The 70821-nt window shown below is 47.8% G+C and overlaps 4 protein-coding genes and 1 pseudogene across 4 annotated transcripts; 1 reads left to right on the top strand and 4 right to left on the bottom strand.

Moving 5' to 3' along the window:
* Positions 1 to 2535: 2535 nt before the first annotated feature.
* LOC136466566 (protein WALLS ARE THIN 1-like) lies at positions 2536 to 4022 on the bottom strand. The gene is made up of 3 exons (XM_066465011.1): positions 3183 to 4022; positions 2945 to 3096; positions 2536 to 2827 (listed from the first exon to the last, which is right to left on the bottom strand). The coding sequence occupies exons 1-3, from the start codon at positions 4020 to 4022 to the stop codon at positions 2647 to 2649; spliced, it is 1173 nt and encodes a 390-aa protein (XP_066321108.1). The 3' UTR covers positions 2536 to 2646.
* A 1886-nt stretch (positions 4023 to 5908) lies between these two features.
* Positions 5909 to 16105, bottom strand: LOC136466565 (serine carboxypeptidase 3-like). The gene is made up of 9 exons (XM_066465010.1): positions 15633 to 16105; positions 15252 to 15420; positions 14496 to 14615; positions 13502 to 13645; positions 13254 to 13404; positions 12948 to 13036; positions 12606 to 12864; positions 6691 to 6824; positions 5909 to 6357 (listed from the first exon to the last, which is right to left on the bottom strand). The coding sequence occupies exons 1-9, from the start codon at positions 15956 to 15958 to the stop codon at positions 6229 to 6231; spliced, it is 1521 nt and encodes a 506-aa protein (XP_066321107.1). The 5' UTR covers positions 15959 to 16105; the 3' UTR covers positions 5909 to 6228.
* Positions 16106 to 38538: 22433 nt separating this feature from the next.
* LOC136462625 (uncharacterized) lies at positions 38539 to 41661 on the bottom strand (annotated as a pseudogene).
* Positions 41662 to 42730: 1069 nt separating this feature from the next.
* On the bottom strand, positions 42731 to 43288 carry LOC136465101 (aspartic proteinase nepenthesin-1-like). Its single transcript, XM_066463972.1, has one exon. The coding sequence runs from the start codon at positions 43286 to 43288 to the stop codon at positions 42731 to 42733; it is 558 nt and encodes a 185-aa protein (XP_066320069.1).
* A 1032-nt stretch (positions 43289 to 44320) lies between these two features.
* On the top strand, positions 44321 to 48948 carry LOC136465100 (aspartic proteinase nepenthesin-1-like). The gene is made up of 2 exons (XM_066463971.1): positions 44321 to 45016; positions 48895 to 48948. Exons 1-2 carry the CDS (start codon positions 44321 to 44323, stop codon positions 48946 to 48948), a joined length of 750 nt encoding a protein of 249 aa, XP_066320068.1.
* The last annotated feature ends 21873 nt before the right edge of the window (positions 48949 to 70821 follow it).

Genomic DNA, 70821 nt, shown 5'->3' with positions numbered 1-70821 from the left:
TCGAGCTCCTCCATGGCCGAGCCAGGGTCAACCTCTTCCATGGCCGACCCAGGGTCAAGCTCCTCCATGGCCGAGCCGGGGTCAAGCTTGAGCTCCCCCATGGCCAGGGCCGGGGCGGCCTCCACCTCTGCTCTCTAGGCCGAGGCCACCTCCGCCTGTGTGCCTTGCTCGTCGTGCGAGCGGTGCCACGGTGGGGATTGGCCGATTGGGGAAGAAGATAGGGAATTCCTCGATTATGTACATCCAAACAGGAATTGGCATTTGATACGTCACTCGATTCCAGATAGAAAATTCATCTACATCCAAACAGCAGATTTGGTATTTAGTCCATTTTCAATACTGGGTCTGATTTGGTATTGGTACCAATTCAATTCCAGTGTCTCCAATATCTACATCCAAACATACCCTAAGGGATTTTAGGGATAAGAGATAGTTTTGCAGTAAGTAATAGCACAAATTCGGTAGGTATTGTATCGTTTGTTGTCATACATCAATCGATCTTCATTAATTGGCTTGATGATAGCGTCTGATTAGAAAATAAAGTAAGGATATATATGTCTTTTTGATCCTCTACTTAATTTATATTATAAATTTATTACAGGATAGAGGGAGTATCTCTATTGCCGCATTCTCTAAGTATCGGCATTCCCGCTTCAACTTGTATTGTTGCTCTATTTATGAAGGGTGGACCAAAAAGCACGTCTAATATGATCATGTTTACATCCATTTTACTGCTAAACTTTAGTCCTTGCTTGGGTGTTTGGATTCATGACAAAAAAAATGCTAAAAGTACAAAATAAGGTGTCATTCACACCCTCAATGCTTTTAGCTCAATTTTGCACCTCTTGAGGTGCAAATGGACTAAACTTTAGTATCCCTTTGGCTCACTTTTAGCCTACCTGTTTAGATCCATTTGTCAAAAAAAAATAGGCTAAAAGTGCAGGGCAAAAGTTTTGTCATAGGAAATAAACATGGCCTCGAAAATAACCTAACCTAAAGTAAGAGTATGGCCCCGTTTGGCACAGCTCAACTTCACCATATAAGCTGTTTTTTTTTTGCAAAATAGCTTCATGAGCAACTTTTTTGTTGAAGCTAAGTTGTTTTGGAACAAGTGTTTGGCAAAACAGCTTCACATCATTGAACAATGAATAGAATGACTATAATATGGGAGATGAAGTTAGGATAAGCTACTTTTTTAGCTTCATCTCAACTCATATCTTTGTGAGGGGAGGAGAAAAACAACATCACCATGAAACTGTTTTGGAAATGAGTGTTTGACAAAAAAAAAAGAAGCTTACAACAGCATATAAAGCTGTTATGAGCTGTGCCAAACAGATTCTATATATAACTTCTTCTTTTTTTTTTGTTAAAAATCACATCGCTTCTATCAACCAAATAAACCACACACACTTCCTTTTGCGTTACCTACCAGAAAGGGTCCCATCGTTATTTTTACTTCGTTCCGGAAAATTCTGCTCCTGTAGTCGAGTTGGTCTCACATGAAAATTATCGCAAGTTGCAATGCTGATACGTATAGAGATTTGCTCCTCGAAAAAGGAGAGAGATGTTTGGACATGCGCTGGACTGGTGGCCGCTGGTCTCTTGTCCTAATTTGGCCGGTTGGCAGAGCCACCATCATCTTCAAACTAATTGCGCTTAAAGTTGTTTGATTTGATTTTGTTTTAATTAAATGTTTTCAAATGGCATCTGAAGTAATGAACCTTGCGATGTGCGAGCATCATCTGAGAATGTGCTGCACGCGAGACGCGACCTCCGCGACTTGGCGGCGCATGCATGACCTGGCGGACGCAGGCGAATCGTATCATGAGGGTCAAATTCGTTTTTTTTTTGTCTATTAATTATGTAACTTTAAAAAATGGAGTCTAATTAAGAGATTATTCCGTAAACTATATACCTATTATATTATGATGAATGTATACATATTCTCTCTATCCTGAATTATGGAGTATCTAATTAAAAGTAATGTTAGGACTAGTAAATAAAGAGTGTAACAAAAAAGACTAATTTGCCCTTCACAAATTAGTTAGATAGGCATAGTTTTAAAAGGCAATTATATATGCATGTCATTGATTTTGTCAGCATGAATTATTTTGGGCAAGACGATGCTTAAAAGGTATGAGTACATGCATGCATCTATGTGATTTAAAAGACAACCACACATTGATAGGGTTAAAAGCAATCCAAATTGTTTTGGAGAGCCCGTTTAGAAATCCAAATTCCATCAACTCTTGGAGGAGCTCTGAATATTCGTACTAATTGCTATATAATGTCGCCATGTGAGTACGTGACTGATGACTGACGACATATCATGCATGGCACTTGACACTCACGCTATCAGTCAACTGTCCCTCCGAAGCTCACCAAAAAAGGTCCAGTTGCAAATATAAAACAAAAACAGCTGCACCTGCAGTTTGCTGACGAAAGGTTATTACAAGTGAACACAACACAGAGCCATGTGATGGGTGATGGATTAATTGATATATAATTAACCTAACATGTTGCTGAGGCGATGGACGTTAACTACCAGATGCTATCACTACGATACGGTACGACGGGTGCAGTGCATCCCAGCCATGCATATAGGACTACTCGTGCATGAAAATGATTGGATTGGATTGGATCGCATCACACGGCGGACTCCAAGGTCGCCGGCGATGGCAGCAGCGGCTGCTTCAGGCAGGAGGCGGCCGCGTCGGGCTCGTCGTCGCAGACGCCGGCGGCTTGCTTTGCAGCGAGCGCCCTCTCCTCGCTCTTGCCCCAGAGCACCAGGTAGAGTCCAGCGATGATGAGCACTGCCCCCATGATCCTGCAAAGGATTCGAGAAACGAATCATGCAAACATTTTTCTTCTTCTTTTAATTATATCGATGGAGGGAGACTCGAAGAAGAAAGAAAGATATCGATCGATCGGGTACGTTACGTACCCTCCGAGGTAGAATTGCTCGCCGAGGAGCAGCGACGCCATGACGGCGACGAGGAGCGTCTGCACGGGCTGGTACACGGCCACGAACACCGGCCCGCCGCGGTCGATGCACCACGTCTGCACCGCGAAGGCCACGCCGGACGCCACCAGCCCCTGTTCCAAGCGCCATATGCATGTCGTGTCATGTCACCTTCGATTCTTGCCATGCCATATGATCACCGCGTGCTACTCGAACTCACCGCGTAGAGGATGGTGAGCAGCTCGGAGCCGGAGGTAAGCGTCCACGCGGCGGCGTCGCGCTCGACGACGGCGGCGATGGCGAGGAACTGGAGGAGGCCGAAGAAGCAGGTGTAGGAGGTGACGGACAGACGCGCTGGGTAGCGCTTGAGCACGGGCGCCTGCAGCACCAGCCAGCCGGACCACGACAGGCAGTGGCCCATGAGGTAGACGCACCCCAGCGCCCAGCTCTTGCTGCTGTTGTTGCCGGCTGCCTGCGGCGGCGCGACGGCGGTCACGGTCACCACGGCCGCCGCCGGGCCGAAGACGGCGGGGCCCTTGAAGAGCGTGATGACGGTGGCGCCCGCGACGCAGAGCAGCGTGCCGGCCGCCTTGGCGAGGCCGTCGCGGCGGCGGAGGCGGACGCGCTCGATGCCCAGCGCGGCCGCCATCGCGAAGGTGATGGCGGGGACCGAGTTCTGGATCGCCGAGGCGAACGTGGGCGACGTGTTGTCAAGCCCCAGCAGGTAGAAGCTCTGGTTGGTGGTGATCCCGCACAGCGCCAGCAGGAAGAACTGGAGCAGGAAGCCGGGCGTCATGGCGGGCCTGTCCTTCCTCTCCAGGAAGTAGGCGAAGGGGGCGAGGAGGCAGAGCGCGATGAGGTTGCGGTAGACGGGGAAGACGAGCTTGCTGACGCCCATGTTGAGCGCCAGCCGCGACACCACGTGGAAGCCGGCGTACCCGAGCTGCAGCGCCAGCATCGCCACGTGCAGCCGCGCGCGCTCCGTCTTCGCCGCCGCCGGCCCGCCGCCGCCGGTCGTCGCGGCGCCGCCGCCGTGCAGGCCACGCACGTCGTCGCCCATGATCGATCGATCGCCTACCTGGCCACGTGCTACAGCTAGGTGTCGTTGACACCACCACACCTGTAGGCTGCAGCTGCTGCAAGTAGCGATGGAGAGACAGGACCGAGCACAGCACAAGTGTGTCAAGTGTGCAGCTGCTGCAAGATGGATGGATGGTGCTGCAGGTGCAGGTCCGTATATATACTGGTAGGGAAGGAGCTGAGATGCGTGGTTGCAGCGGAAGCGACAGGTGGTGGTGAGCTGTGTGGCCCTGTGGGTGTGGGGCCTGCTCGTGCGTGCTCCATGGCTGCAGGGGGAAGGAGAGCTAGATGTCATGTCGCAGTGTGCTTGGACATGACCTGCTGTCGCAGACATGCATGTCGGTCGCCTCGCCCACGGGCCACGACGTCTGAGGATCAGCTCAGCTGCTGCCTGCAACTGCAACTGGCCTGGTCCTGCTCGCGCTGTGCTCTGCTCTGCTTCTTCTCCCTCGCTCAGGTCAGAGAAGAGATCGGGTTGGTGGTCTGGCTCAGGCTGGCTGGTTGTTCAGTACTGGGGGCACGGGGCACCCACTGCCCGTGTGCACCGTGGCGGGGCCACCCTGCAGGCTCCCATGGAAACAAGCCAGCACCTACAAATACTCAGGCATCCACCATTTTTGTTGGTGCATTTGCCTTCACACTGCACTGTGTTTTCTTGCACCCTGCCACCAAAGATCATGAGCCTGACGGCCATCAACTCACTTTTGCTGCCATTTTGGTGTCCCTTCTTCTTCGGTACTACTCCTGCTATACCACATTGTCTCTGGTTAGTTACCCTGTCACAGTAGGCAACAAGCTTAGGGTGTGTTTGGTTCCTACAGGAAAATTTTAGTCCATGTCCCATCGAATGTTTGGACACATGCATGAAGTATTAAATATAGACGAAAAAATAACTAATTGCACAGATTGTGGCTAATTTGCGAGACGGATTTTTTAAGCCTAATTAGTCTATGATTTGACAATGTGGTGCTACAGTAAATATGTGCTAATTACGGATTAATTAGGCTTAATAAATTCGTCTCGTAAATTAGTCTCCATCTATGTAATTAGTTTTATAATTAACTTATATTTAGTTCTCCTAAATAGCATCCGAACGTCCGATGTGACATGGACTAAAATTTAGTCCATGGAATCAAACATCCCCTTACTTTACTTAGGTCTCTCCACCTATGACCTGCTAGTACATGCTAACGTGTTCATCAAAATTCCTAGCACCAGATCTTGCAGATCTAGGCAGTGTAACTATCCCTTGGTATACTTACTTAGCGTGCCTGGTGACTATGTGTGTGTTAGACAAAAAACTAGAGACTATATATAAAATTCAGGTATAGAATTGATCCAGCTTCCTGTGCTTTTGTCCCTCCTGGCTGCTCACATTCTTGATTCTTGCATCTCAAACTCTACCTAGCTGGAGATGCATCTCTTCTGGAGGTCCTACACGATTCTCTTGCTTGCTGCACGCCTCACTTGTCTATCACATCATATCATGCAGTGCCACCTCAAAAGCTTCAGGGAGGGGAGGAGAGGAGAGATTAGAGAACCCTAGCCCCCTTCCCATGTGAGCCAGCCAGCAGAGTAAGTAATCCTGCACTGCCTGTGGTTGGTTAGTTGGTGAATGAGATCGATCTGTGGTGATCCCAAGAAGTCTCAACTTTTCAGCAGTGTCTCCTTTAAAAAACTTCCGAATGCGCGAATGCGAGAGGGACACAGTGTTGGCAAACAGCAATGCAAATCTAAGGACCACTCCTTTTTCCATGTAAATTATATATATATGCAGCTCAAAACTAACCAGCAGAAATGCATGTGAGCTCCAGTCAGTGAGCGTGCGGATCAGACAGCAAATCGCCAAGAGGGCTAGACAGCAAATTGCCAACAGTAATTCAGACACTAGTATATTTTTTTAATAAAAAAATACTATTTGTCTTTCTGGATCAAAGGGTGTATACATGAGATGCTTTACAAGAGCAGCAGACAAGGTTTCCAACATTGTCCCTTTGTATTGGACTTTTCATCAACAGCATGGATGAGTGGGACTTTAGTTACATACATTGCACGGCCAACGTTATTAGTATCAGGGAGGGTTAATCAATGGAAATAACAAGCTTCAATTCAGTGATCGACACGCTCCTTGGAATGACACCTCAGACTACCTAGTAATTAAGCAATTCCCTTCACGTTCATGCCGATCACATCGCCGCCTTCAAAACCATCGTTTCGGGGAGCGATTCCTTCAGTTTCCCTTGGGTGAATCTCCTCAGCATCTCCAGGGAAGCTTTCGGCTGGTCCATTGGAACCATGTGACCCGCATTGTGAACCTGCATTTGCATTTACGGAGGAAACATATACTTGTGAGTTTATTTTGTTTTCGGTCTTCGCATATATATACCTAAAACTTGCTGTTGGATGTTATCGATCCGCAGGTGTGGAAGGGTTCTAAAGCACTAAACAGCCAGCCAGGTTGAGCGGTCCCTTTTCATGTTAGTATGCAGTTATGAAAAGATATTACTATGTTATCTTGGCACATTTTGTGAAGTATGCCTACGTTTAGCGTAACCACTCTTAATTTTGCCAGCATGAAACATCTCCTTTTGGGGAAAGAACCGGGTACTAGGAAACATGGTAAAGTGAAAAGAGTGCTAGATCACAACCTTAAGGAAGCTGAGTGGTCCGTGGCTTTTCAGAACTCCAGCTTCGGCACCGTCTACAACAAACGATAAGTCAGAAGAGGATACAAAGTCTTTCTGGCCAGACCATTCCATGGAGTGTACCCATCTCGAGTTTCCTGCCCAAACACAAAGACATTCAAAATTGTATACTTGGTGCCTTAACTGCAAAACCATTAAAGAATCTGATGATGCACAATTGCACATGCAAGAGAATTAACGATAGAGGGTTACTTTTAAGTAGGATACTTGTTACATCAATATTGAATTATTGATTAAAGGTCTTCCATATCTGAAAGTTTGCAACTTGCAGCTGAAATGACCATGTTAGCATTTGTACTTTTTTCGAAGGGAAGATTTCTTTTCAGTTTCCGAAGACAGAAAAACAAGACAAAAAGTGCTACAATAATGTTGTTTTGTCCCCTCTACTTCAGAAAGGACTATTTAGCAACAAATATTTCATAGAGAAACATTTTTTTCTTTTACGAATTGACAGGCAAACCAATTTGATAACAAGTTTGCATTATTTGCAAACATGACCATTGTGGGCTGTCTATAGTTTCCATGGGCCTAGAGCCCACTATGTATGTTGGTGTATATGTATATTATTATGTGAAAAAAGGAAAGACAGAGAGAGTTCTAGAGTTCCCAAAAGCTTCGTTGTTCTACATGGTGTCGGAGCCTGGCTGGCGACGTCGGCGGCAACCGTCGCAGCGACTACGGCGGCGGACCGTCGCAGCGACTACGGCATGGTGAGACCATGCGAGCAGGCAAGAAAGGGCTCCTGCAGCACTGCTCGTGGGAACGGCGTGTGCGTGAGCAGGCAAAGAAGGGTCTTGGCGGAGCTGATTGGAATCGATGAGGGGAGCTTCCAAATCGAGCGATGGTGCTGCAGGAAGACATTGGTGAGTATTAGGAGCAACTCCTATAGTTCGAGGCGGAGTAGGCTGCTATGCAGTGAAGAAAGAGCAGCCACAAGTCTGATTTTCGAGTGTTCTGCTTCTGGGGAAGTTGGCCACGGCCCACGGCGGACGGTCGATCTGCAGGCAGCAGTCCTCAACGGTAGAAAGGCGCAACACAGGCTTGCTTGCTCTGCATCAGGAAGCAGGGAAGCTCGAGCCTCCATCAGGAAGAAGGGAAGCTCGAGCTGTGGATTGAAGGGATAGAAAGAGTGGTGTTTCTGGTGGTGGCTTGCTTGCTCAAGAGTAGACAGGGAGTCACTATGGTTGGGTACTGATTGGGAGTGGTAAGGAGGAGGATTGGAGCAGGGACTGAAGAAAGGCGCTGGTTTTGCTAATAGGAGAGAAATTTGGTGGCAGTTTACTGCTTGGCAGTGGTAGGACTGCAATCGAAGGTAATCCTGGGTGGATTTGGTGCTTCTTCTGATTTGGGAAAATAGAGGAGAGCACCGTGAGGGAGAAATTGTTGTCGACCTGTGAGGGAGCACCTCTGTGGATTTGATATTTCAGCAGCTGTGTTGGAGCATACTGTAGTTGTGCTGTTGCTAGCTAGTGGAGGTTTGAGTGCTTGAGGAAGAGGAGGTGCAGTGTGGTGATGCTCAAATTGAAGTCCATATTGTACAAGATTTATGAGAGGTTGAAGGAGAAAAGAAAGGGGATTGGATTTGCTAGCTGGTGGAAGAGGTTAGAGAGAAGTTGCGGCTTGTGCTAAGCCACTGATTTACTGAGGGAACAAATTGATACTGCTACTACTGTGTAGAGTGATAGCAGCAACTAAGCAATGGCAGAAAGTGGAAGGATTGAGCAGATGTTTGAGAAGTTGGCTGACATCCTCACCGCTAAGGAACTTGTGAAGCTAGCTCAATTATTTTTGGCGAGGACTTCTGAACTAATGTCAGGCTACAGAAGATTCAAATGGGAAGGAGAAGATGGAACAATTGCAAGGAAGCTCAAGGGGGAGCCGAGTTTCCAAAGGAAAATAAAAAGGCGACTATGCTCGGCAATCTCATCAATCTTGCTCGTCCTGACAAAGGTACATCTTATGCAAATTGGATACTTGATTCAGGTGCATCTAGGCATTTCACGGGTGCATCTAGTGAGTTTGAATCATATAGTGCATATCCATCCACACATAGTGAGACTATTCAAACAGCTAATGGAACATGCCAACCTATTAAAGGTGTTGGTTCAGTAAAATGTTCTCCATCAATTACACTGTCATCGGTTTTGCATGTCTCCTCCTTTCCAGTTAACCTACTATCATTAAGTGCTTTAGTTGATCAAATGGACTGTCGGGTTTCTTTTGATCGGGAAAATTGCATCATTGAGGACAAGAAGACAGGAAAAGAACTTGGAATTGGCATCAGGTATGGTGGGCTATGGTTCCTAGACCAAAAGAAAGATGACAAGTTCTTGGGCGCTGCACTAACAGCAAGTATGAATGATGATGAAGCTAAAGTGATGCTCCAGCATTGTCGATTAGGCCATTTATCATTTGATACTATGGTAAAAGTGTTCCCAGAGATGATGAGGAAGGTGGACAGGAGAAAGCTTGTGTGTGATGCATGTGAATATGGAAAGCATACAAGATCGACATATGTAAGAAGGGGTCTAAGGAGCTTATCTCCATTTATGCTTATTCACTCTGATGTGTGGACATGCCCTGTTACCTCTATTAGTGGAATGAAGTACTTTGTGACCTTTATTGATTGTTATTCACGTATGACCTGGATATATCTCATGAAACACAAGAGTGAAGTACTTCAATGCTTTCGGAATTTTTGCTCACTTGTTGGGAATCAATATGATGCTCGAGTTAAGGTGTTGAGGACAGACAATGGAACAGAGTATGTGAACAATGAGTTTGGCAATTTTCTATCAGCTTCATGGAATATTGCACCAGACAACATGTCCTGATACACCTCCACAAAATGGAGTAGCTGAAAGGAAAAATTGTCATATCTTGGAGATTGCACTGTTCACTTATGTATACTATGAATGTGCCTAAGTTTCTATGGAGTGAGGCCGTGATGACAGCCGTATATTTGATTAATCGTACACCTTCTAGATTGCTTGGATGGAAAACTCCTTATGAGATGTTACAAGGAGTGAATGTGTTTACTGTTCCACCGAAGGCTATATGGGTGCACTTGCTTTGTCAGGGATCATAGGCCAGTCTATGGGAAAGTTGGATCCACAAGCAATTAAGTGTATATTTGTGGGTTATTCATCAAGTCAAAAAGGGTATACTTGTTGGTTTCCTACTGAACGAAGGCTCTTTGTTAGTATGGATGTGACATTTCGGGAATCTGAACCTTATTACGGGGAGAAGACTGATCTGAACTCCTTGTTTGAGCTTGGTGATCCAAGCATGAGTGTGGATGATCGAGAAGGAGTGGATGATATGGACATATGACAAGAGAAGGAAGACAATCAATCAAGGGCAACAAAAGCTATCAGCGGACTAATTCCAGTCCATCCTGAATAATTCTAATGCGAATGAAAGGCAAGGAAATAGAAATATTGATAACATGGATGCAAGGTAGAAAACCAGGCATTGTGCATGTTTATACTAGAAGAAAGAAAACTGCTGATGTGCAGTCTGTGGAGCAGCAAGTTGAGCAACCACAATTGGTGGAGCAACAACCTTCTTCAGCTGGTGATGTTGAAATTGGTGATGATGAGGTTGAGCAGTCTATTGAAACAGGGGGAGAAGAAGTCGACCTTTCCATTGGTTTGCCTATTGCTCTAAGAAAGGAAGCAAGGAGTACCGCTGGGAAACCTCCTAGCAAGGTATGGCTTTGAGCACGACATAAGTAATTATGTCTCATATGAATCATTGTCTCCTGCATATAGAGCATTCCTTGCTTCATTACAATCTGCATATATTCCTAGAGATTGGAGAGAAGCAAAACAGGATCCCAAGTGGCGTGAGGCCATGATGGAGGAGCTTAGAGCTCTTGAAAAGAATAAAACTTGGGACCTTGTGAAACTACCTGCAGGAAAGAAAGCTGTAAGCTTGTAAATGGGTGTTCACTGTGAAGCGAACTCCTGATGGTAAGGTTGAAAGATTACAAAGCTCGACCTGTTGCAAGGGGTTATAGCCAAACATATGGCATTGATTATGATGAGACATTTGCCCCGGTGGCAAAGATGAGTACGGTGAGAACTTGATCTCTTGTGTGGCAAATTTGGGTGGCCCTTGCATCAATTAGACGTAAAAAATGCTTTCTTGCATGGTGATCTCAAAGAGGAGGTGTACATGGAGGTTCCACCTGGTTATTCTAAGCCAGAGATGGTTGGAAAGGTATGTAGGACTAAAGAAGTCTTTATATGGCCTCAAGCAATCTCCACGGGCATGGTTTGATAGGTTTAGACGTGCCTTATGTGCAATGGGATACAAACAATGCAATAGGAGATCATACCATATTTTATAAACATTTTGGGCGCAAGATCACTGTGTTGGCTGTATATGTGGATGATATCATTATTACTGGTGATGATGAAGTAGAGATCAAATGTCTCAAGGGGAATCTAAGTAGGGAGTTCGAGGTCAAGGACCTTGGTCAACTTAAATATTTTCTTGGTATTGAGATTGCACGAAATCCAAAGGGTATTGTTCTATCGCAAAGAAAGTATGTTATGGACTTACTTAGTGAAACTGGCATGCTTGGATGTCGTTCTGTATCAACACCGATTGATTCCAATCATAAGTTATGTGCTGAATCAGGTAACCCGGTGAACAAAGAAAGGTACCAGAGGCTTGTTGGACGATTGATATATTTATGTCATACAAGGCCTGACATTTCTTATGCTGTGAGTGTTGTGAGTAGATATATGCATGATCCTAGGAGTGGACGTTTGGATGCGGTATATCGAATTTTACGCTATTTGAAGAGTTGTCCTGGAAAAGGACTTTGCTTCAGGAGTCATGGTCATTTGAATGTGGATGGTTATTGTGATGCCGATTGGGCTAGTTGCCCTTGATGATAGAAGATCTACATCAGGATATTGTGTCCTTTGTTGGGGGGAACTTGGTGTCTTGGAGGAGCAAGAAGCAAGCTGCTGTATCGCGTTCAACAGCGGAAGCAGAGTATAGAGCTTGTCTCTTGTTGTTTGTGAGATGTTGTGGATAAGGAGTCTCTTATCAGAGTTAAATGTACTAAGAAAAGGTGCTTCGAAGCTTTGGTGTGATAATAAGTCAGCTATCAACATTGCCAATAATCCAGTCCAACATGATAGAACTAAGCATGTTGAGGTTGACCGTTTCTTTATCAAGGAGAAGATAGACGAGGGTACACTAGAGTTGAGTCATGTAATTTCGAGAGAACAATTAGCTGATTGTCTAACAAAGGGTTTGGGTGTAAAAGAGTGTGAGTTAGCGTGTAGCAAGATGGGGATGATAGATATCTATCACCCATCTTGAGGGGGAGTGTTGGGCTGTCTATAGTTTCCCATGGGCCTAGAGCCCACTATGTATGTTGGTGTATATGTATATTATTATGTGAAAAAGGAAAGACAGAGAGAGTTCAAGAGTTCCCAAAAGCTTCGTTGTTCTACAACCATTCTAGATGGTCCACATTTATTTGCCAGCTCATTGAGATTCATCCATAACCCCATAATTAGGCAGACAGAAAAAAAAACTGTCAGCTCGACTGATTGTGCCTATAATGCCTTCAAAACTGGTCAGGGGACAGAGTGCAAAATTCATTTATGCAGCTGAAATTTTACTGTGCTAACCATATGTTGCAATGAGTAAATCAATAGATTTGATGAATGTCAGTCCTACAATTATTTTGCATTCATAATTAATAATATGGTCGACAAAAGATAGATCTACGTGCAGAGAAGGCATGTCCATAGTCATGATCAAACAATAGATGAAAGACTGTAAAATAAAATACATAAATAGGTAAACAAAATTATGGAGCCCCTGCTTACCGAGCCAATTGCATATAAGGTCATACTCCCCAGCATATATAAGCACGTTAATCCCATCCTCAAGTAGAGCCGGGATGCCGACTTCCAAATTCCTCATCCAGTCTGTGAGCATTGCTTCATAAACAGTAGTACTGCAAGACACAAAATCAATGTCACCAACTCCAAGTGCCTCTTTGACCGCTTTGTCACCAAAGAACTTCTCCAGGTTTGAGAAGTCATAGCAAAGTTTCCCTTCACATTCCTTCCTCACGTCATAGTACTGCAAAGAGGCCATTGATGTGTAAGGCTTCTCGACCTTAGTCAACAGCAAGACGTTCATATAGCAGGGCATTGTTTACTCACATTCTTTGTCCCAACAAGCTTCATGATGGAGTTGAAAATATTATTGCAGACCATATAAGCTGCCATGCATGATGCTTTCCCATCAGTACCTGAAACATTAGCAGGGTTAGTACTGGGTATGAATCCTTTTATTTAACATAGAGTGCGAGGATGTGTCATTCCAATGAAACTTTTAAGTACTACATTAATCCTCTTCTGCTAGATTCAGGAAGGTCACCATATGTTGATGTAAAAGTTTTTCGATGATTACTAGAAAATAAAATCGTGCAATGTTCACAAAGGTTTCTTTGTAGTACAAGTACTCACCACACATCTTAATTGCAAATTCACATGGTGGGATGAACCTATTGATCCTTTCGTAGTCGGATTTCTCAATAAGATTCATTTCCAGCGCATAGTCTGTGTAGGCTTTGTATTGGATTTCTGGATCAGTGAGACCATTACCGATAGCAAATCCCTAGAATAAGATTAGTTAAGAATTCACAAAAGTTAAAAAAGGGAACTGAGAATGGAAAAGGGTTGAAAAGTTGATGCAAAGAGGCTAATACTCGTACCTTCAAGTTTATATGAATGCCCTCGTTTGCTTTGTTTCCTTGGTGAACTCTGCTTGCAAATGCTGGAATGTAGTGCCCAGCATAAGATTCTCCAGTTATATAGAAGTCATTCTTTGCAAATTCTGGGTGCTTCTTAAAGAACACCTGAAATGGCAGTTTAGAGCAATTAAATAACACCCATGAGTCCATCACTTGTGTTTTTCTCAATTCCACCCAACACAATCAAGCAATATACCAATAGCCCAATTCCCAATATATGATTCTGCTACAGGAACCCTTCCCTTACATTTGGTGCCAATTGAGATCCAACTTTTAGATCACAATAGCAAAGGTGATTCATGATCTTTACTACCTCTAATGAAGCTATGCAGCCAAATTTGCCATAATCCTTTATACTTTTATGCAAAAAGGTCCTCTCAGCCTTGCTAGCATCTAAGGGCACCAATCAGCACAGTGGACTTGCTGAAGAGAATAAAAAGCTTATATAGGCGTATATATGCCTCCACTGTTGGTGCCTTACCACCGTGTATGATTTATTTCTGAAACCTTCTCATAATAAATAATTTTAAAAAGCCTAGACACTAAATTTTCAATTTGACCCATTTATCCAGGCCATGGACGGTGGTGTGGCCAAATCCTTGGTTGAGCAGCCAATGTAGACATCATGCGAAGGCCACCATGGCAAAAAAGGTCAAATATGTAAATCTTGTGGGATAAGGCTTATTATTAATAAAAAAAGGTTTTAAAAATCCCATGTGTGATCATTCTTTCCTGAAATAATTAAGAAAGTTCCCCTTCTGTATTTAAGGAATGTATGTATAATATGTTATGACTTCTTTATGCTAAATAACATCTTAGTTTCAGCTTCTGTCCTCAACTACTATTTGAAAATGAACTGACCGAACTTCTATGGTGTGATCATACAGCACATGGAATCGATGCAATAAAAGAGAGAGAGCACAACAGCCAGACATAATTGATACAAAAGTAGCACCTGAAGAAAGTCATATAGGTCATTGCTGACACCAGTTTCATCATGACGAGTATCACGATCATCAGAGCTGTAGCTAAAGCCAGTTCCGGTTGGCTGATCAACAAATATGATATTTGAGATCTGCAGACATCAAGTCATATCAGAAACAGAGGAGGTCAAGTCAACCTATAGCAATGAAATTGACATGATCTATGTAATTCAACATAAGGTGGGAGCTGTGCAGCAATAAGAACTTTCTACAACGATATACTGAATTTAGTACAATCTCTTTCCAGAAATAGGGAAACAGCTCTCTAAATAGTTAAGCTGCAGTACTATAGTAAGCATGCTTGCTGCTGCTGGGCTTGTAATTGTAACTAACTAATACCATGGAGCTATTGGAAGTTGGTCGATTAAGAGGCCCAATAAGTAGATAAAGATAGCAAACATGGTGAGCTGGTTATAAGCGTTTACCTAAAGTTAGTAAATATAGATAGTAGTAGTAACAAATATGCCTATTCTGGTTTATGGACAAGAAAATATTTTCTTCCACAACTGCTAGCAGACAGAAACATTGAAAGTGACCTTTTCACTAACGGCTTAACTTGACTATTGCTACTCTAGTCAACATAGGTTGAAGTAGTTAAGGTTTGTTGTTTTCTTCTTAAAATTGATTGCAAGCAAAACTGGAATGTTCAGTTTGAGACTTGTTACTGTAAGTGACAACCCTGACGAGACAGGGGATCATAATAAAAGAGGTAGGATTCGATTACTTACTGTGTCCCAACCGAATTTGTTCCAAACAAGCGACATGTTGTTGGCGATGGTGAAGGGCCCGTTCTCGTAGAAGACGGCCAACTCGCTGCTGCAGCCGGGCCCTCCGGTGAGCCAGATCACGACGGGGTCCTCCTTCTTGCCCCTCGATTCGAAGAAGAAGTAGAACATCCTGCAGCAATCAAGGCACACAAAGCGCGTCCAATTCAATGTCGCAAAATTGCTCGTTCTTTTATTTTTTTTATCAGTCAACCACACGCAACGCAACTCAACGGGAAAAATCGCGTCTTGTTTGGTCCCATCAAACGCTCTGGACTGCCGTTACAAACGTTGGGACCTCTAATTTGTTTCAAACCAAAGATCCAAGCTTTACAGCACAATCACCTGGCGTCGTGGGTGTGCGGCAGGCGGAAGTAACCGGCGTGGTGGCCGAGGTCCCCGACGCCGTCGGGGACGCCGGGCAGCCTGATGCGGCGCTCCAGGAGCTCCCCGGGCGCCACACTGGGCCCGTCGCCGCCGCCCGCGCCTGGCCCCGCCTCCTTCTCCTTGGGCAGGAGGTTGAGCGCGCGGATGAGCCGCTCCGCCTGCGCCGCCGGGAAGGTGGCGTCGCGGGGCAGGCGGAGGCCGCCTTCTCCGGCGGCCGCCGCCCCCGCCACCACAACGGCGACGGCGGCGAGGCAGAGGAGAACCGGGAGGCGTGAGGATGCCATCGGGGGAGGAGGAGGATGGATGAGTGAGTTCGTGGGGATTGGATGGAATGGAAGTGGAACTGGCAGCGGTTTCTCCTCCGATTTATAGGTAGCGTCCGTCGCGTTGAAGTCCGGTGGCGTTTCAAACGGACTAGCACGAGAGGCTTCCTCTCGTCAGGTTTGGTGGTTTCAGTATTCACAATGGCTTCAGTACTAAACTAACTAAACCTTGCTTGCAAGCACAGACCAAAGAGATTCCTTTCATTTGTGCCCTTGTGAAGATTTGGCGTACACCTTACTACGATGGATTCATCGTGTAACTTCGAACTCTGTTACTATTGTACATCGCCGTCGCGATGAATAACAACCAAAGGAAGAAGTAGAAAAAAAACAGGGATTCTGCAGAAATTATGAAATTATTAGAAGAGTTAATTACTAGTATTTTTTTTTGGAAGAATTGACAGATTTTTCATGGTGATGTCAGTGTCACTAGTGTCGGTTCCGCCGACACCCGGAACAACGCGCTCATCGTTACCATCAGGTATTCAGGTCATGGCGAGCTTTTAATCTTTGATGCATGCTTGGTGTGTGTGCTTCTCTTCTCCCGCCCTGCTTTCCGATCCGTTGCAACTGAATCGGCAGCGTTTCAGTTGAGCCACCCATAACGATAAGTCGATTACGGTGTGAGACCTAAATAAATGCAACTGAAATAACCTTGCTCAGTTAGCTCTTGTTTAGTTCGCGAAATTTGGAATTTAGGGTTACTGTAGCACCTTCGTTTTTATTTGGCAAATAGTGTCCAAACATTGACTAATTAGGCTTAAAACGTTCGTCTCGCAATTTCCCACCAAACTGTACAATTAGTTTTTCTTTTCGTCTACATTTAATACTCCATGCACGAGCCGCAAACATTCGATGTGATAGATACTATAGCAACTTTTTGAACTTTGAGGTCCAACTAAACAAGGCCTTACACATACTTCATGCATTCTCCGTGCAATCCTCCACAGCTACTACACATCCATACGGATACGGCATCTTTTTTTTTTTATTCCCTGCAATCTGTTGTGCAGCCTAGTTTGACCGAACCTACTGCCGCTGCTGTCAGTGACTCATCAGTGTCAGTTTCACATGCAGTTTGGCAAACCCTAGCTTAACAATATGCATATCTCAAGGCAGCGTCGCTTTTAATTTGGGTTGACTTGCAAGTCTGGAGAAAGGAAAGGAGATAGATAATGGACGTGAACGTGATGCTAGCTGCTCCTCACCGCACCGAGCTAGTGCTCTGCTTCGCTTCATTCTCTGCATGCATCATTCAGAGCAAGCATGATGATGTGTTCAGCACTTGATCTAGTACGTAGGAGTAGTAGTAGAAGATTAGCAAGCCGATAGCATGCTGCGTTCCGTGACGCAAGTGCCTGTGGCCTCGACATGAGCCTGCTGCCTGCATGTTCTTGGTTCCGCTTCCGCCCCCAGGATCGGTGAGACCTGGACTGGACATATGCACATGTTGCTTGCACGCAGCATGCAGCAGGGAATCGATGGAAGGGTCACTGACTGATTGGTTGCTTTGCTTTGCTTTGCTTGCCGCTCCATCCATCTCGATCGGACACGATTGCCTGCTTTATTAATTTGGCTCCTGTTGCTTCGCTTCCGCTGCTAGCAAACGCGATCGGCAGCTCCCATCCGTCTTGATCCAGATAAAGCAACTCATCACCTCATCAGCAAGATCATGTGGCCCGATGTCAGTCAGTCAGCTGCCTCGGGTTTATTTGGGATCACGATGGCTGTCCGTGTCATCGTCCTCCTCTTATGCATGCACCGAGATGTGGGGGAAAAACTTACCGTCTCACCGTATTACTGTGTTAGTTGGATGGATGAGGCAAGTCAATTTTTCTGCCTGGTTGGTTGGACGAGAGTTACATAAGATTATAAGATGCACAACACAAGTCATCCAGGAAAATATGTCACGGAAGGACTTGCGAGGACAGGGAAGAGAGAGAGCTGGCTCGAAGGACACGCCAAGGAGACGGTGACCAGCAACAGAAAACAATCCAATAGCCCAAGTCCAACATGAAATACTTCGGCCTGGCTTGCATGCATGGTGGCCCAACTAAGACTATAGTCGACGACGTAGTGCCGATTTTAGATGGTCGGCCTCCCACAGCAGCGCCGCGGAAGCGCGGTGCTTCATAAGCTACATGAGCATCTACATCAGGGCCAACGCACATGGCGAGGTGGCCCTTGGCCGGTGAGGTGACCCTTGTGCCCGCCGGCCCCTGTGGCGTCAGATTCGGGGCGGGGGACGCCGCATCCAGGCCCGGGGTGTAGTTGAGCGTGCACAGGAAGTCGACAGCCCCACCCCGCGGCGTCAAACAACAGGCCCAGGTCAAGCGCCAGCTGCGGACGGACGAGGCCACAACCCAGACCGCCCGTTCGCCGCCGAGCTGCTAGTGTGCTCGCTGGCCACTGCGCCCTTTCTTCCGCCGCATGCTGGATCTGGGGGCAGGGGTCACCGGATCCATGCCCAGCGGACTCGGATCTGGTGCTTCATGCACGCCGGTGGCCGTCCTTGCTGCCAAAAAAAACTCAGATCTCAAAACAGTAAGAGGAGGCGATGGGAGGAAAGGGGAGGTGGAAGCTGCTACAAGGCGTGGCCTTTTTAGGCGCTGCTAGCGGGGGAGTGGCGGTGGCGGCTAGGGAGCCGGCGTGGAGGGGGGTTCCCTCTGCAGCGGCTAGGTCCCCCCCCCCCCCCCCTCCCCCCGAGTCGCCTTTCACGGATGTCGCGGGGGTGGGGGGACTGTGTCATAGTATTTTTTTTAGAGCTTTTGCGAGTGAGTTTGTAGCTACGGTGGAAATTCTGCCCTTAAGGGCACCTGCTCCTAGGCATGCGACCGTTGGATCTCGTTTTGAGATCCGTGCAAACCTTTACAGCCGAACCAGTACATTGCTCGTATTTTGTATTGCAACATTTTCTGAAAACAATATTGTTCATCTTCAACCTCTGACGACGGCACGTCTGCAGCCGCTCCTCGGCCCCGCTGCCACCCACCCGCCCCGCCGCGGCGCTGCAGGGTCTCGCCAGAGCTCCACCACCGCACCACGGCGGCGGAGCTCCAGCGAGACCCTACCGCACTCACGGTAGCCTCCCTCTCGCCCCCATCCCGACCTAGCCCGACCGCCTCCACCACCGCTAGGGCCCCTAAACCGTCTTGCCGCCGTCCCCACCGCCTGACCGGCCTGCGTCCCTAGGGCTCTTCCTTTTTCGAAGGTCGCCGGAGTTGGGAGAAAGATGAGAAGCTCGTCGGAACCCTAACTCGCAAATCCAAGAGGATGAGGAGGAGAAAGCTCGCCGGAACCCTACCCTCGCCGGCGCTGGCGCCGCCGTGGCCGCACTAGGGCCCGTCTGTGCCAGCTGCGCCGCACTGGTAGCGGGATGAATGCAGCTTGGCTGGTAGCTAGAAGGTGGCTGCTTCGGTGTGCCGGCAAGCTGGAGGCGGCCGTCGCGGCGTTTGAGACAGCGACAAAAGCCCCAGCGTTGGAAACCGAAGGTAGAGGAGGAAAGCAAATGGGGAGAGAAGATGAGAGGATAAGGCTAGCCCAGGCGTGCGCCGCTCAGCCCCGTAAAAATGTGTGGACCACACAGTAGTATATACTCCCTCCAGGTTGATAAAAAAAGTCGTTTTGGACATGTTTTAGGTCAAACATTGGGAATATAAATCATGAATAACTTTTAAGTTGTTGAGTTTTGAAATATGAAAACCATATGAATAGATTTGTATTGAAATGTACTTTCATAAAAATATACATATATCACTTTCTAATAAATATTTTATAAAAATAAGAAGTCAAAATTATGGTTTGGAGACCGTGTTTCTTCTACCGACCTGAAGGGAGTAGGTATGGCGTTAATCTGTATTGTTGCTGGAGTAGTAAAAGCAACCCGTATCTCGAGGTAATTCATCCAACAGCTGCATAAGTGAGGGTATGTGCTCTACATGGCAAATTTACCTATTTTTTTACAATTTGGCTCTTTTTTGAAGAAAATTTATGTTTGGCCCCTTGGAAGACTTAAACTCATCTTTGGACCCTGGGGGTCGGCGCCAGGACTCATGGCGCCAAGGTAACACATCTCGGCGCTACATATCTTGGCGCCAAGGTGCCTGGCTGAGCACAGCAGGCCATCCTAGGTGGCGTTCACATGGCCGATACCTCAGCACCACAGATCTTGGCGCCGAGCTCGGCGCCATGGATTCTGGCGCCGAGCATGGATTCAAAACCCGATACCAAGCTTCCCTTACCAACGCTGCTCTTATTTCTTCCTCCCTCCTCTCGGTTTCTTCCTCTCCCTAACCCACCCAATATCTTAAATCGACGGATTTGACCTTGGATACTTGGATTTGATCCATACATCTTCCTGAGCAAGGTATCTTCTCTCCCCTTATCAAATTTTATGCATTGATTTGGTATATATTACGTCTATTTTGCAACCCTAGATACATTAGTACCTAATGTTTGAAGTGATTTTTTATTTTTTGTATTATGTAACGGCAGGATGCCAAGGCGTGGTAAAGCTAGTAAGCCAAGGTAATCTCTTATTATCGTGTTATATTATGTTTTTATTTATGTGCAACAAATAGAAAAACCCTAGGTTTAGGGTTTAATGTTCATTGCTTTCGGTTCTTAGAACAAATTTGGTTCAATTGTAGTTATGGCCGGATGACCGGAAATGCCTTTGACCCGTTGCCTCTGCCTAGTGGTGTTCCAGTGCCCATGTGCTTTTGCGGCGATCCTTGCAAGGTAGCCAAGTCTGATGAAGAGGACACGTATAGGCAGAGGTATTGGATGTATGCCAATTTTGCGTTTGAGCCTACACTTCATCAGCGCCGTATTAACAAGATGGTGAGAAATTGATGTTGTTTAATATTTATTTTCTGTCAAATGAAGTCTTGCATGATTTATTTGTTTTGTAACAATTGCATTTGTTGTAGACCCCTCCACCGCTCTGTGATTTTGAGCAGTGGATCGACACTGAGATCAAGCCGGAAGATAAGGAGTGGATGCAGAAACTGTTACAGTGGTAGGCAGAGGACAAGGAGATGATGGAGAAGAGACGCAGAGAGGAGGCTCTAGAAAAGGAGCACAAGGAAGAGGAGGAAAGGAGGCGTGTTGCTTCGCACAGGGAGGAGATGGAGAGGAAGCTTGAGCGTGCACAACGAGCGAAGGCAGCGATGGAGGAGAATCCCGATGCCCAGAGAAAGGAAAAGTGGCCTCGTTGCACTCAGTAGTCTTCATAACTTGCTAGTTCTATGGTATATTCATGAACAATGTTGTCTAATCTTGGACTTTGCATTGTGTTGTCATGTAATACACTTTTAGTTTGTTGTCATGTACTTCAAATGTTGTTATGTTGATTAATGTGCTCTATTATTGGACCTTTTATAGTGTCATTGGTTTCATTATTTGTTGTCATAATATTTAGTTTAATATTGCATAGGTAGTGAAACGAGCTCACGTAGTGCAAATAAAATGTAACGAAGTAGTGGATTACCTAATTCAACACACACAACACATGAAATGGCATGTGATAACATGTATCAAACTAGGGTACAGAGGTCCTGGACTAAACCTAACATGCCTTAGGTAATTGAAGCAAACAACAAGCATATGAAATAGCATGTGAGAACATATGACAAATAAGGGTACATATTTCCTTCGACTAACCCTAACATGCCTTAGATGATTAAAGCAAGAAAACAAACACATGGATGTGGCCCGTTAAAAAGATTGGTTTGTCCTAGTAGTGTGGCCACATAGCAAACTGCGTTGCACCTTCTCCAAAGTATCCTCCCATTGTTGGTGGTGGTGGCGGCGGGGGGTGGCGGCGGAGGACCCTTGTTCCTATGATTAGGGCAGGTGCAATATGGATCATTGCAGAGTGCCTCCTATGAATTGGCACCATTGTTGTTGTCTTCCTATTCGTCGTCCTTGTAACCACTGCTAACTTCCCTTTCTAGATCGAAGATATGGTCCAGCAGGTAGTAGATGTACTCCGCATGCGAATAAATAGGTCGAGGATCGACCCACCTAGTGAACCCATAGTTTTCTTTGATCAATGAAGACTGCAATAAGTATGTCATGTAAGTTGTATAGAAGAGGAACATATTGAAGAAACAAATAGTAATAGCAATTACCCATGCTCGCGGGCGTTTGAAGAAACGACAACCTCCATCTATTCCCTCGGTGAACATCTGCACTAGGCAGTTCTCACCATGCATGTATTTTGACCACTCTTCTTTCCGTTCATCGTATCCTCTCAGTGGTGCCTCTTTAGTGAAATCACTTTTGCTCTCAACTGGGAACCTCTCATAAAGAGCTTCCTCAAAGAAATCGGGACCAAGAGGACCCTCCCACCTAATGGTAGTTCCCTTCCCCTTTCCTCTCCCTCTAGACGACCCTCTAGACATTGGTACTGCAATGAAAGAAAATACTGAGGAGTGCTCTTCTTTCTTGTTGCGTGTGTGAATGAGAGGGAGTGAGGGGTTATTTATAGGTGGAGAGGAGGAATAGAGGCCTCTCAATGTGTCTTGTCAGCAATTCGTGTGCCTCTTCATCTCAGCCCTTGGATCAAACAGTAATAAGATGGATGGTGGAGATGGAGTGGAGTTGTGCTTCCTTGCATGCCTTCCTATCTTGAGCATACCAACATTCCTATAGGTGTACTATTGTCTAAAAAGCCTAGATTCGTTCACTATTAATGAAAAGCCTAGATTCATCTGCAAAGCGTCTGTACGATACGATTAGACTATACACATTGTAATGAATTTAAATTTAATATGTGTACTACATTCGTGCCATTTAGCAGTGTAGTATAATTAATGATTCAAGGAAAAAAACACAAAAGTGTCCCTTGTTTCAGGAGCATCCACGGTTATAAACAGATACATCATTATATAAACTAAATATTTAATCATCTAAAGAGCACAATACAACCACATCGAATATCACAATCAACATAACATATCCTGCATAGTCCAAATAGTCCACAATGCCCATATAATCCCAAATAGTTATAGGAAAGTAACTACATACTTTTTAAATCTCCAAACATGCAAAATAAGCAAAGTCCATGCAGCCCAAATAGTTTGTGGCATCAAATCTCCACACAAGTCATCGTCACTGCCTCCTAGTCTTACCCTTACCCTTGTGGCCAAGAGTGTCGATGCCTGGAGTATATGTGCAAGGCGGACAGCGTCGTCTCATTCCTGCTACCTGCGTAGGCTAAGTCGAAGGAGCGTCCTAGAGCTGAGACTCGACAAGATCATCATAACCACGCTCCTTGGCCTCCTCGTTGTCCTCATCTTCGTGGCCTTGGAAAGTGTCCACAGTCGTAGCGCTAGTACCTCCGTGAGAAGAAGTACCGAGGCCTACAGGTATGTCCCATTGTCGTGCGTGTGGCCCGTGTACGTCCATCGCCGCGCTAGTACCACAACCACAATGAGCTACAGCATGCTGCAGCCTACGTGCTAGCCTCTATCATGCAAAGATGCAAAGATATTAAGTAGAAAACCACTAGCTCAAACAACTTACTTAAGCATAAAACAACAAGAGGGCTAGTGCCGACTTACTCCAAGAAAGTTGTTTAGTGTGTGCTCGTCCACGTCTGTCCTTAGAAACCGTTCGATCTCAATCATAGATTGCTTTAGCGCGTTGCCCTGGAAAAAACAAATATTAATGCGCTTAAAATCTGAAATTAGAATCTTACTGAAATTTTGATATTGAAATTACTAGTTCAAAATGCAAACCGAGAAGAAACGAAATAACACATGCAAAAGCGAAATGCTAAGATAAATGATATAGTCGTCACCAAACTAATTCAAATAACAACACTTGGTTGAGCTGGATGGACGAGATGCTCGACACCTGAGGCCTGCTGCTGAATGCTCAGCCACTGGTGAGTGCTCCCTGCCTGCTGGTGGTGACCGGAGACAATTCCGGTGGCATGAATCAAGACCTGGTGCACCAAGATGTCAAGCTGGGTAATTGTAGATGGACAACCCGAACAGTGCAGAGCAAGCAGTGGAGGTGTACATAAATTCAACACTTGATCAAAATTAGCTAACCATGCATTGAAGCCAACTATCATGTAAATCATGTGTGCATGCTAATCTAGCTTGCATTAAGTGACATTTTATAAATTTGTTTGCTTAAACTATAATTAGCTAACCATGTAAAGCTAGGTAAAAAGGCATGGGAATCATAGAATATAAGGATGGAACCATGATGAAAATACGTGTATGGTACATTGGCATGGATCATTCAGTTTGTGTGGTACAAGACTGGTTTTCCCACATCGGCATGAGAAATTACTAAGTACCACAATATAACTCCTTGATGGCCAGACCTCACCTTCGGACATTATACCACCCCTTTCTATGACCTGGTACTTGCCGGTGCTGTGGTCAAAGCAATTGACGTCATGTGTGACAGCCCTTTCCTTTGCCTTGTCGAGATGCTTCTTAGGTTTAGGTGCCCATTTCTTATTATTACTCTGTAGAGCCATTGCTTGAGCGTGTCTATCATTAAACCATGCAATTAGCCTATAAAAGGTGAATGATACAGTGGCATTGACGGGCATGGTACGTATACCCTTGAGTACACTATTAAATGACTCTGCCATGTTGCTAGTTTGAAACTCGTACCTCCATCCACCATCGTCGTAGGCTCTTGTCCATTTATCAGGTTCTCTCATCAATCCTCTCAGCCACTGCCTACCTTCTGCGTTTGTTGCCATTTTTAGCTGCTCCAACTTCTCCTCGAAGAACGGCACCTCAAGCATGAGAGCAACCTCCTCGAATAGAGGAAAGTTGTCCTTCGTACCATCCTTCCGAAGTAAATTCTCGGTAAGGTGTCGAGTGCACCAATGGTGGTGCAAAGGTATATACTTCGGAATCTGCTCCTGTATGGCACTGAGTATGCCCTGGTGTCTATCAGATATGACACCTACCTCCCTATGAGGGCCAACGACATGGATCCTAACAAGCCACAAGAACCATCCCTAGCTATCTTTGTTCTCCCTCTCCACCAAAGCAAAAGCCAAAGGAACCAATGCGTTGTCTACGTCACACGAAATAGCTACTAAAAGTGTGCCCATGTACTTGCCAAGCAGAAAAGTACCATCAATGGATAACACTAGACGACAGTGCCTGAAGGCCTCGACACACTAGAGAAAGCACCAGAATGCACGAAAGAATATATGCCTCCCGTCCTTCCATTCATTCGGCTTCGGGATATACTCATAATGCATGCCTAGATTTGCTGCTTTCATTGCATTGAACATTGCAGGCAACTGCTCATACCCCTCCTCCCAGTCCCCATATATCATCTTCCAGGCTCGTTGCTTTGCCCTCCATGCTTTCCCATACTTTATGTCATACTTAAATATCTCCTTAGTCATCTCCATAATTATCCTGACCTTTAAGTTGGGCTGACCCTTCAAACTTGTGTATAACTTTCTGGCAATGAGGGTAGAGGTCAACTGTCTATGCTTCTATTTTAGATCTGTCTAGGCACAAGTGTGTGGACCTACAATTTTGGTGATCTTTAATTTCCCTGTGGCCTTCTGTTTGCGAGCACAGACCCTTCAATTGCAATCTGTCATCTCGCACACCACCGTGTAATGATGCTCCACATGGGAGTGCCTCACCTTGAATGGTCTCTTACGCCTCATAGAATATTCCTGTAGCCACCTTCTTAAAGAGGGCAAGTCCTTGAAGACTATGCCCTTCTAAATTTCCACGCTGTCATTGGCCTCAGGAGCCTATTGTAGCTCATCATCTCTTCCTTCTCCATAAGCATGTTGAGAATGACTAAGGTCGCTGAATTCATGAACCAGTGGATCATGATCAGGACATAAGCGTCTAATGAGCTCCATTTCTTGTTCGCTCAAAGCAACAACTGGGCGGTCATCATCAGAATCAACGGCCCTTGTTGTGCCATAAGGCTCCTCATCATTCGTAATATCAACATCTACACTGTTAGAGGCCATAAACCCTGGGTCCATGTTGGTTGATGGAGGAACAGGAGCACAACCATCATTATAAGGATTGTCTCCTGCATTTAAAGCACAAATATGGATAGCACTGAGACAAAGGAATGGAATGAACAAAGAATAAGGAAAGCAAAAGTGTTACTAAATCACTTGGATGATTCTAGGTCAAAGGGATCTCCTGAGGGGCACCTACAACATCATTAGGCCCACATTCTGCACGGACACCAGGACATACACCAACCTCATTAGGGCGGATTGAGCATCGGGCACCACAACCATATCTTCCACATCCACCTCACGGTTGGGTAACAAAGGCTCAAAGGGTGTCGGATTCTCTGGTGCTGGCGACAACCCATGAGGGGATGAATGAACATTAGGGGGTGAATACCCATGAGGAGTGGGATCATTGGACAACTTCCGCACAACCAAATCCAAATATTAAAACTCATTCTTCATGATAGTTTTGACATATTTGTCCCATTGAGCCTCTGATGCAATTGGGACCAACCGACTTAAAATTGTCCCTGACCTTCCAAGGTGAAGTACCCCCTCAACTAAGATGGCATCTTCATTTGAATTGCATTTAAGCTCATCACGAGCCCTACCAAACAACTCACAAAACAATGGCCGATCATCGAATATCACTGGAACCCTTTGCATTCCAATAAAACTAACATTACCAAACTCATCTTCCTCCACACTTCCTCCATGATACAGGGTGACTACGTTGTCCATCTAGTTGGTATACACATCAACCAAGTTATTACGGGCATATTATTATAAGATAGCTAACCATAATATCTAACTACATTTGCTAACTAAATTACTTAACTATCGACCTAAACAAATAAGTATCTAACTATCTCTATAACAAGATAATAGATTTGGTAACTACACTTACTAACTAGCTAACTAAATCAATAGGTAACTAACTCCCTAATTATGTCTCTAACAATCTAATCTAACTAAATAAGTTACATACATATATTCCTAAGTATATAATATAACTAAATAAATAAGCATCTAACTTTCAACCTATGTAATTAAATTTGCTACCTAAATTTGATAAATATTCTAAAAATTACTAACTAAATTACCTAAAGTAGATTAACTAATTTACTAACTAAATTACCTAGCAGGGGGGCGCAGGGGCCCAGAGGGGAAGAGGGCATAGGGCCCGGAGGCTAGCCGGTCGGCGGGAGCTCCGGCGAGCGGTGGTGGGCCGCCCTCACCGCCGGACAGAGATGAAGAGGAGGGAAGGGCGACGAGGGCGGATGAGATTTGCACGGCGATGGGGGCACGGCGGTGGCCTGCTGTGGTGGAGCACCAGGCGGTTGCGCAGGGGCCTAGAGGGGCAGGGGGCGCGGGGCCCATACGGCGGGTGGTGGCCTACTGCCTGCGAAGGAGGCGTGGCCGACGGCGTCGCGGACACGGCGACGATGCGGTGGTGAGTGGCAGAGGCAGAGAGAGCGCGCACATGCGAGAGAGAGAGAGAGAGAGGCGGTGGCGGCCGCGGCCGTGAGTTTTGAATCCATGCTCGGTGCTAGAATACATGGCGTCGAGCTCGGTGCCAAGATCTGTGGCGCCGAGACGTGTTACCTCGGTGCCATGAGTCCTGGCGCCGACCCCCAGGGTCCAAAGATGAGTTTAAGTCTCCTAGAGGGCCAAACGTAAATTTTCTTAAAAATAGCTAAATTATAAAAAATTAGGGCAAATTTAACTTTCTCGCTGCGGTCCTCTCTTTAGGAATTTTTGATTGATGCCTGTCTTTCATGAAGATGAAGCGGGAACAATTTTCATTACCTAAAAATATACAACATGAAATTACATGCACCATTATTCAGGTTCACGTGTAAAAGGCGAAGGGAAATAAGGCAACAGCACTACACAGCACTAGCACCGGCCGAGAGTAGTCTTAAACCTTGTCGCACTGAGCCGGGATGAAAGAGAGCGTGTTACCGTCGAGGTCGTAGAGTACATGCATGTTCTGCTGCTGGTAGTTCCCTATCGTCGTCCCCACCAGGCGACCATAGTATCGCAATGACGTGTAGTTCTGACCATTATTCTTGTCCTTGACCGGAAACACGTAGGCCCGTTTGGATGGTATGGTTCTGGAGGAATTTGGACGGTTCGAAGGAATTCTTGAGGAATTTATGAGAGGAAAACACTATTCTAGATAAAAAAAGAAGCGGATCAAGTCGGGTTTAAGGGCACGTAAACAGAGTCGTAGTTCTCTCGGGGCAGGTCCAGCGTTGCGCCCTCAAAATGTAGCTGCAGCTTTGGCATCGTCGTCGTCTGCGTTGACGCCGGGAAGTAGAGAACATTAGGTTGGGATGTGACGGCCACGAGCATCATATTCAGCTGGGAGGAGAAGGCGTCGTGAAGGAGGCTGAAGACGTGCGGCGGCAGCGACGTGATCGCGGTGCCGGAGTCGATGTACATCCCGCCGGTGCCGTCGTCCTTCAACGCGAACATGGACGCCGACACCTGCATCGTCGTTGACCCCACCCTGATGCTGTGCAGATTCAGGTAGTAGGAGAAAGTCAAGGTCATGTTGAGCGGGGTAGTCTTCACGGTTGCGCCGCCGCCATCATAGAGGTTCGCCAGTAGGCCGAGCAGCACAGCGCTGGGCGTCGACCCCGTGATGTTGGTGAAGCAGTAGGAGAAGTTGTCAACATTGAGCTACGACAGAAGGAACAGGGCACCGCGGCCCAAGACGGCGATGCTGGTACCGGTCGAGTTGAAGTCGAGTGGTCCTTGGTTAAAGAAGCCACATCCGAAGGGCCAGGCCGTCCATGGCCGCGCCGTCGTCAAACGTGAACGTGTCTGTGGCGAGGATCCCGCTCGTCATAGACATGTCGGCGTACAAGTAGGTGTAGCCACCACTAGTGCAAAAAGCATTTTTAGGGACGGCTGGTAACCCTTTATAGGGGCGGTTTGACCAGCCGCCCCTACCGAACCATCTCTACAAATCATGCATTTGTAGGGGCGGTTCCCAGGCTGCCCCTACAAATCGATTTATAGGGACGGTTGGTGATTGAGCCGTCCCTATAAATCTATTTGTAGGGGCGGCTGGTATTACGAACCGCCCCTACAAATCGATTTGTAGGGGTGGCTCAATCACCAAGCGCCCCTATAAATCAATTTGTAGGGGCTGCTGTAGTGCCATCCGCCTCTATAATACCTGTTTGTAGGGACGGTTCAATCTAGAACCGCTCCTACAGTACGTTTTCCTACCAAAAAAATTCAAATTTACAATTCAAATTCGACCAGAACTGTTTGTTTCCGCGTATTCCATCCAGCGTTTGCGTTGCCGAACGCCCCACGACCAACGTTCTGAACCACATTCACGTTGCCAAACGCCCTGCGACCAATGTTTCGAACACGACTACCAGCACAATAGTATTATATAAACTACAATTACAAGTCCAATTCGTAAGGATATATACAATCCATTATTTAATATACAAATTCCATAAACATTGTTATCAACATCCTAGAGCTAGCCTTCTAGTCTCACGAAGGTGTTGGTACTGAGGATTTCTACCTAAGTCAGACTCTCGGTCATGGTAGGCGCCTTTGACGTATACAATCTAGTCCAATATGAAGTTGCAAAGGTCGCCGACGAGCTCTAAGAGTTGGTCATCCTTGTATGGGTCTTTTTTCATTCCTTTCTCTTCTCTCCACTACAAGAGAACAAGTTTCAGTTTAGTATTTCATACCATGTACGAAGTTTTTATACTACTGATGAAGAGGTTCAAACTTACCCTTAAGGGGTGTCTCCTGTAGGCACTGGTGTTACTCATCATAGAACATATATAGTATCCACAATGTACACTCCCAGGCCTCTGCTTGGGGCACTGTGTGTTTTGCATATAAAAATGTTAGGTAATGCTTTTGATAGCCATGTAATGGAGTACTGAAGAAATAAGTTACACTTACCGCACATAGTGTTTTTATAGCTAGTTTTTCCTTCCTCGCTGGATCATGCCTTTCGTGATGATGAGTGACATAGAACCTAAATGCCCTGTTCGAATTATTTTAACAAATACAACTTGTTAGTATCCATAAGTGAATGTTACAAGTATGTATACAAACATATAAGCTAATGAGGATTGTCGATATGTATATGTCTTGAGAATCGATATGAAGTCTTTGTATGTCACCAGGTCCTTATCTATTGAATCAAAGGTCCATGCCATGCTCCTTCCGACATCGACGGCTATATAAATCCAGTGGTTGCTGCATGGATTTAATCATAGAACTAGATAAGCTCTTTTACATCGAATAAAATATATCGAATAAAGCTTTAAGTATATAGTTGAACTTACTCGAAGTTGTATGGTAGCCATATAGTAGAGTGTTGTTGTAGATTTTTGAAAGCCAGAGCAATGTATGCCGCAACCTTAAGGGACTCTTCCTTTAGTTTCACCGTACAGATGCGCTCTTTCTCCTAAAGAGTCTTTGCAGCAGCTAGCTCTTTGGCATCCACTATCCACTGTTTAGGGTAATTAAAATTTGGTTGGGCTATAGCTTGAGGGTCTACATACCTGGCTTTCAGACTTGGCATTTGTTTGACAATGTGCACTTGCATTCTACAAATCACGACGTTGGTTAGTTACAACAAAATTCAAAGATTACATTCATATCATATCGGGAGGACAAGGACTTACAAGCACCACGTGCGAATTAGATTCATCTCCATTTCTCCCAGGTGAAAGCATGTGTGCATGTCATTGAAGTCAAAGACAATTTTTCCCGGCTAGGCTTCCAAATGTTCTGGTGGGGAAGCATGCTTGTACGAGATCTATGCTCGTTGGGAGAACACGCAAGTACCAATCATGGAACCTTCTCATTCCCAGTGGTAGGCGTCGGATGTCCCGGTTTGGTATAAAGAGCTTACCTCTTTCATATGTTTTTGGGCAATCCTTTGACCATTTGATGTCATCAACATTTGGATACTACTTTGTAATTTGATGGAGTTTGCTAGTTACGGCCTCCTCAGAACCCCGTTCTGGGACTTGTTTAACTTGGTTCTCAGGCTTGAACTGGTCATGTGAATACCACTTGGACACCGACGAGACGTCTTTCACCGGAACATAAACTGGCCTTATGTTGATTGGAATCTTCTTTCGAAGTTCCCATTCAGGCACGTCCTCGTCTTCTTGTGCATCACCTTCTTTAGGAGGCACTCGTTCATGTATCGGTTGTGCTTGTTGAGAAGACTGTGGCATCTCATCATGCACTTGCTTGGTATGAGCTGGAGAAGGTTATGGCATCTCATCAGGCATATGCTCGCTAGGAGGCGGGGAAGAATGTGGCATCTCAGGCATGTGGTGGTCACGAGACGGTGAAAATATCTCCCCAACCTCAACAACTCGCTCCAAATTTGGGAGAGGGGGAGGCGATGAAGAAGCAGTCAATATAATGTCCCGTTTGTGCCAGAGGATGAACTGCCCAATAATGTCTTCGAGTAACACCAGTCCCTCGGGAGTTGCGTAGTCTATCCTCCACTGCATGAACTCAGGCTTCACGGTATGCACATCGACCCTAGTGTAGTCCGACGGTATCTTATTATTGTGGTGTAAGCCACCGGGAGGATGTGCCACACCCGTTGCCACCTCCATCACAGTGTTTTGTCGGCCGCTTAGAAACACCAAGGTGCAACTAGTTGGTTCCCGTATGCGATCGACGGGGGTTGAGGCTGTAGTGGAACCTTGGCTGCTAGGAACTTTTAGAGGGCTGCCAACTAATGCCAGTTCTCCCGGTGGCGTCACTAATATCCGTGGCTCCATAGATAGTCCTTGCTCCTCCAGCACCTTCGCAACTAGAGCCTTTACTTGGAGCTCAAGACTAGTCTCCCGGTCTCGGCCATATTTCTTGTACATGTGCCTATCCTCTTTGAATCCTTGCTTCTAGGTCATCCTTTTCCCTAGCCCCCTGGTGCAGCCTGTGTGCTCCTTGTTTCCCAAGCCAAGGCTAAGCTCGTCCCTCTCTCTGGAAGGATTGAAGGAGCCCGTCTCCTTGTCTTCAGCATATGTCAGTATCCTTGATACCGCCTCTTGGGTCTCCGACTTATCAAACTTAAGATTACTATCGTATGATTCTGTACTCCTCACATATATCCAGTTTCTTGAGCGTACCTTCAGATTCATCACATCAATATTTCCAGCAGCTGTGGCCTCTTCGTCCATCTTCCCAAACTGCTCTTCCTTGGCATAGTAGCCACCAGGGCCTAGATGATGGTGGTGTTTGTTCCTCTTCGCCAGCTCGGTGTTACGGGCACTGAGCTCCAATGCCTCCGGTGAAGTCTTCTGAGCCACGAGCTCCTCCCATTGACTAGGAGTTATTTTGCCAAACTCTTTGAAGGGAGTTAACCCCTTTTGGATATACTTCGTGTTGAGCTCCGACCTCTAACGTCGGAATACCTCTCCCATCATCCTGAAAGGATTTTTTTACCAGTTCGTGCTTACCCTTCGGAAATCTAAAATTGACCCTCAGGTGCCTATCCCATAGTTCATTCTTTTTGTTCTCTGGTACCTCTTTCTAGTTAGGGATTGCTGGGTTCAATTTATCTCTTACTAGGGCCCTGATCGCATTACAGAATCATCCTCTTAATTCCTTTGGCTCAAGGACCTCCCCTGCTGGCCTGACCTCCGTTATCACATAGCATGCCTTATTTGGATATAGATTTCCTTTTCTATCCCCTCGTTTCCTCTTAGGCTTGGTAGTCATGGTTGTGTCTTCAGGTTGTGGAGTAGAGGCATCATGATCTGTCTCTATGGTTGTTGCCTCTGCTCTCCTTTCCTCTACTCCATCTTGTCCAGCGAGATGTCGTGGATGTCGATGTCGTCTTTTCCGAGTTTTAGGAGGGACTTATATATACGATAGGTCAAAGTGTTAGCAGAGGTAACATAGCCAAAGCTTTAGCAAAATTTACAAGCTAAGGCTTTTTCCCTACCTCCTCGTTCGGGTCAAAGTCCTTGTCCAAATCTTCCTCCGTTGGCCTCCTTCTGGCTTCACATGGGAAAGGATCCTCAAGACTTACATATCCCTCTTCTGAGTCATCATCAGCATCATCCTCTTCTTCTTCACCTTCAGCAGCCTCTCCTTCGGGGCCTTTCTCCTCGTCACACTGCTCCTGAGTAAGCATCACTTCTAGATCATTTTGTACCTCCTCATTGAACTGTTCTTGAGTAAGCTGATCCTCTAGTGCTTGCTCCTCAAGGGTTGGCTGCTCATCATGCTCGGGGCATCGGCTGCATTGTCTGGTGTCCACGACATTATTTCGCGCTTTATTCTAATAGATGCAGAAAGTGTGCTTTAGGTACGTGAGAAGGTATAAGAAATAAAAAAGGTCTATAAACCAAAGTAGTCCTATAAAACAATAATATATAAAAAATGAGAAGTAGCAGTGGTAGAGGCCTCAGAAACATGTCAAACATCATCTGATCTTGAACTTAGAGCATCAAGGCATCATAATAGAGAAGAGAGAAGGTAATGTAGGGGGCGGCTGCTAATGATGCCAAGTTCCTCACAAGTTCTTAATCATCAGCTCATATTCCATATAATGTATGGTCTTGGACGATTTCATCATTGGCAAAACAAAGGAGAGGAGAGGAGAGGGGAGATTTGGCAAAAAAAAGCAGGTGCTGCTTCCAAAACATAGAGGATAGGAAAGGTGGCAACAAATAGAGGAGAGGGGGGATTTGGCAAAAAAAAAGCAGGTGCTGCTTCCCAGAAAAAGCAACATGACAATGTAAGAACATCATATGCTTAATATCTTCCAAACCTAATAAGCAGATCGGACAATCAGAAGTAGTAGACAGTAGTAGTAGGGAAGTAGTAGAAGTAGCAAAAAAAGCAACATCTGCTTAGGAGAGGAGAGGAGTAGAGTGGAGTAGAGGAGAGTAGTAGTAGAAGAGGAGTACAGAGAAGACAGCAAGTACAGAGAAGATTAGTAGCCACCGGCCACAATAATATAAACAAACAAGTGCAAGGCTGCAAGCATACAAATGACAATGTAAGAAGAATAATATAAATGCAAGGATTATTTCTACTTAGCAGATATTTATTCCCAAAAAAATGAAACTGGATGCGAAGTCCCACTAATTAAACAAACAAGTGCAAGGCTGCAAGCATACAATGAAAGAACAGCTAGGATTAATGACCAAAAATACTCATGTTGGATCCCTATATTATAGGGAAAGCGTTTCATTCTTGCTGGTGATCACCGTCAGCTTGCACCAGTAGTATTATCAAGAGAGGCTATGGAAGGTGGGCTAGGAATGTCTTTGTTAGAGAGGGCTTCATCACTACATGATGGACTGCTCACTACGACATTAACAACACAATACAGAATGCATGAATCTATAGCTAGTTGGGCATCAAAGGAGATGTATGATGGATTGCTCCAATCATTCCCATCTGTTGCTTCTCGACTTCTTGTCGATTATCCATTTGTCAAGGTACCAATGTTCTATCCATATATTTCTATAAAGCTAAAAGAATTTACCAAGGTGTAGCTTGCCACTTTCAGTCGACAAAAAATCTATGAAGCTTGTTTATCCTGTCAAGACTGCACTGTTCGCATTTGGAGCATCAAAACAGGGGAGCTACTATTTGCACAGAGCATGGCAGACACTCTCATCACGGCATTTTGTTGGCCCGAAAGCAGCCATGACTTGTGTAGTTCTTCGCTGTTTGATCTAAACCACAGCTGGGGGAGCTTGGTTGGGATCACGTGCTGGGCTGTTTTATATGCATGGTACTTGAGTGATCTAATTCTGGACTAGTACTACTACACTACTAACTTGGAGCCGTGGAGGCTGGAGCAAATGGTGGCCATATTCTGAAAGAACGTGAGACCACTGAACATACTGGGTTTGCTGGAGCTCTGGACTGAATGAAGAACGTCATCTTTGGAAGTCAGACATTACCTAGGATATGCAGTCTCGATAGGAATTAGGCATGTTACTCTTAGTGACAGATGAATAACAAGATGTTCTCATTCTTACAGTTTTTGCAATTCGCAACCTGCTTATGTTACTGGCACAATACAGCATCCTTTTCGCTTGGGGTTTACTTTTCACTTGTTCATCTTATTTCTAGGTTCAGACATTGGTGCTGGTCTACTCGATTTGGAAACAAGGGGATTATCGTGGCTATGTCGATCTAAAAGTGACGTTCTTTCCCTGAAACTTGTCATGCAGGCTGGCATGGATAAATTTTCAAGAGTTATTTCTATGTCGTCAGCAGTTTGTAGGTAACACTAATGTTCTTTCCTTAGTGCTAGACAATGTTTATGTTCCCTAGTACTGAAACTGACATTGTTGCACAGTTTGGTTACACTCTCATCAGATGAGAATTACTTCTTAGGAAGCCCCATGGATGGATCTATAAGTTATACTCGGATCATTTTTTTAGTGTTATGAGCAAGATTTTTTTCTCTCTCGAACATGTAGAGGAGAGCTGTGTATCATTATATTAAGAAGAGAAAAAAGGGGTGAGAGCCCTTACAAATCCGCACGAACTCAACACAAACTCACACGCATACAACAATAGCGCCTTTGCCCAAGGTAAAAACGACATGACCTAAAAAACTCAACTCAACAACGGCAAGGAGGATTGAAATGCCTCTAGCGCTGGTTAAACTCCAAAGATAGAAATCCTCACTAGCGAGCAAAAGAGCTCTAGCTAGATTAGGTGACAAACTCTCAAGCACACACTTTGCTCGGAATCTGCTAGGATTGCTTTATTCCAAAACTAGAATTGTTTGATGACACCACACATCGATGCAGTAACAATATTTTAATTAGAGTTGTGTTTAGTCTTTTCCCACTTATCTGTTGTAATCATGTAATGTGCCAGATTTGAAATTTGAGAGTGTCTGCCATGTACGTTGCCAAGATTTGAGCATGTGATTAGCTAGCATGACTTGAGCTCTAATTAAGCTCGCCTAGGACTCAACTTACGAGTGATGCCAAGTATTAAAACAAGCCAACTTTTAAGCTACAAAATAGTATACTCTCAACTAAGCAAGTAGCAGCAGATCGAGACACAAAGCTAAAAGAAAAAAAGGAAGAGGCGGTGGCGTTGGTCGAGTGCTCACCGGGACATGGGAGTCGCGGGCGCTGCGCTTGGGGTCGGTGGCGGAGAAGACGGTGTAGACGAGCACGAAGGTGCCGATGATCTCTGTGCCGAGCCCCGTCCCACGGGAGTACCCCGACGCGAGCGAGTTGGTGCCGCCGTCGTACCTGTCGAAGTAGGCGCTCTGGAATGCCTTGACGAGCCCCACGCCGTAGATGGCGCCGAGGCACTGGGGCAGTGAGGGGAAGCGACCGGCCGGCAGGGGCCAACCACCGGGGAGCGGGCGGGCGTCGGCGGCGGGGTCAGAAACCCTAGGGTGGGGAGGAGTAGGCGTGGGGTGCGGGGAAGGAGCAGGTGCGCGGGGGTGGAGATGGGGGCGCGCGGGTGAGGGGAAGCGGCCGGCCGGCGGGGGCCAACCACCGAGGAGCGGGCGGGCGTCGGCGACGGGGTCAGAAACCCTAGGGCGGGGAGGAGCAGGCGCGCGGGTGCGGGGAAGGAGCAGGCATGCGGGGGCGGAGATGGGGCGCGCGGGTAAGGGGAAGCGGCCGGCCGACGGGGGCCAACCACTAGGGAGCGGGTGGGCGTCGGCGGCGGGGTTAGAAACCCTAGGGCGGGGAGGAGCAGGCGCGCGGGTGCAGGGAAGGAGCAGGCGCACGGGGGCGGATATGGGGCGCGCGGGTGAGGGGAAGTGGCGCGGGCCGGCGTCGGCGGGGAAGGGGCACGGCGTCGGCGGGGCAGCCTGACAGCGTCGGAGGAGAAGAGAGCGCCCAAATGAAGACAACACCCGTGAGCCCTCGTATATATAGACAGGATGATTTGTAGGGGCGGTTTTTGATCCAACCGCCCCTAGAAATATATTTGTAGGGGCGGTTTTTGATCCAGCCGCCCCTAGAAATGCATTTGTAGGGGCGGTTCCTGATCTAGCCGCCCCTACACATGCATTTGTAGGGGCGGTTCCTGATCCAACCGCCCCTAGAAATATATTTTTATTTTTTTAATTGTTAATTCTGTATTATAAAAACAATTGTGTATATATAAAACAATTGTGACTTTAAATTATTGCATATATATAAAACAATTGTGTATATATAAAATAATTGTGACTATAAAAACAATTATGACTATAAAAACAATTGTGTATATATAAAACAATTGTGACTATAAAAACAATTGTGTATATATAAAACAATTGTGACTATAAAAATAATTGTGTATATATAATTGTGTATAAATAAAAGTAATATAAAAACAATGGTAGTCAAAACAATATAGAAAACAAAAAAAACAAAAAATATAAATTTGAATTTTAAAACTTCGACTACAATTTTATGACTTTAAATTAAATAAAATGAAAACATTGTAAACATAAAAGTTGTATAACTCATCGACATGTACAACTTTTATTTTGGTCATCTTATCATGTGACTTTGTTTGAACGATTCAAATTTTGAAATTCAAATAATTTCAACTTGAAACAATATTTTGAAAGAGTAAATGATTTCAGATGAAAAACTCATGAATACCAATGTTGTACAACTCATCAATATGTACAACTTTTATTTTGATCATATTTTCATTTGACCAAATTTGAACCGTTGTAATTTTGAATTTCACTAAATGGCAACTTCAAACAAGATTTTGAAACCTTAAATGATTTCAACAATAAAAGTCGTGAACATAAAAGTTGTTGAACTCCTCACTGTCTACAACTTTTATTTTGATCACTTCTTCATGTGATAATTCAAATTTTAAATTTCAGAAAATGACAGCTTCAAACCTGATTTTCAAACACTAAATGATTTCAGCTGTAAAGGTGATGAATATAAGAGTTGTATAACTCATCAAGATCTCCTACTTTTATTTTAGTCATTTCTTCATTTCATAAAGTGTTAAGTGATTTCATAAAGTTTTAGTAGTAATAGAGTGGATGTTCAAATAGAGTCATCTGGAGTTGCAAAGCGTAGTCTCACATGCATAAAATATAGTCTCACACACGTACAAAAATATGTAGTCTTATACATGTACATAAATATATAGTCTCACACGTATGCATAAATGAAGTCTTACAAACACACACTTACACAAACACTCTACGTTCAACAACTAGCTAGCCCGCTGTAACGACTTTTCCCTTGACACCTTTTCGTTCTCATGGCATTATGTCTTTGGGGAGATTCTTTTCCACAACACTGATCTTCTTAGGAAAGTCTATGAATAGCGGCATCTCATCGTAGTTATTGTAAGCTTCAACATCGTCCACGCCATCAACTCCAATAATGTGATGTTTCCCGGAGGCAACCACGTGCTTTGTCTTCTTCTTCGGGGGGAGGTTACTTTGTGCATTAGACATATAGAAAACTTGTGCGACACGTGAAGCGAGCACCCAAGGGTCATCTTAGTAGCCTAGATTCTTGAGGTCCAGGACTCTCAATCCGATCTCGTTCAGTTGGTGTTGTTTGATCTAGCGGCATCAAAACAGGGCCACCATTATATCCCTTCCATAGTCAAGTTCCCATATCTCTTCAATGATGCCAAAATATTGGATCTTTCGCCCTAATCCATCGAGAGCCTCTATTCGAACGTCGCAGTTTTGGTTCACATATTTACTATCCTTTGCGTGGGTATAGTACGTATACCCATTGATATCATAAGCATTCGAAGATGTCACTTGTCTCGATGGCCCCTCCGCCAACCTACTGATGATAATAGAGTCTATGGTTTCTCCAGGCGGTATGTTTTGGTCCTTCAACCATGTAGTTAGTCGTCTTTTGTGTTACATGACCCAATCATCTGAATGGCCATTTCTCTCCGCCACAATGATAGCTAAGTGTTCATCAATATACGGTTGCATCAGTTGTGTACTCTGCAAGACACTATAATGCGCCCGACTCACCTCTTTGTAATCATGGTCGATGAACACTTTTCTACCACTGGTGCCCTTCCTAGCCAGCCTACCCTTGTGATGAGAATCGGGTTTACCAATCCCTTTCTGTACTTTTAGGTACTCTTGACAACACTTGACGACTTCTTCAGTACTGTAACCCTCTATCATGGAGCCCTCTGGGTATGCTCGATTATACACGTATCGACTTAGAACCGACATGAACCGCTCATAGGACCACATTTCATGCAAGTAGCAAGGGCCAAGCGCCTGTATTTGATGAACCATGTGAATCATGAGATGTGGCATTATATCAAAAAAAGTAGGAGGTAAACACATCTCCAGTTGGTTTTGTGTCTCCACCACAAATTCATGTAGGTTACTCAGCTCTTCCTTGCCAATCATCTTCTGTGAGATCTTCGAAAAGAAGTAGCACATGCGGGTGATGGCCATTTTCAAGAACTCTGGCTTTATAGCCCTGACTGCAATAGGTAGAAATATTGTCAGCATCACATGGCAATCGTGAGCCTTGTAGTGTGTTATTGACAAGTCCTTCATCAACACTAGATTTTTCACATTTGTTGAAAACCCAGTCGAGACTTTGATCCCTCTCAGGAAAGTGCATATAGCTCTCTTCTCGTCTGGTGTTAGGTTGAAGCACGCCATGGGCAGAGTGTATTTTCCATTAGCCTCAGGTACCGGGTGAAGCTGTGGCATCACATTTAGCTGCACCATGTCTTTCTGTGCTTTCAAACCATCCTTTGACTTGCCTGTGTCCATCAAGGTAGCAATGAGACTCTCAAAGACATTTTTCTGCACGTGCATAGCATCAATGTCATGGGGGACCTCCAAGTCTGGCCAATAAGGTAGATACTAAAAAAAGATCGATTATTTCTTGAAAGGTACGCCTTCGACAGGAGGTGTGCTTCTATCTCTGTTCGTCCCATCCGGATTCTTCTTTCCATAGACGATACGTTTGTTTTTCACCATTCTATACACGTGTTCTCTGTTATGATGTCTCTCCAGAGGGGGTTCAATCTCTGGGGCGTTGTCATAAAATCTAAAGAATAATTTGCTGCGGTACTTGTGACTTATCTTTAAGAAGCGTCGGTTCCTTAGGTAAACTATCTTCTTGGATGCATCTAGGTACACCCATGTAGTACCATCCAAGCAAACCAAGCATCCCGTCTTTCCTTTGAACTATCCAGACAAAGCAAACAACGCGGGGTAATCATTGGTAGTAACAAATATTATTGCTCTACATATGAAGTTCTCCTTTCGGAATGCATCGTACATCTGCTCCCCATGCCTCCATAGCCTCTCCATTTCTTGCATCAAGGGCTCGAGGAACACGTCTATATCAATGCCTGGTTGTTTAGGGCCAGAAATAAGAATAGTGAGGAGAAGGTACTTTCTCTTTTGACACAGCCATGTTGGGATGTTGTACATGGTCAAGATCACTGGCCATGTGCTGTGGTCGCTCATCCTCTTATTGAAGGGATTCATTCCATCGGTGCTCAAGCAAAACCATACATTCCTTGGGTCATCGCTGAATTCTTTGTGCTTCTCATCAAACCTTTGCCACTGACTACAATCAGCCAGGTGTGCAATCTTATCATCATCCACCTTGTGCTCATCATCCCACCATGTCATAAGTGCGGCTTTTTTAGGGTTTACGAAGATACGTCTCAAGCGGTCGGTCACTGGCAGGTACCACATTACCAGGGAAGGAATTCTTCTCTACTCTACATCGTTGCCTAATAGAGTGTCCTCTGGGGGCTGAGATTCTTGTACCACCTTTTTGGTACCCTTCTTATTCCTCTTTTTCCCCGTGGAGGCTTCGTCCCCACCGTAAAGGTCATTGTTCTTGTACCGGCTGGCCCCACACCGGGGACATTTATCCAGTGACTTGAACATTTCGCCACAAAAAAGTATACAGTGGTTGGGGCATGCATGGATTTTTTCAACCCCCATTGTCAATGGACTTATGACCTTCTTCGCTTGGTATGTGCTGGTGGGAACTGAGTTTGGTTGTGGCAGCACCTATGACAGGAGATGCAATAGATCATTAAAACTACAGTCTAACCAGCCATACTTAGCCTTTAGGATGAGCAGCTCAAGCACAAAACGTAGCAATATCCAATGTATCGGACAATCCTTTTCAACACCATACACAGTCTCCTTCGATGCTTTTGTCACCCTTTCTAAATTTTCTAGACCTTTCGGGCTATTTAGTAAAATCTCTGGTCCAAGGGCTCAAATCATGTCCTCCAAATCATCTTCATCCCCGACACGTGCTCCACCATCATTATTGGCACCACCTTCGTCGTTACCATCCCAACCACCAGCATCACCACCTTGTTCATTGTCAAACTCGAAATCCATTCGTGCATCAAGCTCTGCTGAATATTGGGACAGGGATTCTATGGTTTCGTCGTCGTATTCCTCCTCATCCTCATCGTTAACAATAACCGTTTCACCATGATGAATCCACACTGTGTAGTCCTCAACAAATCCTCACATAATCAAATGTGATCTGATGATAGTCACATCTGTCCATGCCATACGGTTCTTGCAATCTTTACATAGGCAAATAATTGTATCCTTATTCTCTTTCAATGTCGTTGCATGTTTCTTTGTAGCTTCAATAAATTTATCCACCTCTTCACGAAAATCTGCCTTGAACCTTAACGAACCATACATCCAAGAGTTCTTGTACTCCATCTTTTATAACAACAATAAAACAAACATTAAAGGAGTACTTATTCAGATATATATAAAAATGAAACAAATTAATAATTACTTGAGAATAATTGTATATACTTCAGATATATATGAATATAAATCTAATATAATTACATAAAGCATACAAATACACCATGGTAAAAGAAAATTAATTAACGACCCATTTATCCATAAATAATTAAAATACATATTTATTGATTACAATAAATAATTTCAAAGACAACAATTAGCAAGAATTATACTTTACCCAATATCTTTCATACAAACCCTAGTCCAATTTCATCAAACATAAATTTACAAAAACGAAACTAATAAAAAAACCAAACCCTAGATCTAGATCCACATGCACATGAAACATCCATAAAACTAACTAATTGTTCACTAAAATCAAGAAACATGGACTAAATAAGGGTATGATCTTGTTCCCCTCCCTAATTTACCCTAGTACATTTAAAAATTGGGTCTAATTTGCTTCATAAATAGCTCAAGCACCATAGAAGAGAGAGAAAAATAAAACTCTAATTACTCACTAACCAAACATTAAAACTTCAAAAAAAGTATGGAATAACATTTTCTTACCTTGTACAACCTCTCCACCAAAGAATTTGAGACCAAAACCTTTCCCCCTTAGTAGAGCAATTTTTGGGAGGTGCCCAAGGCCTCCCCACCTTTTTTCACGGGTTGGAGTGAGTGACCCGAGGAGAAAGAATGTGTTGCATCTGTTTTATATGAGGGGCATTTGTAGGGGCGGCTGGTGATTGAGCCGCCCCTACAAATCGGTGCTATAAATACGGGGTCATTTGTAGGGGCGGCTCAATCACCAGCCACCCCTACAAATAGCATTTCCAGGGGCGGCTGGTGATTGAGCCGCCCCTATAAATCAGACCCCATTTGTAGGGGCGGCTCGTAACACCAGCCACCCCTGCTGTTCCATTTATAGGGGCGGCTGGTGTCTGGGCACCCGAGCACGTCACTGTAGGGCGGCTCCATCACCAGCCGCCCCTACAAAAAAAAAATTGAACCATTGCTAAAATCGTTTTTTACGTAATGCGCATGTCTGGTTGCCCCAAACTTGGGTGGTGGTGGTGCCACTGCACGACGGCCACGGCAGCTGCCCGCACGTCGAGGAGTTGCAAGGGAACGGCACAATCGTGCTAGAGTTGGACATGTCGAAGTAAGGGAGGGCATGGTGGTAGCAGGCGATGCACGGCTGGCACTGCGTCCAGATGAGGTCGCTGCCGGTGTCGAGCGTCATCTTCACAGGCTGCGGCGGCTTGCCGATGGCGAAGCTGACCAGGCACTCATCTGCGAACGGTTGGCCCTTCCCTGGGACCGCCGAGACAGTGGACGACGACGACGAGCCGGAGAGGAACCGCGCGGCGTGGGTCTTGCTGCGCAGTGCCATGCGTTGCAGCAGCTCGCGTGGGGCCAGCCCGCGATCGGCGTCGGTGTGGCTCAGCTGCATCCTAATCACCGGGCCGACGCCGGCGCCCGAGCCGCTGCATGAAACGACAGCCAGCGCTACCAGCAGCGCGACTAGGAAGCCGGCTACCCTCTGCGTGTTCATCCGTTGGTTCATGAGCATGACCACAGATGTTCTTTTCACTGCACGTTGGTTCACACACCTGTACACGTGTAAGGTCTTGTTCGCACGCAGGACACGTCGGAGGAGCCTCGCTGAACCACGATATATATAGGCACGTGGCAAGGTCTCTTGATATCTGAAACCCCACACGTCTAGGAGGGGCCTGTCAGGGCATGCGGCGGCTACGAGCTGCCCCTGATCGGTCTGACCGCTCTAATCATTGAAGCAATGAACATCATCGATAACGAAGAACAAGAAGAAATAGTAGATTGGAATATAAGGCAAAAAATAAAAGATAGATGTATTGATAGGTTGTGTGTGTCAATTGACCCCGTTATTATATATTTATAGTTATAGTGCGGCTGATCTTTTCGGTATAAATACATGAATAGATCTAGGGGTTTTTTGGTTCTTTAATCGCTCCTAAAATTCATGTCACATCAAATATTTAGATACTAATAAAGAGCATTAAATATAGATTAATTACAAAACCAATTACATAGACGGAGGCTAATTTGCGAGACAATTTTTTTAAATCTAATTAATATGTCATTAGCATATGTTTACTGTAGCATCATGTTGTCAAATCATGGACTAATTAGGCTTAAAAGATTCGTCTCTCAAATTAGTTATAAGTTGTGTAATTAGTTTCATAATTAATCTATATTTAATAATCCATGCATGTGTCTAAATATTCAAGATGACAGAAATTTCAGGAGCCGAAACCAAACGGCCCTACAATTACACGGGAGCAAATAAAAGTGCCCTACAATTACACGGGAGCAAATAAAAGTTTCCTTACCCATACATGGTCATCTCAATCGAAGAACGCAGTCATATCTCGTTGTACGTGCTCCATACAGATATTGCCAAAACCGGCCAGTTCCCAACCAAATAAAAAAAACCAACGTATCCAAATGGACTCTGTGATCAGACATGCTCCGATCCATCCGTTTAGCCCTATGACACCTCTGACTGCATGTAGGCTCATCCAAGTAATAATTAACTAAAAAAACGTAGTACCTCTTCAATATGAATGTGTTGCACCCGGACTTGATATTGCCGCCTGATAATACACAAGATTCCACGCGTATCGACGGTGGAAAACCCAAACGCAACCTGTACCTTCCGTCGCAGCTCAAAGTCGACAACTTCTCCTACTGCTTCACCAACATCACGTCGACGTCCAGCCCCGTGCTGCTCGGCCTGCCGGCGAACCTCTCCGGCGGCGCAAGTAGTGGAGCCGCCGTGCAGACTACCCCGCTCAACACGACCTCAACTTTCTACTACTATCTGAATCTGAAGAGCATCATCACGGTGGGGTCAACGACGCTGCAGGTGCCGGCGTCCGCGTTCGCGTTGAACGCCGACGGGACCGGCGGGACGATCATCGACTCCGGCACCTCCATCACGTCGCTGCCGCCGCACGTTTTCAGCCTCCTTCGCGACGCCTTCGTCTCCCAGCTGAACATGACGCCCGTGGCCGTCACGTCCCTACCTGATGTCCTCTGCTTCCCGGCGTCGACGCAGACAACGACGATGCCGAAGCTGGACCTGCCGCGGGAGAACTACGTGTTTCCTCAGGACAACAACACGTGCATTGCGATACTACAGTCGTCCGGCGGGAACAACATGACGATAATAGGCACCTATCAGCGGCAGAACCTGAACGTACTCTACGACCTCGCCGGCGACACGCTCTCTTTCGTCCCGGCTCAGTGCGACAAGGTCCAAGACTACTCGATCTCCCCTGTCTTTACGTCTGCCATGCGCACTAGTGTTTTCTTCCATTATTTTAACTTTCTTCTGTCTCTTGTCTATCGGTTTGAACGGGTCTGTTAGTGCGTCCCCAACGGTCCTACAGCCTATTTAGCTAGTGCTGATATGATCGTATACGATAGTTGTCGGTGTTTTGGATCGACGAGTCTTCAACCAACTAGTAAATTTATACTGCGTGTTTCCGATCTCGGATGATGATACAAAAATACACAAGTTTTATACTGGTTCGGGTAATAGGTACCCTACGTCCAGTATAAGAGATCGATCTTGTATTTCTTGCACCGAAATGCTCGTAGTACGGGGTTACAAGCAGGGCGAGAGAGGGAGCTGGTCCCAGGTCTCTACGTGGAGCGGCATGGATTGCTTGAGATGTTGATCTCAAGCCATGGGGGAGTTCGAGTGTTCGTCTGAGCGTTTATGCGTGAGTTCCTTGTGTGGGCGTAGGCCTAATCGTTCGCCTCCCATCCCTAGAAACAGCCCCGATCCCTCCCTTTTATAGTTGAAGGAGGGACAAGGGTGATACATGCGCTAGCTACATGGCGTCGTGCGAACGGAGGCGGCATGTCCGAGCCCTGTAGCCTATGGCGGCGTGGTCGACGGAGTGGTCCCGTCCTTGAAGTACTAGGGCGACGCGCTGGTCACATCTGATCCTGTGCGTCGTGGGAGCTCCAGTGTTATCTCGAAGCGGGCGCGGCGGTCGGAGTGCTGGTCACTGCGCGGGAAGCCGAGGCTCGGTTGGTGCCGAGGCCGAGCCATCGTGGGAGGCTCGGCAGATGTGAATCCCGCGGTTGCCGAGACCCTGCAGTAGATTGCCGAGGCTTGGAGGGAGCAGTTGGCCTCGTACGCTGATTCCGAGGCTAAGGTGACCCGGACTTGACTCCCCATGCCGCGTTGTTCCTGGGGCGGGGGTTAGGTGGCACAGTGAAGTGCAGGCGCTGATCGTGGGCACAGCACCAGAGCACAGTGGCCGGTAACCCCTACCCCCGTCCTGTCCTGGACGGTGTGGCGTCGACGTGACCTCCCGTCTCGTCAGCCGTTCCGCAGTGTCGAGCCGCCGTCCGGCTGATATTGCGGGAGTAGTGGGCGCATTAATGGGACGTGACGCCTGGTCAGGGGGACTGGTCGAGGCAGAAGCGATGGGTTGTTGCCGAGCCGGCCTCGAGCGATACGGAGAATCGCTGTCTCGTTCGAGGCTGTACGCGCGGGGCGTCGGGTGAGACGGAAAATTGGTTCCTCGTCGAGGCCTCCCGTGCGAGGCCTCGAGCGAGGCGAAGAACCGGTGGCCTCGGACGAGGCCGGGGTTTAACCTATGGCTTGCCTTTTGGCTTTGTTTTCGATGGGGTCTAAGTGATTCATTTGGTATACGCTTGGGGTACCCCGTTTTATGGTACCCGACAGTAGCCCCCGAGCCTCAGGAAGAGCGTGAGCGCTCTTCTTGAGGTTTTGATGAGGCTCAACTTGCGGTAGCTCCTGGCAGGATAGTGTTTCATACTTCGAGGCCTTGGTGGGTGCGTGCGAGCGCATCCGCCGGGTGTAGCCCTCGAGGCCCTGGGGGAGTGGATTCATTCCTCCAGGGTCTTTTTCTCATGCTGAGCGAGAGATTTTATCGTTTTTTGCCGAGCCCACAAGTGCGAGTTCGGGTCGCGGGGTTTTAGCAAGGTCACAGGAAGAGCCCCCGAGCCTCTGCACGGAGTGAGAGGGCGATCAGGGGTTCCCCTGACTTTTTGAGCGACCCTCGCGCTTCCTTTTCGCTCGGAAGGAGGGGTGGAATATGCCAGGCTACCCTCGGTGGGCACGAGCGGTGACATTTCCGGTGAGCTGTTATCGGGTAAGTCCAAGTGGAGGCCCGTGCCCTATTCGCTAGGGGTTGGCTAGCGGTCCAGAGACGCACTCCAAGAGTACCAGAGGGTTTCTCTAGTGGGTGCTGGGGCTGTTCGCTGGGCCCTAGTGGCTCGGTGCCTCCCTACGGTGGGATCCCATTCGGAGACCTCCCTGCCGGTCTCGGACATGACTTAGGACGTCCCGAGCGATCGTTTGCTCGGGCCTTGGCCATACGTGGGCTCACCCATAGTCGTCCCTGACTCTGTTGTCCTAGGGCGGCTGTCGAAACCCCTAGGGGGGCCAGCCTTCGAATCCCTGGACCGTAACGGGCTCGATGCCCTTTATCGCATTTTTTTCGAATCTTCCAGCGTGGGTTTAGGTCGCTTGTTTTTGTCTTGGGTGCAGGAGGGGCCCCCGAGCCTCTGCACGGAGCGAGAGGGCGGTCAGGGGTCCCCCTGACTTTTTCGTTCGACCCTCACACATCCTTTTCGTTTGGACGGAGGGGTTATTTGCCGAGCCCACTCATATGCGAGCCTGGGTCGCTGGGTCTCGGCAAGGTTGTAGGAAGAGCCCCCGAGCCTCTACGCGGAGCTAGAGGGCGATCAGGAGTTCCCCTGGCTTTTTGTACGCCCCTCACGCATGAGGGTTTGTTTGCTGAGCCCCCCTGGGTGCGAGCCTGGGTCGCGGGGTCTCGGCATATCTGCAGGAAGAGCCCCCTAGCCTCTGCACGGAGCGAGAGGGCCGTCAGGAGTTCCCCTGGCTTTTTGTACGATCCTCGTGCTTCCTTTTCGCTCGGAAGGAGGGGTTGTTTTGCCGAGCCCCCTCGAGTGCGAGCCGGGGTCGCTGGGTCTCGGCAAGGTTGTAGGAAGAGCCCCTTAGCCTCTGCACGGAGCAAGAGGGCCGTTAGGGGTTCCCCTAGCTTTTTGTATGACCCTCGCGCTTCCTTTTCGCTCGGAAGGAGGGGTGGAATGTGCCAAGCTACCCTCGGTGGGCACGAGCGGTGGCACTTCTGGTGAGCTATTATCGGGTAAGTACGAGTGGAGGCCCGTACCCCATTCGCAGGGGGTCGGCTTGCGGTCCAGAGACGCACTCCAAGAGTACCAGAGGGTTTCTCTAGTGGGTGCCAGGGCCGTTCGCTGGGCCCCAGTGGCTCGTTGCCTCCCTACGGTGGGATCCCATTCGGAGACCTCCCTGCTGGTCTCGGACACAACTTTGGGCGTCCCAAGCATTTCGCTTGCTTGGGTCTCAGCCCTGTATGGGCTCGCCCATGGTCGTCTCTGACTCTGTTGCCTTGGGGCGGCTGTCGAAACCCCCTAGGGGCCCAGCCTTCGAACCCCTGGACCGTAATGGGCCTGGCACCTCGTTCCTTTGTCTGAAAGGAATAGGGTGGGGGATATCTCCCCCATCGGCTCGACAACAGTTGGCGCGCCTTTTGAGGTGATTTTCTCGAGGAGGCGGAATGACGCCTACCGCTGCAGTAGTTGGACGTGACGTGGTGTCAGTGGATGGGACGTAACTGTTCCCACGATCAACAAGGAAAAGGTGGGCACATGGGCGGTAAAATCGGATCGGGATTAACCACGCCGGATCTGAGGGAAACTTCCCCGATTTCATCGCCCGTCCATTTCGCCTTCATCCTGCATAAATACGCAATGAGCCTCGCCCCTCCCCTCCTTACCTTACCTACATTAGCTTTGCCGCCTTTGAGCCGTTGCTAGAGCAGAGGGCCCCGGGAGGAAGAAGGGAGAGAGGCAAGGCGGAGGGAGAGAGGGACTCACCGTCGTAGTCGAACAAGCCGAGACCTTCTCTGGGTTACTGACCCCAATAGGCCAGAATGGATCGCTCTGTTGGGCGAGCCAGAGCCGAGGCCTCGCGATGGTTACGTCGTGAGCTTTGTGTCTTTTCATGAGTGCGGCCTCGGCCTTCTGGTGGACCGGTTCATGCGGGCGCTCCCGCACTACTACGGCATGGAGCTTCATAACTTCAACCCCAATTCCATTGTGCAGGTGGCTATCTTCGTCGCTATCTGCGAGGGGTATCTGGGGATTGCTCCCCACTAGGAGTTGTGGCTCAACCTCTTCCAGGCGGGGCATACCACCAAGCCGACGGGTATGTCGGGCATGAGGAAGGCGGTGAGGGCCGGCGGCTGCACTCTCCAAGTGCGCTAGGACCGCCAGCACCTCTATATCTTGGCCCAGCTCGCATCAATGAATCGTCGTTGGTACAGAGCTAGTTCTATCTTCGCAACGACGATAGTGGGCTTCCCCCCTACACTAGGTGGATCGTGGGGAGTTGCCCGGAGAGGTGGAAGTATGGCGTCCTGAGGGAGGAACAGCCCAAGATGCAACCACTCCTGGAGGGGCTGGAGAGGCTGCGAGACCGCGGCCTTACTGCGGCTCTGGTCGTGGCCGCCTTCCACCGCTGGAGGGTGCTGCCGCTGATGGCTCAGCGATGGCGCCTGTTCGATATGAGGCCGGATGAGCCGATCGAGGGCATCCGGATGTCTGCCTCCGCCCTTTCCGATGAGGAAATTCTTCGCCGAGTGAGGGAGATGGTGGAGGCAAAGCTGAGGAGCGGTGGCTTGACCCTCTTCGCGATGCGCCCATCACGGGGGTTCCTCTCGCTGGTAAGTCGCGTGTCACTGTAGCCCCTAAGGCCTCCCCGTTTCTCATTATTTCTCGTTCCCTTATCCGCGTTCATCATTCCTGCAGGGGATGAGGGACGTGCGAGCCTCCCCGCCGCCTGTTCCCGAGGACGCGAGGTGGCGGGTGATCAACTGGGCACACGCCGAGGCGCAGAAAAAGCGGAAGGACGCCAAGGTGGCGAAGCGCACGAAGAAGATCCTTGCGCGTGAGAAACTGGATGAGCGCCGCCGGTAGCAAAGGAAGGACGGCCTCCCATTGGAGGAGTCCCCGTCGCCGTCGCTATCGACGGATGCCTTGGACGGAGATGACGAGGGCGAGATGGGGCGGGGTCCCCTGGACCATCTCCCTGATATAGGGGAGACGGTGTCCTAGGCGTCGGCAAGTAGCCCAGCGCTCCCAGGGGGAGGAGGAGGAGCTGTCCCGGGGCCGAGGCTGACATGCCCGAGGCACGGGCACTGGGCAAGCATGCCATCAGCTCAGTGGGCTCGACGGCAGCAGTGGAGCAGGTGGCGGTGGGGGCGACATAACTGCCCCTACAGAGGACCGAGGGGGCGCCGGGGTCCGTCGAGGACCGGCCGGCGCCGATGGATACAGAGGCCGTGCCTCTGCCACCGCCACCACCTTTGCAGACGAGGGTTGCCATGCCGAAGCGGTTGCAGCCTCGCTCGAGGTAAGCGTATTTTTGGTAGAGCCGCAGCGTTTTTCTGTTTGTTCTTCGGTCTTGTGCTGACCCTGCAAGTGTTTTGTCCTTAGTCGGAAGCGACCTGCGGAGGTGCCTACCTTGGCGCCCCTTAAGGCGCTCAAGGTGAACCCCGGCTCCACCGCCCACTGGGTGGCAGAGGTGCAAGTCGCCATACAGCGTGGCACGGTGTCGGCGAGGGCCGACCCGAAGGAGCCAACCACCCAAGGAGGAGCTGCCGAGGCGACCCCAACACAGACGAGGGAGGGAGCACCTCCGCCCCACGAGGGCGAGGCTCATGAGTCAGATGGGGCCGAGGTGCCCTCAGTTGCCTAGGCCACCGAGGTCGAGGCCCCTAGGGTCACTGAGGCCGAGGCGACAGAGGCCGGGGCACCCGAGACCACCGAGGCCGCAGCGGCGGGGGTCGGAGTCTCTACGACCACCGAGGCCACGATGGCGGAGGCCGGACCCCCCAAGACCACCGAGGCCGACATGACGGTGGTGAGGCCGTTGGCCCAGGAAGTGGAGATGAAGGCGGCGAAGCCCTCGGTGGTACCCTTGGTTCAAGGCCTGCCGTCGTTGCGGGAGAGCGCCCAGGAGGTGGAGGTCCATCCGATCTCCTCCGACGATACTTCTCGGGCGCAGGAGGTGGTCGACGCCGAGGTGGCCAGCGCCATGGAACAGCCGGTTCTGACCCTGGGTGAGGGAAGCTTGGCCCTCATGCGGGTATGACCCGAGCCCCATGGGTGGGATCACCCGCGTGTCCTGTGGTGGAGCCGGGACGACCCTGAGGGGGAGCCTCTGTTCGCCCTCGAGGACATGGCCAAGGGCAGGCACTGGGACACCTTCGAGCAATACCGTGAGTTGGCGGAGCGGTCACTACGGACGGCGCTGTCCGTGGTGGCCGACGATCTGCCCGGAGTCACTCAGGTTCACGCTTTCTTTTCTCGTGCGATGTTGTCTTCTTCCAAGTTTTCTTGTAGTGAATGACCCCAGTTCTGCTTTCCCAGGAGCTTGAGACCCGGTCCCTTGGGAAGTCGGTCTTTCTACAGTGGGAGAGGGATGTCTGGGACAAACTCCAGTGGCAAAAGGGCCTGCTTGCGGGCGCCAACGAGCTTCTAGCGGCACAGAGCGTGGAGGTGGAGGACCTTCATCTTCATTGTGCCGATGCGAAGGTCGAGGCGGCCATGGCCCAGGAGCAGGTCGTCCCTTTGGCGGCGTGTGTCAAGGAGTTGGAGGAGGAGCTGACTCGCATCACCGGTGATCGGGATGCCTTCAGGTCCCGGGCTGAAGAAGCGACGGCCTTGGGTAAGGTCCTTGCTGGGCAGCTAGGGGCAGAGCAGAGTGCGCACCAGCTGACGAAAGGCACCTTGGATGAGGCCCTTATGGTGGTTGAGGCCTCCTAGACCGAGGCTATGGTCTGGAGGGGAAAGGCCGAGGGTGAGTCCTATTCCTCTCGTTTTATTCGCTTTTCTTGTGTTCGCCTCCTAACTCCTTGGTGTAATGCAGAGCTGGGGAGAGAGGCTTCCAGGGCAGCCGAGGCTTCTCGGGTCATGGCCCAGTGCCTGAAGGAAAAGGCTGAGGCTTCCTGGGTCGAGGCCCAGCGCTGGGGAGAGAAAGCCGAGGCCTCTCGGGTCGAGGCCCGACGCTGGGAGCAGAAGGCCAAGGGTGAGTCCCATAGGCTTCCGTCCCTTTTTGGCTTGTTTTCCTTTGCACTCAACCCCACTCTGTTTCCTTTGGCATAGAGTTGGAGGCGGAGGTCACCCGGGCAGCTGAGGCTTCCGTCGCGGTGCAGGCGGTGCTCAAGACCGAGATCGGGGAGCACGACACGCTGAAAGGTGCCGCCCGTACCGCCTGTGAGGCCTTGGAGGTCGAGGGGGTTCAGTCAGGCAGCTCCGTTGGGAGCCGTCTGATTGCGTTGAGTGGCCAAGTGCGTGAGTGGCTCTGAGGAGCGCTGCACACGGGTGTCAAGCGCGCGCTGGCCGTCATCGCCTCGCACTACATCGGCGTTGACCTCCAAGCCATCAGCGATGGCTATGTCCTGCCCGACGATGACGAGGAAGCTGACGAGGCAGTCGCAAAGCTAATGGAGGTGGCGGAGGGTCCTGGCATGGCGCTGGCAAAGCTGTTCGAAGAGGAGGTGGTCCCTCCCCCACCGTCTACCGATGCTAGAGGCCTCGAGCCTTGACCTGGGCCCTAGAGGCCTTGTAAATAGAATAGGGATTAACTTCATATCGTAACGCTTGTGGCCATTGAGGCCTCTTTTTAAAGTACTCATGTTTCTTAATTGTTTTTCTTGTATTTTCGAGCCTCTGCCCTCTGTTGTCTCTGATCAGATTTCTTTTGTAAAAAACCTCCTTAGAACCTAAGCCGCCCCTTAGGCAAAAGGTGGTGAGGGAGTGCCGTAGGCCGGGGGAGTAGGCCATCTCGCGACTCTACCGGCCTTCTGTTCCTGGAACAGACTTTTCGGTCCTTGGGTTTTTTACAACCAATTCATCAGAGCGTGCTAGAGAGTTTGGCGTAGGAATTTTTCAAAAAATGACTAAAAATGGTGCATGGTACTTAGGGGGAAGTCCCCCATTTAGCCCCTGAGGGAGGCTCAGTTCTGCAGAGGTAGAGTTGAGTCTCCCTTACAGTGTTATCGTATTGCCGAGACCCGTGGTGGGCTCGGGGGGGGGGGGGTTCTCGAAAAATTAGAATAACTAAAGAACGCTTCTCAATTGTATTCCGAGAAACAATATATACAATGCTTGGAAATTTAAGGGTAAAAGCGACGTAGCTGTTCTATGTTCCAAGCATTGGTAAGGATTTCACCCTTCTCGTTGGCTAGCTTGTAGGTCCCGGACTTCAATACTTGGGCGACGATGTACGGTCCTTTCCACGGTGGGGTCAGCTTGTGGCGGCCCTTGTTGCTCTGTCTTAGCCTCAACACCAGGTCGCCTACCTTCAAGTCTTAGCTTCGAATGCGTCGAGCCTAATAGCGCGATAGGGCTTGTTGGTACTTGGCTGAATGCAGCAGCGCGATGTCTTGGGCTTCCTATAGTTGGTCGAGGGCGTCCTCGTAGGTGGTGTGGTTTCTTTGCTCGTTGTAGGCCTGTAGCCTCGGGGAACCATATTCCAAGTCAGTGGGGAGGATAGCCTCGGCTCCATAGACCAGGAAGAAAGGTGTGAACCCTGTGGCTCAGCTTGGTGTGTTCCTTAGGCTCCAGATGACCGATGGGAGTTCAGCAAGCCATTTCTTGCCAAACTTCTTCAACCGGTTGTAAATTCTTGGCTTGAGGCCTTGTAGGATCATGTCGTTGGCATGTTCTACTTGGTTGTTTGTCCTTGGGTGTCCTACGGCCGACCAGGCCACACGGATGTGGTGGTCGTCGCAGAATGTCAGGAATTTTTGGCCGGTGAACTACGTCCCGTTGTCGGTGATGATGGTATTTGGGACCCAAACCTGTGGATGATGTCAGTGAAGAATAGCACTGCTTGCTCGGATTTGATTTGATTGATCGGACGAGCCTTGATCCATTTGGAGAACTTATCGATTGCTACCAGTAGATGGGTGTAGCCCCCGGGGGCCTTTTGTAGAGGCCCAACCATGTCGAGCCCCCACACAGCAAATGGCCATGTAATGGGGATGGTTTGGAGGGCTTGGGCCGGGAGGTGCGTCTGCCGCGCATAGTACTGGCATCCCTCGCAGGAGCGTACTAACTTGGTGGCATCGGCAACTGCCGTCGGCCAGTAGAACCCTTGGCGAAAGGCATTTCTGACGAGCGTCCGAGGCGCCACATGGTGCCCGCAGGCCCCCACATGCAAGTCCCAAAGTAGGGCTTGGCCTGCCTCGGTGGTGATGCATCGTTGGAGGACACCGGATGGACTTCGCCTGTATAATTTGCCGTTACGGAGGACGTAAGTTTTGGCTTGTCGCGCAAGCTGTCGGGCTTTGGTCCTATCACTAGGAAGCTCTCCCTAAGTGAGCCAATCAAGGAACGGGACTCGCCAGTCTATGTCCTGGTCCGTCTGGGGAGGCTCCTTGTCAACTTCCATGGCCTCGGGCTTGGCCGAAGGAGTCTCGGTGGCAGAGGGGGAGTCAAGCCCCACGGTGGGTTCGGCCGGTGGACCCTCTTCCTCTGCCGAGGCGTAGTCAATTGAAGGCTTGTGGAGGTCCCTAGCAAAGATGTTCGGGGGGACCGGAGCTCATGCTGAGGCCATCTTTGCTAGTTCATCCGTGGCCTCGTTGTATTTCCGCACAATGTGGTTGAGTTCGAGACTGTCAAACTTGTCTTCTAGGCGACGTACCAACTTGCAGTACGCCTCCATTTTGGGGTCGAGGCAGTTTGACTCCTTCATGACTTGATCAACGATGAGCTGCGAGTCGCCCCGGATGTCGAGACGCCGTACTCCAAGTTCGATGGTGATCTATAAGCCGTTGACGAGGGCTTCATACTCGGCTGCATTGTTGGAGGCGGCGAAGTGGAGCCGAACCATGTAGCACATGTGTACTCCGAGGGGCGAGATGAAGAGCAGACTCGCGCCTACCCCGGTCTTCATTAGGGACCCGTCGAAGTACACGGTCCAGCACTCCATCTGAATTTGAGCTAGCGGCAGCTGGGTGTCGGTCCACTCAGCCACAAAATTGGCCAAGACCTGAGACTTTATTGCTTTGTGAGGTGCAAAGGTCAGGGCTTCCCCCATGAGGCCCACTTGGCTATCCTACCCGAGGCCTCCCGGTTATGGATTATCTATCCCAAGGGGAAAGACGACACCACGGTTATTGGGTGGGACTCGAAGTAGTGACGCAGCTTGTGCTGAGCCAAGACTACAGCGTAGATCAACTTCTAGATGTGGGGGTAGCGCGTTTTGGTCTCGGAGAGCACTTCGCTGATGAAGTAGACAGGTCGTTGGATGGGTAGAGCATGCCCCTCTTCCTGCCTCTCTACTACTATGGCCGCGCTAACCACTTGGGTTGTTGCGGTGATGTAGAGTAAGAGGGACTCATCCCTGGCCGGCGGTACTAGGACGGGAGGATTGGTGAGCAGTGCTTTGAGCTTGGCGAGGGCTCCTTCGGCCTCGAGGGTCCAAGAAAAGCGTTTGGATTTCCTCAAGAGGTGGTATAGAGGCAAGCCTTTTTCGCCAAGGCGTGAGATGAAGCGACTCAGGGCCGCAAAGCATCCCATGACCCTCTGCACTCCCTTGAGGTCTCAGATTGGTCCCATGCTGGTCACGGCCGAGACCTTCTCTGGGTTGGCCTCGATGCCGCGTTCTAAGACTATGAATCCCAAGAGCATGCCTTGGGGGACCCCGAACACACACTTCTCGGGGTTGAGCTTGATGCCCTTCTCTCTAAGGCATTTGAAGGCTATCTTCAGGTCGTCGACGAGATCCCTGGCCTTTCTAGACTTGACCATGATGTCGTCCACATAGGCCTCGACGGTTCACCCAATGTGGTCACCAAAGACCTAGGTCATGCACCGCTAGTATGTGGCCCCTGTGTTTCTGAGGCCAAAAGGCATAGTCACATAGCAGTACATGCCGAATGGGGTGATAAAAGAAGTCACAAGCTGGTCGGACTCTTTCATCTTGATTTGATGGTAACCAGAATACGCATCAAGGAAAGACAGGGTCTCGCACCCTGCAGTGGAGTCAACGATTTGATCGATTCAAGGTAATGGGAAGGGGACTTTTGGACAGGCTTTATTCAAACCAGTGTAGTCTACACACATCCTCCACTTCCCATTTTTCTTCTTAACTAACATAGGGTTAGCCAACCACTCTGGATGGGATACTTCCTTGATGAATCCAGTCGCCAAGAGTTTCTACACCTCCTCACTGATGGTCCTACGTTTTTCCTCGTCAAATCGGCGTAGGCGCTACTTCATCGGTCTAGAGCCGGCCCGGATGTCCAAGGCATGCTCGGCGACCTCCCTTGATATGCCCGGTATGTCCGCAGGACTCCATGCGACCATATCGGCATTCACGCGGAGAAAGTCGATGAGCATGGCTTCCTATTTGATGTCGAGGGTGGCGCTGATCCTCAACGCCCGGTCGTCGGGGTAGGCGGGGTCAACTAGGACGAGCTTGATGGCCTCCACGGGCTCAAACGTTCCGGCGCGACGCTTGGAGTCAGGCGCCTCACCACCGAGCCGGTCGAGGTTGGCGATGAGGGTCTTGGCCTCCACGAGAGCCTCGGCATACTCGATGCACTCGATGTCGCAGTCGTATGCATATTCGTACATGGACTCAATCATGATGACGCCATTGGGACCCGGCATCTTGAGCTTGAGGTAGGTGTAATTGGGGACTGCCATGAACTTGGCGTAGCACGGTCGCCCTAGGATGGCGTGGTAGGTTCCCCTGAATCCGACCACCTCGAAGGTAAGGACCTCCTTGCGGTAGTTAGAGGGGGTGCTGAAGCAAACAGGAAGGTCAATGCATCCGAGGGGCCACGTGTGTTTCCCCGGCATGATGCCGTGGAAAGGCGCGGCGTCACCCCGAAGCCACGACCGGTCGATCTCCAGGAGCTCTAGGGTTTTGGCGTAGAGGATGTTGAGGCCGCTGCCTCCATCCATCAACACCTTGGTGAGTCGGGTGTTGCCAACCATCGGGTCGACAACGAGTGGGTACTACCCGGGATTTGGGACATGGTCAGGGTGGTCATCTCGATCAAAGGTGATCGCCTCCTGAGACTAGTCGAGGTATCAGGGAGTGGCCACCTTGACCGAGAAGACCTCTTGGCGTTCCTTCTTTCGCTAGCGTGCCATAAGGCACATCGAGGGTCCGCCAAAGATCATGAAGGCGTTGTGCACCTCGGGGAATCCGTCGTCCATGTCATCGTCCCGGTCACCGGTGCCTTTCTGCTTGGCATCATCGTCGGGGAGCCCGAGCTTGGCATAGTGATGCCGAAGCATGGAGCAATCCTCGAGGGTGTGCTTTTACTGGGCCCTGGTGGTAAGGGCAGGGTTTCCTAAGCATGTCATCGAAGAGCCTGGGGCCCCTAGGGCCTCGGGGATTCTTGCGCTCTACGACCACGACCAGATCGGCCTCGAGGACCTCCTGCTTCCCCTGGTGACCCTTTTTCTTTTTCTTGGGGAGGTGGGGAGCCGAGGCCTCAGGGGCCTCATCCTCCGCTTCCCTTTAGCGTCATTGTCGGGGAAGATGGCCCCAACAGCCTCTTCGCTCGAGGCAAAGTTGGTGGCGATGTCGAGGAGAGCGGCGGCCGAGCGCGGCATATTTCGGCCTAACTCTCGGACCAAGTCTCGGTAGGTGGTGCCAAAGAGGAAAGCCTAGACGATTTCTGAGTCACCGACGCTGGACAACTCAGTGCACTGTTTGGAGAAGTGCTGGATGAAGTCTTAGAGAGACTCGTCTGGTTTCTGGCGACAACTCTTAAGGTCCCAGGAGTTTCCAGGGCGCACGTATGTGCCCTAGAAATTCCCTACGAAGATCCTAACCAAGTTGGGCCAGTCGTGGATCTATGAGGGAGGAAGGTGCTCAAGCCAGGCTCACGCCGAGTCTAAAAAGAGCAAGGGGAGGTCGTGGATGATGAGAAGGTCATCGTCTATGCCACCTAGCTGACAAGCCAGGCGGTAATCGGCAAGCCAAAGTTTGGGATTGGTCTCGCCGCTATACTTCATGAGGTTGGCTGGTTACCAAAACCGGGCCAGGAAATGAGCAGCGTGGATGGCTCTGCTGAAGACTCAAGGGCCAGGTGGTTCAGGAGAAGGACTGTGGTCCTCCTCACTGTCATAACGGCCACCTTGGTGCAGATGGTAGCCTCGGGTGGGCCCCTCATTGTCGTGGCATCGTCGCCTGCTGACCACCTCATGGTCTCCCTACGCCTCACGTTGGTTGCCGAGGTGGTCGAGCAGCAAGGGGACCCAGTGGGCTATCGGTGCCCGAGCGGGCTCGGGACATACCGAGGCCTCCCTATTCTTCCGAGGCGGTGCCATGGGAAGGTCCGAGGCGCCCCCACACTGTCGAGAGGCGGAACTCTTGACTTGCTGCACCGTGGTGGTCTCGAGGAGATCCCGAAGCTCATCGTGGACCCATCGCCCCTCTGTGGTGGAGGGCTCGGGCATCGTGCAGACTAGCATCGCAGCAGCCGCGATGTTCTGGCTAGCGCGATAGAAGACTGGGGGTTGCTTACTCCCTTCGTCGTCGTTGATGCGGTGGTGCACGTCGCGGGCCCTCTATTGGGCTCCTCCGCCCTCACCGCGACCTCACTGCTCCTGCTTGAGAGTGTCTTAAAGCTGCTACAGGAGGAGTCGGTCTTGTTCGACCTTGGCCTGGAGCTCACGGAGCTGTTCTAGGTCCAGGCGTTGAGGTCGTGCGGGGGCGAGGTTCTTGTTCCGCGCTACCAGCAGGACAACGCGCGGAGGTGTGGCGGTGCCTGCACCTGGGCGAAGTGAGGAACAGCTACCTACCCCCTTGTCCTCCTCGCCCATCCTCGGCATCCCGAGCCCAATGTGGAAACACTCGCGAGTGGGGTCGTAAGCACCTTCGTCGTCGGAGTTGGAGTAGTCGAAGCAGTAGTCGCTTGCGGCCAAGAAGCGGCACATGGTTTCAGGGTCATGGAGTTTGGAGAAATCTGCTCCAGCCCATGCCTTGTCCTCCTCTAAGGAGTCAGCATGGGTGTGGGTCGATGCGGTGGTGTCGAAGTTGAGGAAGAAGCGCTGGCGGCGTCCTGAGGGATCCGCGTGAGCGGAAGCATAGGCGTAAGCATAGGAGGCGGCGGTATTTCTCAACCCAAAGGGGTATGGGGATGGTGCCATCGCTGGGCTCTGCTCCGCCGGAGTTGGCTCCTCTGGGAGTGGTGGAGCAGAGCTTGATGACGGGGCGTCGCCGCACGCCACCGGTGTTTTTCCCTTGTCTAGGTCAGGCTGGACAGGTCCCCGACCAGGGACCTTGTGCCAATAGCTAGGCATGGGATACTGGCGGGGCGTGGCGCGTTGGTCGCCCTGGGTTTGTGCAGTGTCGGGGTGGTCCCGTCCGCGTCGCGTTTGGTGGGCGTGACGGGGACGGTGGCCCTAGCGCCACCTACGCCTAGGCTGCCGGTGTGTGATGTCGTCGTCGGTCGGTGGGGCTCGGGGTATGAGGAGCACCATGTCGTACTCAGATCCTAGAGACATGAACTCTAGGCTCATGAACCAAATCACCATGCCGAGACGTAGTGGTCGTACGGGGTCTACCATCCAGAATTTATTGGGATGACAAAGCTGACACGCAAAGTCCCCTACCTGGCGCACCAACTGTCGGTGTTTTGGACCGGTGAGCCCTCAACCAACTAGTAAATTTGTACTACGTTTTCCCGATCCCGGATGGTGATGCAAAAAGACACAAGTTTTATACTAGTTCGGGTAATGGGTACCCTACGTCCAGTATGAGAGATCGATCTTGTATTCCTTGCACCGAAATGCTCGTAGTAGGGGGTTATAAGCAGGGCGAGAGAGGGAGCTGGTCCCAGGTCTCTATGTGGAGCGGCGTGGAGTGCTTGAGATGTTGATCTCAAGCCGTGGGGGAGTTCGAGTGTTCGTCTGAGCGTTTATGCGTGAGTTCCTTGTGTGGGCGTAGGCCTAATCGTTCACCTCCCATCCCTAGAAACGGCCCTGGTCCCTCCCTTTTATAGTTGAAGGGGGGACAAGGGTGATACATGCACTAGCTACATGGCATCGTGTGAACGAAGGCAGCATGTCCGAGCCCTGTAGCCTGTGGCGGCGTGGTCGATGGAGTGGTCCCATCCTTGAAGTACTGGAGCGACGCGCTGGTCACATCCGATTCTATGCATCGTGGGAGCTCCAGTGTTATCTTGAAGCGGGCATGGCGGTCGGAGTGCTGGTCACTGCGTGTTGACTGCGCGGGAAGCCAAGGCTCGGTTGGTGCCGAGGCTGAGCCATCGTGGGAGGCTCGGCAGACGTGAGTCCCGCGGTTGCCGAGACCCTGCAGTAGATTGCCGAGGCTTGGAGGGAGCAGTTGGCCTCGTACACTGATTCCGAGGCTAAGGTGACCCGGACTTGACTCCCCATGCCGCGTTGTTCCTGGGGCGGGGGTTAGGTGGCATAGTGAAGTGCAGGTGCTGATCGTGGGCACAGCACCAGAGCACAGTGGCCGGTAACCCCTACCCCGTCTCATCCTGGACGGTGTGGCGTCGACGTGACCTCCCGTCTCGTCGGCCGTTCCGCAGTGTCGAGCCGCCGTCCGGCTGATATTGCGGGAGTAGTGGGCGCATTAATGGGACGTGACGCCTGGTCGAGGGGACTGGTCGAGGCAGAAGCGATGGGTTGTTGCCGAGCCAGCCTCGAGCGATACGGAGAATCGCTGTCTCATTCGAGGCTGTATGCGCGGGGTGTCGGGCGAGACGGAAAATTGGTTCCTCGTCGAGGCCTCCTGTGCGAGGCCTCGCGCGAGACGGAGATTTGGCAGGCCGTCGAGGCCTCCCATGCGAGGCGGAGAACCGGTGGCCTCGAACGAGGCCGGGGTTTAACCTATGGCTTGCCTTTTGGCTTTGTTTTCGATGGGGTCTAAGTGATTCATTTGGTATACGCTCGGGGTACCCCGTTTTATGGTACCCGACAATAGTAGATTATTACTGTTGGTTGGTTTGGTGTGAGAGAAAAATATTATTCTAACTGAAAATTTATGATCGTTTACGACCAAGCGAACAGGCTGCTAGTTGATTGCTAGCTATCTGGATCCATGTTAGCTCAAAAGACACTCACTCAACAGTTCACCCACATCACAAGCTACAAAGAACTGTGGGTCTCAAATGTTAACTTTTTTATATATCTTTTCCTCACCTTATCTCTTCTCCCACGTACCAAGAATCATGTATGTAGCCGCTAATAAAAACTCCCTCCTCTTATAGCCTCTTCGTTTCGGCTTATACGATCGTGAATTATAAGCTACAATAATATTTTTCTCTCACACCAAACTAGCCGGTAGTACTTCTGGCTTATAATCCACGATCGTTTCAGCCGAAACGAATAGGCAAACTGGTCCCCACACCTCCTCGTTTCGTGTGCTCCGAGTTGCTTTTCTGGGGTTTTCTCTTCTCCAGATCAGCTCCTTGATCCAGTCAGAACCAACTCCGATCCTAGTCAGCTAGCTACGTAAATACCTGTTGGAGAGGCCCTTATAGCCAGATGGCTGGCTCATCAAAGTATGTAACCTCAGTTTACAAAATGTCACTCAAGTTTGTCTTGTAACTTGTTGCAGCCATTCTTGGAACTACGGCACCTCAATCTTTCACTTTGAAACAATCATGAGCAAATAGTCTTATTAGAAGCAGAGTCTGAACATAAAGACAGTAGGAGATTGAAAAAATGCATGATTTTATTGATTGATGTGTTTGAATAAACAGCGATTATACGAATACATATGCCTAAGAGGTGTTTATGTGTGTTCATGAGCAACTAGTAGCCAGTCCTTTCGGGATAGACCCGAAAGGTCCTGTATATACAGGTGGCACAAATCTTCATTAGCAACCATCTAATAGCATAATGATCTGCTAATTGATCACTTTTTTCTTGAATACGTAAAAGGTTTGCACATATTTATATTAAGATCAAGAAATAGTGAATTTACAACGACGCACCACGAACATGACACACTAGAGGGATTAGTGTTATAAAACCGGCTCTGCCCTTCCTGGCAGAAGGAGATCAAGAGCTATGACTCACTAATCCTGGTACCTAACCAGCATTGGTGAAGGGACCGTGACGCCTAAGAGGGGGGTGAATTAGGCAACTTAAAAATTCTAACTCTAAACTATGATCTCTTTTTCTAACCTTAGCAAAACCTATGCAAAAGATAAACTATCTAAATGTGCAATTACGGTTTTGCTAATGTGTTTCTATCTCTACCGCAAACGTAGTAAAGTAATCAATGTAAATGTGGAAGCTAAAGAGCAAGGTAGAGATATGCAAACTCCCATCGATGACTCTGGTATTTTTACCGAGGTATCGAGAAGCGCGCAAGCTTCCCCCTAGTCCTCGTTGGAGCCCCTCGCAAGGAATCCCTCTTAAGGGCTAAGCTCCCGATCGGGTAACTTCGTGGATAGCCTCGGGCCTTCCCCACGCGCAAGTGGGTCTCCGATGTGCCTTCCGGTAAGCCTCTCCCGGATGCTCTCCACCGTCTTCACTATCAAGCTTCCGGCCAAAATGCCGCGGGCCTTGTTCCCTCCGGTACACGGTGGCGGCCACACCACAAACGCGGTTGGTGTGATCTCGCAAGACTTCAAGCCCCTCCGATGTACAACGATGGTGCTCGCAAGCACCGAGTGATAAGAGGTATGTAAACCTCACTCAACACTAGGCCTAAACCTAGAGCAAGCGCATAAGCGGTGGTCTAATCAACCTAAGCACTTCGCAAAGCACCTACGCTAATCACCTGATGAATCACTAAGCACTATGCAGGTGGAGATCACTAAAATGATGTATCAACACCCTTGGTATGTTTTCTCAGCTCCACACCTCTCAAATGGCCGGTTGGGGGTTGTATTTATAAGCCCCACTGAGAAAGTAGCCGTTGGGGTCGAACTCCCGCAATACTGCTACTGACCGGATGCTGAATTGTCCTGACCGGATGCGTCCGGTCGTCCCGACCGTTGAGCCAGCAATATACTGATCGGACGCTGGCTAGCGTCCGGTCGCCTGCCACCGGACGTGTCCGGTCGCAGATTTGCCGCTCAGGAACCTTACTGTACTCGATCGGACGCTGCATCCCTGTGTCTGGTCGGTTTTGCTACCCGCGTCCGGTCGTCCTGACTGTAGAGCCGGTCCAGTCATTCGATCGCCCCGTCTGCCGAGCCACCAGTGTCCGGTCTAGCGTCTGGTCGCCTCTGCGAGCTCGTTTCTTCGCGATCTTGCGTACGGCTTGGTTCCAATCTTCATGCTTGGACTTTGCTTGATATCTTGGGTCTTCTCTTGTGCTTCTAAGGTCTTTCTTAAGGTGTTGATCATCGGATCACCACGTCGCCTTCGTCCAAGTCATGTCTTGCACCCTATTGAACTACAAAATAAACACTTGCAAATTCATTAGTCCAATTTGGTTGTGTTGGTCATCAAACACCAAAATCCAAAGTAATGGGCCAAGGGTCCATTGTCCTTACAATCTCCCCCTTTTTGGTGATTGATGCCAACACGACCAAAGCAAGCAAATAATAAGAATTTGGAAGTTAAAAATTGCCTACTTGCTAGGATGCAATGCAAAGGGCAAGGTTATATGATACTAATTGACATATACCAATTAAAACTTTACTTAAAAGCTTGTCTTGCCCTTGCAAATGTCCCCATGTGATATTATGGATTAAAGCCTAGCTTTCTACAAAATATTCTCCCATTACTTAGACTAACCCATAATTCACTTTTCTCCCTTTCTCGGACCATTACTACTTGTAACTAAAAGGCTTGACTTTGGTCCTTCAGATTCTCCCCCTTTGGCATCAAAACACCCAAAAGGAATACATTAGTAGCACAAGGGAGGGTCAAACTTTGTGAACCAAAAGAAAGATTTTATTAGCATGGAATAGGTCACAAAACTTGACTATCACATTATATAGACTAAGCTCCCCCTAAATTTATGCATACATATGATAAAAAGCAAAGCATATGCATAATTAGCAATTTATTGCACAAGAGAGGTTAATCTATATAATGCATGGAAAAAGCAAATAAATATCAAAGTGAGATCAACATGATGATATCGGTTTAGAAATACCACATGTGAAAATCAATTTGATTTCTACCAATTGAAGTATAATGCTTTCCTCCGGGGACTCCATTTTCCTTGCAATGAGACTACTACACACAAGATAAGCTTGAAAAGGTGTTAGCCTCAAAGCATCCAACTTGTAGATTAAGCTCCCCCTAAATTTGTGCACACAAGTGTTGAATACTTGTAAAATTTGTGCACATTGATTTAAGTATAAAAATACCACTTGAAGGATGATATTTGGGAGAGATTATCTACAATTTGGACTTTGGCACATATTAGATAAATAATTGTAAAACAAACTATATGCCATGCTCCTAAACAATTTTAAACCATGTAGGTTTGCTCCAAGGGTTGATAATGAAACCGAGCAAGCCTACCATATGATATACCTATTGAATGCAAGACAAAAGATTTAAGCATGTAAATGCAAACATAGGCATGAAAGATAACTAGATGCTTTAAAAGTTTATCAATTGAAAAACAATACCAATTGAAATAAATACTAATTGAAAGTAAAGACATCTAGTTACCTAACATGGGAAGGGGAATTTGGGTTCATAGTATTCACTAACCTACTTGGCACTGATTTTGTCCATCATGATGCACCCCATGAAATGCACCCATACTTTGCCAAGTCTCCAAATTCCCAGATGTCCGATGGACTTCTCACTTCCCTTTCGGGATCCAAACCTTCTTGGTGCTCTTCATATTTGAAATGATTTCCTTTGGTACCCAATAGCGTTTGACCCCATAGTTGGCTTACTTGTTCACCTTAATGGCCACCACCTTGTCATTTTTCTTCTTCTTCAAGAGATAAGGAGTGGAGGCCTTCTTATCCACCTTGTTGGTGTAGGTGTTGGAGAGCTTACTTGTTTGCTTTTTCTCCTTCTTCTTTGCTCCTCCCCCATTCTTCACCTTGCACTCATAGGACTTGTGACCTTCCTTGTGGCACACGTAACAAACCACGGTTTGTCCTTCATCAAGCTTCTTCACTCCCTTGATGGTGTTATCTTGATGAAGTTGGGTTTGCTTCGCCTTGCCTTTCACTTGAGTCAAGTCCTTGGTGAGGCGAGCTACTTCTTGCTTGAGTTGCTCATTCTCCTTTGCAACCTCTTGTGTGCATGTATCTACAACAACTTTCTCAACACAAACTTGGTTGCACAAAGGTGAGTATAAACATAAATCATTATAAGAAGTAGAGGCATCCCTTTTAGACATGTTAAAGATAGGACTTTTCTTTTTAGATGCCTTGGTGGGGGTTGTGCTAACGGCTTCAAGATTAGCAACTTTATTAGTTAGCTCATCACAATGTTTGCACATGGTTTCTATTTTAGCAAGCAAACTATTATATGCTTCTTGTGAGCTAGCTAACTTTTCTTTTAATTTTTCATTTTTCTTTAAGAGTTGCTCATCATTGATTGTGCATGCATTTGTTGTTGTACTAGTCTCAAGTTTCTCAATTTTAGTAGATAGTTCAACATTGAGATTAGCAAAGTTCTCATATTGTTCAAGCAAGGTTTGGTATGCTTTTTGTGAACTATCTAGCTTTTCTTTTAAACTTTTGAGCTTCTTTTGTTGACTAGTGCAAGCTTTAGCATAATTAAGATTTTCTTGCACAATTTTATGATAAGAAGGCATATTATCATCACTATCACTCTCACTCTCACTAGAGGAAGAGCTTTCGTTACCTCATGCCATAAGGCACACACGAGAAGAGCTTGATGATGAGTGCTTGTGGCCTCGCCTCTTGTGATGGGGTTCTTCTTCACTTGAAGAATCATCCCATGATCTTATTGATGTGAGGGCTTGGTTCTTGCATGCCTTCTTCTTTGTCTTGGGTGTGGACTTGTTTGGACAAACTTCCACAAAGTGTCCCAGCTCACCGCATCCATGGCATCCTCTCTTTCTTTGCTCGTTTCTTTGATTAGTGAAAACGAGGTATTGAATTTGGATGGGCACACCCTTGACATTGAGCGTTACGATCATCTTCTCCACCTTTTTGATAAGTTTGAGTGATTCTTCATCAAGGTCGGAGGTGGAGGAGGAAGATTGATCATCATTACTTGATTCTTGTTCATCATCATCATCATCCTCATCTTCTTCTTCACTTGAGGAGCTTGAGCTTGAGCTTGACTCAACTTTCTTACCCTTCATCTTTTTCTTCTCGCTTAAGCGAGAGCTTTGCCTTTGCTTAATGAAGAAGCTTCTTCTTGACCCATCTTACGTGATATTTCAAATGCCACTAACTTATCAATGGCTATGCCCGGGGTCATGTTGCTCAAGTCCTCCATGTTATGAAGGATGGTGATGATGCTTGCATATTTCTTTTGTGGTAGCACAGAGATGATCTTCCTCATGATGTCCGCATCATCTAGCTTTAATAATCCTATTGAATAGAGCTCATTGATAATTAGATTCAATCGAGAATACATATCACAAACAAGCTCATCATCATTCATAGTAAAGGAATCATAGTTTTGCTTTGCTAGACAATGTTTTTGCTCACGGACATTGCTTGTGCCGTCATGGAGCTCTTGGAGTTTTAACCAAATTTCATGTGCCGTATTTAAAGTGAATACTTGGTTAAAAACATCCATACTAAGTGATTCAAACAAGCAATTTTTAGCTCTAGCATTGAAGTGCATTTTTTTTCATCACTCTTTGTGGGTTTTTCAGGATTCTTGATGGGTTTCATCCTGTCATGAGTGACTCTCCATACACCTAAATCAACTGCCTCAAGGTGGCAAGCCATTCTAGCTTTATAGTATGGGAAGTTAGTGCCGTCAAAGTGCGGAGGCCTAGCGGTATCCATCCCAACCACTCTAAATAGCGTCGGCTCAACGGCAGTTAAGCCAAAGGTCCAAATTGAGCCAACCGGCTCTGATACCAATTGAAGGGACCGTGACGCCTAAGAGGGGGGGGGGTGAATTAGGCAACTTAAAAATTCTAACTCTAAACTATGACCTCTTTTTCTAACCTTAGCAAAACCTATGCAAAAGATAAACTATCTAAATGTGCAATTACGGTTTTGCTAATGTGTTGCTATCTCTACTGCAAACGTAGTAAAGTAATCAATGTAAATGCGGAAGCTAAAGAGCAAGGTAGAGATATGCAAACTCCCATCGACGACTCTGGTATTTTTACCGAGGTATCGAGAAGCGCGCAAGCTTCCCCCTAGTCCTCGTTGGAGCCCCTCGCAAGGAATCCCTCGCAAGGGCTAAGCTTCCGGTCGGGTGTGGCAGAACCTCCTAAGTTATAGGACCCACATGCACTTGTCACTGTCCAACGACCTTTGATAACTATGCATATGTTCCTAGTAACTTAAGAAGTTTGTCGGGTGTCCTCGGGGAACCCCGAATCATCCACGATTTCCAAGCAGGATCACATTACAGAGTCATTGCAGTATTACAACATTTATTCAAATATCTACATCAGAGTAAAATAGCGGAAGTCTTACGATAACTTAGTTTACAAACCAGTTGTTTCAAACCTTACAAACTAAGTTCGATAATTAATACAAACCAAAGTAGTGGAGTGGCGTTATAATATAATACAAAACACACAATAAAACTGCCCTGCCCAAGGGTCACACATTTACTTCTCATCGTTAGATCGAACAATAGTCATGCAGCACGATCCAAAATAGAACTGCTCATGAGGCTCACCTGCAACAAGGGTCAACGAACCCTGAGTACAAAAGTACTCAATAAGACTTAACCGAAATAAGACTGATAAACTCAGGAATGCAGGCTCAGGGATTCAAGGTAGGGCTTTAGCAATAATCAAAGTTCTTTTGCGTAAAAGCTTTTTAACAAAATTCTTTATTTCAACAGTTAAAACTTCATAAAATCATATACAAAGATGACACGATCTGTATTGAGATCATGAAACTTCATATCCAACACCTTCACAAACCATTCTCAAGTTTTAGTTATTAAACTACGATGATGAACAGTGAGTTGAGTCTCCATAACTAAGGAGCAACGACGATTCAAACCAATTAAAACCCAGCTGGGGATTCCAGACCACACGACATATGCAGGTCCCCGACCTACATATATCAACCTACCCTCAGGTCCTCTAAAACAAGAACAGGTCTGCGCCACCCGAGAATACAGTACTCCACCATTCTAGCCCATGGCCACGTGGGTACATGTTATTCCTGCCATCTCTCCACTCCCAGTGCGCGAGTAGCCATTCTCGTACTAGAATCGCCAAGTTAAGGCTTACCAGAGTATGTGGTTAGTACTATAAAGTCTCACCTCATGCAATTCAATAGCGGTACGGACCTTAATCGACATAGGCGGAAAGAAGCCGCTCACAAGACCTCTATGTCTTGTGGCTCTCACACACCGAGTCCACCCGGTCTAGATTTATTTCTTCCCATGCTCATATCTCATGATAACATAAGTAACCAAAGATTCATTTAAAATTCTCAGGTGACAGGTAATCACCCGGCTAAGCATGACTAAGTATAACTAGTCATTTATGAAATAAATCTGGTAACAAGGTAGATATGGAAAAACAATGTTGGTAATGCATCAATTAGGCTTTTACTTAACTCCTAATCACTTAATGCAGTAAAGAAAAGCAAAAGCGAAATTAATTTGTAAAACACAAGGTAGGGTTGTATGCATCCGGGGCTTGCCTTCGTTGACGGAAGAGTCTGATTCCTACGACGTTCCATAAGTATTTGATCCGACCTCAACAGACGGACTAACCTCCTCAGCAACTTGATTAACTAACATGTATTCACCTTTGTTCACTACATATAGTAACAATGCCATGTTTAACATGATGCGGAATATGAAACATGATGCCTGATGATGGATGCAAAATTTAATAACTGGAATACAACTTTCCTTCGCGGTACAGTTATAAGTCAAATAACTAAACCTTTCTAGAATACTAACATCATTTGCCAAAGATCATTACCAACTAATGACCCAAGGACATCACTCAAATAAAAAATTCAAACAAAACCTAAATCACTAAAGGTTACTATTTGCTTTTATGAATTAATTAATTAATTAAGAATTATGAAATAAATCAACTTGTTCCAATTGACCTCAAAATTTTTGTAAATGTTCATCACATGATAACTAAGTGGCAAAACAATTTTCATAATTTTTGGACAATTAAATAAGCCTAGAAAAATCATAGAAATCCATTTATTAATAAATTGAGCAATTTTCATCACATTCAAAAAGTGCTGAAAAATAACATTTCATATTTTTATTAAATAATATACATCACAAAGAGGTCACACAAAAATTTTCATAATTTTTGGAGCTCTAAATAAATCTACATAAAAATAACAAATTACATCACTATTTATTCAAATCTGAAAATAGAAAAAAATCCATTTTGAACTACACTGTCACTGACAACCGGACCCCACTTGTCATCATCAACCTCCAGTGCTGACTCCGGCGACACACGCGTTGACCGGCGAATTCTCGCCGCTGGTGAGACCAACGACGATGGTGAAAGCACCACCACGTCCCCTACACTACTACGCTTCGACTGGTGGCAAAAACAAGGCCAAACATTGACTGGACCGAGCTCAGCGACGACCATGGCGGGCACGACGGCACGGCCGTGCTACACCGGCGACACAAGTGCGGTAGAGGTTAAACACTTAGCACAGAAGGGTTCAGCACCTCACCTCGAACACGACTGAGCAACGAGCAGGGTCGGAGGAGCAACGAAGAGGCTGGTCGACATTCCGAGTAGGCATGGCGGAGCAGACTGTCGTCGGTGGCGATGCTCCGGTAGCTGTGGTGGTCAAAATGAGAAATCAATGGGTCATAGAGTACCACGGCATCATGGCAAAGCTAAAGCAAGACTCAGCAGGGGTAGAGGCGCACCGTGGAGCTCTAGCCACGGCGAAGTGTCTGCGACGGGGACGTCGCCGGCCACGAGGAAGAAGAACGTGCAGAGCAGTTTTCCGGTGAAGTCAAGCAACAACAGTGGGTCGGTTGGGTGCGCAAGGAGCAGGCGGAACTATTGAACGCTACGCTACGACGGCACAGGCGCTGGTTCGACGGTGGAAGCTCGCCGGAGATGAGCAAGGCGACGGGAAAACAGAGGAGGAAACGGCAAAGACGACGACGGCTCAGGTTATAAAGGATGGCCAGGAAGCTCAAGGAAGCCACGATGACTCCATTTCCCTCGCTAGCGCGACGCCTAGATGGCCACGCACGCGACTGGAAGCAAGCCGAAGGATCGCCGGCAATGTAGCTAAGGCGGTGAACACTGTTCATCAATATTACAAAATTGCCATTCATTTTAAATCCCAAATTACTCCCAATTTTGTAGAACAACTCAAAAATCTTCAAAAATAAAAGTTGTTCAAAATTCCAAGTTCTACAACTTTGCTTTTATAACTAATCCCTAATTCGGTTTACATTTTGAAATGAACTTTTGAATTCAAATATGGAACTTTTAACGAATTACGCCTTTTCGAATTTCTTCAAATTTTTCATAACAACTTTGAAAACTCCAAAAACAAACTTTGTATAACTTGACAAGCTCTACACTTTCGCTTTTGGGCTCAACCCCAAAATATGCTTAGATTTTAAAATGAGTTTTTAGGGTAGGATTTAAATGCTAAAAATCAGGGTTTTCTCGAAAATTTAAAATCCAAACAAACTTTGAACTTGAGTCAAACAATACAATTCAACACATACCACATAAATATAAACTTGTTTTAGTGTATGCATCTCAAAGTTTTCACCAAATGCCAAATGCTTTGCAATGCATATGATGACATGTCAGGTTTTAGTATTTAAACACCTAAGGTGTTACATCAGGTAACTCCGTGGATAGCCTCGGGCCTTCCCCACGCGTAAGTGGGTCTCCTACATGCCTTTTGGTAAGCCTCTCCCGGATGCTCCTCGCCGTCT

Source organism: Miscanthus floridulus, chromosome 7, assembly GCF_019320115.1.
Source record: "Miscanthus floridulus cultivar M001 chromosome 7, ASM1932011v1, whole genome shotgun sequence".
Taxonomy (NCBI): Eukaryota; Viridiplantae; Streptophyta; class Magnoliopsida; order Poales; family Poaceae; genus Miscanthus; species Miscanthus floridulus.
This window is presented reverse-complemented; position numbering and strand designations above follow the sequence as displayed.

Excerpts from the sequence above, each read along its gene's own strand:
- LOC136466566 (XM_066465011.1), bottom strand. The coding sequence starts at position 4,022 with ATGGGCGACGACGTGCGTGGCCTGCACGGCGGCGGCGCCGCGACGACC. Across the intron at positions 3,097-3,182 it reads TGCTCACCATCCTCTACGCG|GGGCTGGTGGCGTCCGGCGT; the intron begins GTGAGTTCGAGT and ends CGCTTGGAACAG. Across the intron at positions 2,828-2,944 it reads GAGCAATTCTACCTCGGAGG|GATCATGGGGGCAGTGCTCA; the intron begins GTACGTAACGTA and ends AATCCTTTGCAG.
- LOC136466565 (XM_066465010.1), bottom strand. The coding sequence starts at position 15,958 with ATGGCATCCTCACGCCTCCCGGTTCTCCTCTGCCTCGCCGCCGTCGCC. Across the intron at positions 13,646-14,495 it reads ACCTATATGACTTTCTTCAG|GTGTTCTTTAAGAAGCACCC; the intron begins GTGCTACTTTTG and ends CTGCCATTTCAG. Across the intron at positions 6,825-12,605 it reads CCTTATATGCAATTGGCTCG|GAAACTCGAGATGGGTACAC; the intron begins GTAAGCAGGGGC and ends GTGTTTGGGCAG.
- LOC136465101 (XM_066463972.1), bottom strand. The coding sequence starts at position 43,288 with ATGCTCATGAACCAACGGATGAACACGCAGAGGGTAGCCGGCTTCCTA.
- LOC136465100 (XM_066463971.1), top strand. The coding sequence starts at position 44,321 with ATGAATGTGTTGCACCCGGACTTGATATTGCCGCCTGATAATACACAA. Across the intron at positions 45,017-48,894 it reads TCCCGGCTCAGTGCGACAAG|GTGGCTATCTTCGTCGCTAT; the intron begins GTCCAAGACTAC and ends TCCATTGTGCAG.